This window comes from Garra rufa, unplaced genomic scaffold (genome assembly GCF_049309525.1).
Source record: "Garra rufa unplaced genomic scaffold, GarRuf1.0 hap1_unplaced_001, whole genome shotgun sequence".
NCBI lineage: Eukaryota > Metazoa > Chordata > Actinopteri > Cypriniformes > Cyprinidae > Garra > Garra rufa.
The window spans coordinates 18,040,744-18,112,832 of record NW_027394276.1 but is presented as its reverse complement, the minus strand read 5'-3'; positions in this window follow the sequence as shown (position 1 = coordinate 18,112,832).

The following is a 72,089-nucleotide window of genomic DNA, read 5'->3' as shown; positions in this document are numbered from 1 at the left end:
TTTTTTAATGTTTGACAGAGTTTCAGTAACATTGCATGAAACCAGGTTTGTCCGGAGCAGAAACGCTGTTTTCAGAGCTTTGAGACTCTAACATAATAATTCATGCAAAACTCTACTAACACATTCAGATGTGCATTACTGCATGCCAAACACCATTTTATTCATGCACATGACAAACTTTTAATGTTTGACAGAGTTTGAGTAACATTGCATCAAACCAGGTTTGTCCGGAGCAGAAACGCTGTTTTCAGAGCTTTGAGAGTCTAAGATAATAATTCATGCAAATCTCTTCTAACACCTTCAGATGTGCATTATTTCATTGCAAACAGCATTTTATTAATGCACTTGACAATTTTTTAATGTTTGACGGAGTTTCAGTAACATTGCATCAAACCAGGTTTGTCCGTAGCAGAAACGCTGTTTTCAGAGCTTTGAGACTCTAACATAATAATTCATGCAAAACTCTTCTAACACCTTCAGATGTGCATTACTGCATGCCAAACAGCATTTTATTCATGCACATGACAAACTTTTAATGTTTGACAGAGTTTGAGTAACATTGCATCAAACCAGGTTTGTCCGGAGCAGAAACGCTGTTTTCAGAGCTTTGAGAGTCTAACATAATAATTCATGCAAATCTCTTCTAACACCTTCAGATGTGCATTATTTCATTGCAAACAGCATTTTATTCATGCACTTGACAATTTTTTAATGTTTGAAAGAGTTTGAGTAACATTGCATCAAACCAGGTTTGTCCGTAGCAGAAACGCTGTTTTCAGAGCTTTGAGACTCTAACATAATAATTCATGCAAAACTCTTCTAACACATTCAGATGTGCATTACTGCATGCCAAACACCATTTTATTCATGCACATGACAAACTTTTAATGTTTGACAGAGTTTGAGTAACATTGCATCAAACCAGGTTTGTCCGGAGCAGAAACGCTGTTTTCAGAGCTTTGAGACTCTAACATAATAATTCATGCAAAAGTCTTCTAACACCTTCAGATGTGCATTACTGCATTGCAAACAGCATTTTATTCATGCATCTGACAATTTTTTAATGTTTGACAGAGTTTCAGTAACATTGCATCAAACCAGGTTTGTCCGGAGCAGAAACGCTGTTTTCAGAGCTTTGAGACTCTAACATATTAAATTCATGCAAAACTCTTCTAACACCTTCAGATGTGCATTACTGCATGCCAAACAGCATTTTATTCATGCACTTGACAATTTTTTAATGTTTGACAGAGTTTCAGTAACATTGCATCAAACCAGGTTTGTCCGGAGCAGAAACGCTGTTTTCAGAGCTTTGAGATTCTAACATAATAATTCATGCAAAACTCTTCTAACACCTTCAGATGTGCATTACTGCATCGCAAACAGCATTTTATTCATGCACTTGACAATTTTTTAATGTTTGACAGAGTTTGAGTAACATTGCATCAAACCAGGTTTGTCCGGAGCAGAAACGCTGTTTTCAGAGCTTTGAGACTCTAACATAATAATTCATGCAAAACTCTTCTAACACCTTCAGATGTGCATTACTGCATGCCAAACAGCATTTTATTCATGCACATGACAAACTTTTAATGTTTGACAGAGTTTGAGTAACATTGCATCAAACCAGGTTTGTCCGGAGCAGAAACGCTGTTTTCAGAGCTTTGACACTCTAACATAATAATTCATGCAAAACTCTTCTAACACCTTCAGATGTGCATTACTGCATGCCAAACAGCATTTTATTCATGCACATGACAAACTTTTAATGTTTGACAGAGTTTGAGTAACATTGCATCAAACCAGGTTTGTCCGGAGCAGAAACGCTGTTTTCAGAGCTTTGACACTCTAACATAATAATTCATGCAAATCTCTTCTAACACCTTCAGATGTGCATTACTTCATTGCAAACAGCATTTTATTCATGCACTTGACAATTTTTTAATGTTTGAAAGAGTTTGAGTAACATTGCATCAAACCAGGTTTGTCCGGAGCAAAAACGCTGTTTTCAGAGCTTTGAGACTCTAACATAATAATTCATGCAAAACTCTTCTAACACCTTCAGATGTGCATTACTGCATGCCAAACAGCATTTTATTCATGCACATGACAAACTTTTAATGTTTGACAGAGTTTGAGTAACATTGCATCAAACCAGGTTTGTCCGGAGCAGAAACGCTGTTTTCAGAGCTTTGACACTCTAACATGATAATTCATGCAAAACTCTTCTAACACCTTCAGATGTGCATTACTGCATGCCAAACAGCATTTTATTCATGCACATGACAAACTTTTTATGTTTGACAGAGTTTGAGTAACATTGCATCAAACCAGGTTTGTCCGGAGCAGAAACGCTGTTTTCAGAGCTTTGACACTCTAACATAATAATTCATGCAAAAGTCTTCTAACACCTTCAGATGTGCATTACTGCATTGCAAACAGCATTTTATTCATGCATTTGACAATTTTTTAATGTTTGACAGAGTTTCAGTAACATTGCATGAAACCAGGTTTGTCCGGAGCAGAAACGCTGTTTTCAGAGCTTTGAGACTCTAACATAATAATTCATGCAAAACTCTACTAACACATTCAGATGTGCATTACTGCATGCCAAACACCATTTTATTCATGCACATGACAAACTTTTAATGTTTGACAGAGTTTGAGTAACATTGCATCAAACCAGGTTTGTCCGGAGCAGAAACGCTGTTTTCAGAGCTTTGAGAGTCTAACATAATAATTCATGCAAATCTCTTCTAACACCTTCAGATGTGCATTATTTCATTGCAAACAGCATTTTATTAATGCACTTGACAATTTTTTAATGTTTGACGGAGTTTCAGTAACATTGCATCAAACCAGGTTTATCCGTAGCAGAAACGCTGTTTTCAGAGCTTTGAGACTCTAACATAATAATTCATGCAAAACTCTTCTAACACCTTCAGATGTGCATTACTGCATGCCAAACAGCATTTTATTCATGCACATGACAAACTTTTAATGTTTGACAGAGTTTGAGTAACATTGCATCAAACCAGGTTTGTCCGGAGCAGAAACGCTGTTTTCAGAGCTTTGAGAGTCTAACATAATAATTCATGCAAATCTCTTCTAACACCTTCAGATGTGCATTATTTCATTGCAAACAGCATTTTATTAATGCACTTGACAATTTTTTAATGTTTGACGGAGTTTCAGTAACATTGCATCAAACCAGGTTTGTCCGTAGCAGAAACGCTGTTTTCAGAGCTTTGAGACTCTAACATAATAATTCATGCAAAACTCTTCTAACACATTCAGATGTGCATTACTGCATGCCAAACACCATTTTATTCATGCACATGACAAACTTTTAATGTTTGACAGAGTTTGAGTAACATTGCATCAAACCAGGTCTGTCCGGAGCAGAAACGCTGTTTTCAGAGCTTTGAGACTCTAACATAATAATTCATGCAAAACTCTTCTAACACCTTCAGATGTGCATTACTGCCTGCCAAACAGCATTTTATTCATGCACATGACAAACTTTTAATGTTTGACAGAGTTTGAGTAACATTGCATCAAACCAGGTTTGTCCGGAGCAGAAACGCTGTTTTCAGAGCTTTGAGACTCTAACATAATAATTCATGCAAATCTCTTCTAACACCTTCAGATGTGCATTACTTCATTGCAAACAGCATTTTATTCATGCACTTGACAATTTTTTAATGTTTGAAAGAGTTTGAGTAACATTGCATCAAACCAGGTTTGTCCGTAGCAGAAACGCTGTTTTCAGAGCTTTGAGACTCTAACATAATAATTCATGCAAAACTCTTCTAACACATTCAGATGTGCATTACTGCATGCCAAACACCATTTTATTCATGCACATGACAAACTTTTAATGTTTGACAGAGTTTGAGTAACATTGCATCAAACCAGGTTTGTCCGGAGCAGAAACGCTGTTTTCAGAGCTTTGAGACTCTAACATAATAATTCATGCAAATCTCTTCTAACACCTTCAGATGTGCATTACTTCATTGCAAACAGCATTTTATTCATGCACTTGACAATTTTTTAATGTTTGAAAGAGTTTGAGTAACATTGCATCAAACCAGGTTTGTCCGGAGCAAAAACGCTGTTTTCAGAGCTTTGAGACTCTAACATAATAATTCATGCAAAACTCTTCTAACACCTTCAGATGTGCATTACTGCATGCCAAACAGCATTTTATTCATGCACATGACAAACTTTTAATGTTTGACAGAGTTTGAGTAACATTGCATCAAACCAGGTTTGTCCGGAGCAGAAACGCTGTTTTCAGAGCTTTGACACTCTAACATAATAATTCATGCAAAACTCTTCTAACACCTTCAGATGTGCATTACTGCATACCAAACAGCATTTTATTCATGCACATGACAAACTTTTAATGTTTGACAGAGTTTGAGTAACATTGCATCAAACCAGGTTTGTCCGGAGCAGAAACGCTGTTTTCAGAGCTTTGACACTCTAACATAATAATTCATGCAAAAGTCTTCTAACACCTTCAGATGTGCATTACTGCATTGCAAACAGCATTTTATTCATGCATTTGACAATTTTTTAATGTTTGACAGAGTTTCAGTAACATTGCATCAAACCAGGTTTGTCCGGAGCAGAAACGCTGTTTTCAGAGCTTTGAGACTCTAACATATTAAATTCATGCAAAACTCTTCTAACACCTTCAGATGTGCATTACTGCATGCCAAACAGCATTTTATTCATGCACTTGACAATTTTTTAATGTTTGACAGAGTTTCAGTAACATTGCATCAAACCAGGTTTGTCCGGAGCAGAAACGCTGTTTTCAGAGCTTTGAGATTCTAACATAATAATTCATGCAAAACTCTTCTAACACCTTCAGATGTGCATTACTGCATCGCAAACAGCATTTTATTCATGCACATGACAATTTTTTAATGTTTGACAGAGTTTGAGTAACATTGCATCAAACCAGGTTTGTCCGGAGCAGAAACGCTGTTTTCAGAGCTTTGAGACTCTAACATAATAATTCATGCAAAACTCTTCTAACACCTTCAGATGTGCATTACTGCATGCCAAACAGCATTTTATTCATGCACATGACAAACTTTTAATGTTTGACAGAGTTTGAGTAACATTGCATCAAACCAGGTTTGTCCGGAGCAGAAATGCTGTTTTCAGAGCTTTGACACTCTAACATAATAATTCATGCAAAACTCTTCTAACACCTTCAGATGTGCATTACTGCATGCCAAACAGCATTTTATTCATGCACATGACAAACTTTTAATGTTTGACAGAGTTTGAGTAACATTGCATCAAACCAGGTTTGTCCGGAGCAGAAACGCTGTTTTCAGAGCTTTGACACTCTAACATAATAATTCATGCAAATCTCTTCTAACACCTTCAGATGTGCATTACTTCATTGCAAACAGCATTTTATTCATGCACTTGACAATTTTTTAATGTTTGAAAGAGTTTGAGTAACATTGCATCAAACCAGGTTTGTCCGGAGCAAAAACGCTGTTTTCAGAGCTTTGAGACTCTAACATAATAATTCATGCAAAACTCTTCTAACACCTTCAGATGTGCATTACTGCATGCCAAACAGCATTTTATTCATGCACATGACAAACTTTTAATGTTTGACAGAGTTTGAGTAACATTGCATCAAACCAGGTTTGTCCGGAGCAGAAACGCTGTTTTCAGAGCTTTGACACTCTAACATGATAATTCATGCAAAACTCTTCTAACACCTTCAGATGTGCATTACTGCATGCCAAACAGCATTTTATTCATGCACATGACAATTTTTTAATGTTTGAAAGAGTTTGAGTAACATTGCATCAAACCAGGTTTGTCCGGAGCAAAAACGCTGTTTTCAGAGCTTTGAGACTCTAACATAATAATTCATGCAAAACTCTTCTAACACCTTCAGATGTGCATTACTGCATGCCAAACAGCATTTTATTCATGCACATGACAAACTTTTAATGTTTGACAGAGTTTGAGTAACATTGCATCAAACCAGGTTTGTCCGGAGCAGAAACGCTGTTTTCAGAGCTTTGACACTCTAACATGATAATTCATGCAAAACTCTTCTAACACCTTCAGATGTGCATTACTGCATGCCAAACAGCATTTTATTCATGCACATGACAAACTTTTAATGTTTGACAGAGTTTGAGTAACATTGCATCAAACCAGGTTTGTCCGGAGCAGAAACGCTGTTTTCAGAGCTTTGACACTCTAACATAATAATTCATGCAAAAGTCTTCTAACACCTTCAGATGTGCATTACTGCATTGCAAACAGCATTTTATTCATGCATTTGACAATTTTTTAATGTTTGACAGAGTTTCAGTAACATTGCATGAAACCAGGTTTGTCCGGAGCAGAAACGCTGTTTTCAGAGCTTTGAGACTCTAACATAATAATTCATGCAAAACTCTACTAACACATTCAGATGTGCATTACTGCATGCCAAACACCATTTTATTCATGCACATGACAAACTTTTAATGTTTGACAGAGTTTGAGTAACATTGCATCAAACCAGGTCTGTCCGGAGCAGAAACGCTGTTTTCAGAGCTTTGAGACTCTAACATAATAATTCATGCAAAACTCTTCTAACACCTTCAGATGTGCATTACTGCATGCCAAACAGCATTTTATTCATGCACATGACAAACTTTTAATGTTTGACAGAGTTTGAGTAACATTGCATCAAACCAGGTTTGTCCGGAGCAGAAACGCTGTTTTCAGAGCTTTGAGACTCTAACATAATAATTCATGCAAATCTCTTCTAACACCTTCAGATGTGCATTACTTCATTGCAAACAGCATTTTATTCATGCACTTGACAATTTTTTAATGTTTGAAAGAGTTTGAGTAACATTGCATCAAACCAGCTTTGTCCGGAGCAAAAACGCTGTTTTCAGAGCTTTGAGACTCTAACATAATAATTCATGCAAAACTCTTCTAACACCTTCAGATGTGCATTACTGCATGCCAAACAGCATTTTATTCATGCACATGACAAACTTTTAATGTTTGACAGAGTTTGAGTAACATTGCATCAAACCAGGCTTGTAAGGAGCAGAAACGCTGTTTTCAGAGCTTTGACACTCTAACATAATAATTCATGCAAAACTCTTCTAACACCTTCAGATGTGCATTACTGCATTGCAAACAGCATTTTATTCATGCATTTGACAATTTTTTAATGTTTGACAGAGTTTCAGTAACATTGCATTAAACCAGGTTTGTCCGGAGCAGAAACGCTGTTTTCAGAGCTTTGAGACTCTAACATAATAATTCATGCAAAACTCTTCTAACACCTTCAGATGTGCATTACTGCATGCCAAACAGCATTTTATTCATGCACATGACAAACTTTTAATGTTTGACAGAGTTTGAGTAACATTGCATCAAACCAGGTTTGTCCGGAGCAGAAACGCTGTTTTCAGAGCTTTGAGAGTCTAACATAATAATTCATGCAAATCTCTTCTAACACCTTCAGATGTGCATTATTTCATTGCAAACAGCATTTTATTAATGCACTTGACAATTTTTTAATGTTTGACGGAGTTTCAGTAACATTGCATCAAACCAGGTTTGTCCGTAGCAGAAACGCTGTTTTCAGAGCTTTGAGACTCTAACATAATAATTCATGCAAAACTCTTCTAACACATTCAGATGTGCATTACTGCATGCCAAACACCATTTTATTCATGCACATGACAAACTTTTAATGTTTGACAGAGTTTGAGTAACATTGCATCAAACCAGGTCTGTCCGGAGCAGAAACGCTGTTTTCAGAGCTTTGAGACTCTAACATAATAATTCATGCAAAACTCTTCTAACACCTTCAGATGTGCATTACTGCATGCCAAACAGCATTTTATTCATGCACATGACAAACTTTTAATGTTTGACAGAGTTTGAGTAACATTGCATCAAACCAGGTTTGTCCGGAGCAGAAACGCTGTTTTCAGAGCTTTGAGACTCTAACATAATAATTCATGCAAATCTCTTCTAACACCTTCAGATGTGCATTACTTCATTGCAAACAGCATTTTATTCATGCACTTGACAATTTTTTAATGTTTGAAAGAGTTTGAGTAACATTGCATCAAACCAGGTTTGTCCGTAGCAGAAACGCTGTTTTCAGAGCTTTGAGACTCTAACATAATAATTCATGCAAAACTTTTCTAACACATTCAGATGTGCATTACTGCATGCCAAACACCATTTTATTCATGCACATGACAAACTTTTAATGTTTGACAGAGTTTGAGTAACATTGCATCAAACCAGGTTTGTCCGGAGCAGAAACGCTGTTTTCAGAGCTTTGAGACTCTAACATAATAATTCATGCAAATCTCTTCTAACACCTTCAGATGTGCATTACTTCATTGCAAACAGCATTTTATTCATGCACTTGACAATTTTTTAATGTTTGAAAGAGTTTGAGTAACATTGCATCAAACCAGGTTTGTCCGGAGCAAAAACGCTGTTTTCAGAGCTTTGAGACTCTAACATAATAATTCATGCAAAACTCTTCTAACACCTTCAGATGTGCATTACTGCATGCCAAACAGCATTTTATTCATGCACATGACAAACTTTTAATGTTTGACAGAGTTTGAGTAACATTGCATCAAACCAGGTTTGTCCGGAGCAGAAACGCTGTTTTCAGAGCTTTGACACTCTAACATAATAATTCATGCAAAACTCTTCTAACACCTTCAGATGTGCATTACTGCATACCAAACAGCATTTTATTCATGCACATGACAAACTTTTAATGTTTGACAGAGTTTGAGTAACATTGCATCAAACCAGGTTTGTCCGGAGCAGAAACGCTGTTTTCAGAGCTTTGACACTCTAACATAATAATTCATGCAAAAGTCTTCTAACACCTTCAGATGTGCATTACTGCATGCCAAACAGCATTTTATTCATGCACATGACAAACTTTTAATGTTTGACAGAGTTTGAGTAACATTGCATCAAACCAGGTTTGTCCGGAGCAGAAACGCTGTTTTCAGAGCTTTGACACTCTAACATAATAATTCATGCAAAACTCTTCTAACACCTTCAGATGTGCATTACTGCATGCCAAACAGCATTTTATTCATGCACATGACAAACTTTTAATGTTTGACAGAGTTTGAGTAACATTGCATCAAACCAGGTTTGTCCGGAGCAGAAACGCTGTTTTCAGAGCTTTGACACTCTAACATAATAATTCATGCAAAAGTCTTCTAACACCTTCAGATGTGCATTACTGCATTGCAAACAGCATTTTATTCATGCATTTGACAATTTTTTAATGTTTGACAGAGTTTCAGTAACATTGCATCAAACCAGGTTTGTCCGGAGCAGAAACGCTGTTTTCAGAGCTTTGAGACTCTAACATAATAATTCATGCAAAACTCTTCTAACACATTCAGATGTGCATTACTGCATGCCAAACACCATTTTATTCATGCACATGACAAACTTTTAATGTTTGACAGAGTTTGAGTAACATTGCATCAAACCAGGTCTGTCCGGAGCAGAAACGCTGTTTTCAGAGCTTTGAGACTCTAACATAATAATTCATGCAAAACTCTTCTAACACCTTCAGATGTGCATTACTGCATGCCAAACAGCATTTTATTCATGCACATGACAAACTTTTAATGTTTGACAGAGTTTGAGTAACATTGCATCAAACCAGGTTTGTCCGGAGCAGAAACGCTGTTTTCAGAGCTTTGAGATTCTAACATAATAATTCATGCAAATCTCTTCTAACACCTTCAGATGTGCATTACTTCATTGCAAACAGCATTTTATTCATGCACTTGACAATTTTTTAATGTTTGAAAGAGTTTGAGTAACATTGCATCAAACCAGGTTTGTCCGGAGCAAAAACGCTGTTTTCAGAGCTTTGAGACTCTAACATAATAATTCATGCAAAACTCTTCTAACACCTTCAGATGTGCATTACTGCATGCCAAACAGCATTTTATTCATGCACATGACAAACTTTTAATGTTTGACAGAGTTTGAGTAACATTGCATCAAACCAGGTTTGTCCGGAGCAGAAACGCTGTTTTCAGAGCTTTGACACTCTAACATAATAATTCATGCAAAAGTCTTCTAACACCTTCAGATGTGCATTACTGCATCGCAAACAGCATTTTATTCATGCACTTGACAATTTTTTAATGTTTGACAGAGTTTGAGTAACATTGCATCAAACCAGGTTTGTCCGGAGCAGAAACGCTGTTTTCAGAGCTTTGAGACTCTAACATAATAATTCATGCAAAACTCTTCTAACACCTTCAGATGTGCATTACTGCATGCCAAACAGCATTTTATTCATGCACATGACAAACTTTTAATGTTTGACAGAGTTTGAGTAACATTGCATCAAACCAGGTTTGTCCGGAGCAGAAACGCTGTTTTCAGAGCTTTGACACTCTAACATAATAATTCATGCAAAACTCTTCTAACACCTTCAGATGTGCATTACTGCATGCCAAACAGCATTTTATTCATGCACATGACAAACTTTTAATGTTTGACAGAGTTTGAGTAACATTGCATCAAACCAGGTTTGTCCGGAGCAGAAACGTTGTTTTCAGAGCTTTGAGACTCTAACATAATAATTCATGCAAATCTCTTCTAACACCTTCAGATGTGCATTACTTCATTGCAAACAGCATTTTATTCATGCACTTGACAATTTTTTAATGTTTGACAGAGTTTCAGTAACATTGCATCAAACAAGGTTTCTCCGGAGCAGAAACGCTGTTTTCAGAGCTTTGAGACTCTAACATAATAATTCATGCAAAACTCTTCTAACACCTCCAGATGTGCATTACTGCATGCCAAACAGCATTTTATTCATGCACATGACAAACTTTTAATGTTTGACAGAGTTTGAGTAACATTGCATCAAACCAGGTTTGTCCGGAGCAGAAACGCTGTTTTCAGAGCTTTGAGAGTCTAACATAATAATTCATGCAAATCTCTTCTAACACCTTCAGATGTGCATTATTTCATTGCAAACAGCATTTTATTAATGCACTTGACAATTTTTTAATGTTTGACAGAGTTTCAGTAACATTGCATCAAACCAGGTTTGTCCGTAGCAGAAACGCTGTTTTCAGAGCTTTGAGACTCTAACATAATAATCCATGCAAAACTCTTCTAACACATTCAGATGTGCATTACTGCATGCCAAACACCATTTTATTCATGCACATGACAAACTTTTAATGTTTGACAGAGTTTGAGTAACATTGCATCAAACCAGGTCTGTCCGGAGCAGAAACGCTGTTTTCAGAGCTTTGAGACTCTAACATAATAATTCATGCAAAACTCTTCTAACACCTTCAGATGTGCTTTACTGCATGCCAAACAACATTTTATTCATGCACATGACAAACTTTTAATGTTTGACAGAGTTTGAGTAACATTGCATCAAACCAGGTTTGTCCGGAGCAGAAACGCTGTTTTCAGAGCTTTGAGACTCTAACATAATAATTCATGCAAATCTCTTCTAACACCTTCAGATGTGCATTACTTCATTGCAAACAGCATTTTATTCATGCACTTGACAATTTTTTAATGTTTGAAAGAGTTTGAGTAACATTGCATCAAACCAGGTTTGTCCGGAGCAAAAACGCTGTTTTCAGAGCTTTGAGACTCTAACATAATAATTCATGCAAAACTCTTCTAACACCTTCAGATGTGCATTACTGCATGCCAAACAGCATTTTATTCATGCACATGACAAACTTTTAATGTTTGACAGAGTTTGAGTAACATTGCATCAAACCAGGTTTGTCCGGAGCAGAAACGCTGTTTTCAGAGCTTTGACACTCTAACATAATAATTCATGCAAAAGTCTTCTAACACCTTCAGATGTGCATTACTGCATCGCAAACAGCATTTTATTCATGCACTTGACAATTTTTTAATGTTTGACAGAGTTTGAGTAACATTGCATCAAACCAGGTTTGTCCGGAGCAGAAACGCTGTTTTCAGAGCTTTGAGACTCTAACATAATAATTCATGCAAAACTCTTCTAACACCTTCAGATGTGCATTACTGCATGCCAAACAGCATTTTATTCATGCACATGACAAACTTTTAATGTTTGACAGAGTTTGAGTAACATTGCATCAAACCAGGTTTGTCCGGAGCAGAAACGCTGTTTTCAGAGCTTTGACACTCTAACATAATAATTCATGCAAAACTCTTCTAACACCTTCAGATGTGCATTACTGCATGCCAAACAGCATTTTATTCATGCACATGACAAACTTTTAATGTTTGACAGAGTTTGAGTAACATTGCATCAAACCAGGTTTGTCCGGAGCAGAAACGCTGTTTTCAGAGCTTTGAGACTCTAACATAATAATTCATGCAAATCTCTTCTAACACCTTCAGATGTGCATTACTTCATTGCAAACAGCATTTTATTCATGCACTTGACAATTTTTTAATGTTTGAAAGAGTTTGAGTAACATTGCATCAAACCAGGTTTGTCCGGAGCAAAAACGCTGTTTTCAGAGCTTTGAGACTCTAACATAATAATTCATGCAAAACTCTTCTAACACCTTCAGATGTGCATTACTGCATGCCAAACAGCATTTTATTCATGCACATGACAAACTTTTAATGTTTGACAGAGTTTGAGTAACATTGCATCAAACCAGGTTTGTCCGGAGCAGAAACGCTGTTTTCAGAGCTTTGCCACTCTAACATAATAATTCATGCAAAAGTCTTCTAACACCTTCAGATGTGCATTACTGCATCGCAAACAGCATTTTATTCATGCACTTGACAATTTTTTAATGTTTGACAGAATTTGAGTAACATTGCATCAAACCAGGTTTGTCTGGAGCAGAAACGCTGTTTTCAGAGCTTTGAGACTCTAACATAATAATTCATGCAAAACTCTTCTAACACCTTCAGATGTGCATTACTGCATGCCAAACAGCATTTTATTCATGCACATGACAAACTTTTAATGTTTGACAGAGTTTGAGTAACATTGCATCAAACCAGGTTTGTCCGGAGCAGAAACGCTGTTTTCAGAGCTTTGACACTCTAACATAATAATTCATGCAAAACTCTTCTAACACCTTCAGATGTGCATTACTGCATGCCAAACAGCATTTTATTCATGCACATGACAAACTTTTAATGTTTGACAGAGTTTGAGTAACATTGCATCAAACCAGGTTTGTCCGGAGCAGAAACGTTGTTTTCAGAGCTTTGAGACTCTAACATAATAATTCATGCAAATCTCTTCTAACACCTTCAGATGTGCATTACTTCATTGCAAACAGCATTTTATTCATGCACTTGACAATTTTTTAATGTTTGACAGAGTTTCAGTAACATTGCATCAAACAAGGTTTCTCCGGAGCAGAAACGCTGTTTTCAGAGCTTTGAGACTCTAACATAATAATTCATGCAAAACTCTTCTAACACCTCCAGATGTGCATTACTGCATGCCAAACAGCATTTTATTCATGCACATGACAAACTTTTAATGTTTGACAGAGTTTGAGTAACATTGCATCAAACCAGGTTTGTCCGGAGCAGAAACGCTGTTTTCAGAGCTTTGAGAGTCTAACATAATAATTCATGCAAATCTCTTCTAACACCTTCAGATGTGCATTATTTCATTGCAAACAGCATTTTATTAATGCACTTGACAATTTTTTAATGTTTGACAGAGTTTCAGTAACATTGCATCAAACCAGGTTTGTCCGTAGCAGAAACGCTGTTTTCAGAGCTTTGAGACTCTAACATAATAATCCATGCAAAACTCTTCTAACACATTCAGATGTGCATTACTGCATGCCAAACACCATTTTATTCATGCACATGACAAACTTTTAATGTTTGACAGAGTTTGAGTAACATTGCATCAAACCAGGTCTGTCCGGAGCAGAAACGCTGTTTTCAGAGCTTTGAGACTCTAACATAATAATTCATGCAAAACTCTTCTAACACCTTCAGATGTGCATTACTGCATGCCAAACAACATTTTATTCATGCACATGACAAACTTTTAATGTTTGACAGAGTTTGAGTAACATTGCATCAAACCAGGTTTGTCCGGAGCAGAAACGCTGTTTTCAGAGCTTTGAGACTCTAACATAATAATTCATGCAAATCTCTTCTAACACCTTCAGATGTGCATTACTTCATTGCAAACAGCATTTTATTCATGCACTTGACAATTTTTTAATGTTTGAAAGAGTTTGAGTAACATTGCATCAAACCAGGTTTGTCCGGAGCAAAAACGCTGTTTTCAGAGCTTTGAGACTCTAACATAATAATTCATGCAAAACTCTTCTAACACCTTCAGATGTGCATTACTGCATGCCAAACAGCATTTTATTCATGCACATGACAAACTTTTAATGTTTGACAGAGTTTGAGTAACATTGCATCAAACCAGGTTTGTCCGGAGCAGAAACGCTGTTTTCAGAGCTTTGACACTCTAACATAATAATTCATGCAAAAGTCTTCTAACACCTTCAGATGTGCATTACTGCATCGCAAACAGCATTTTATTCATGCACTTGACAATTTTTTAATGTTTGACAGAGTTTGAGTAACATTGCATCAAACCAGGTTTGTCCGGAGCAGAAACGCTGTTTTCAGAGCTTTGAGACTCTAACATAATAATTCATGCAAAACTCTTCTAACACCTTCAGATGTGCATTACTGCATGCCAAACAGCATTTTATTCATGCACATGACAAACTTTTAATGTTTGACAGAGTTTGAGTAACATTGCATCAAACCAGGTTTGTCCGGAGCAGAAACGCTGTTTTCAGAGCTTTGACACTCTAACATAATAATTCATGCAAAACTCTTCTAACACCTTCAGATGTGCATTACTGCATGCCAAACAGCATTTTATTCATGCACATGACAAACTTTTAATGTTTGACAGAGTTTGAGTAACATTGCATCAAACCAGGTTTGTCCGGAGCAGAAACGCTGTTTTCAGAGCTTTGAGAGTCTAACATAATAATTCATGCAAATCTCTTCTAACACCTTCAGATGTGCATTATTTCATTGCAAACAGCATTTTATTAATGCACTTGACAATTTTTTAATGTTTGACAGAGTTTCAGTAACATTGCATCAAACCAGGTTTGTCCGTAGCAGAAACGCTGTTTTCAGAGCTTTGAGACTCTAACATAATAATCCATGCAAAACTCTTCTAACACATTCAGATGTGCATTACTGCATGCCAAACACCATTTTATTCATGCACATGACAAACTTTTAATGTTTGACAGAGTTTGAGTAACATTGCATCAAACCAGGTCTGTCCGGAGCAGAAACGCTGTTTTCAGAGCTTTGAGACTCTAACATAATAATTCATGCAAAACTCTTCTAACACCTTCAGATGTGCATTACTGCATGCCAAACAACATTTTATTCATGCACATGACAAACTTTTAATGTTTGACAGAGTTTGAGTAACATTGCATCAAACCAGGTTTGTCCGGAGCAGAAACGCTGTTTTCAGAGCTTTGAGACTCTAACATAATAATTCATGCAAATCTCTTCTAACACCTTCAGATGTGCATTACTTCATTGCAAACAGCATTTTATTCATGCACATGACAAACTTTTAATGTTTGACAGAGTTTGAGTAACATTGCATCAAACCAGGCTTGTAAGGAGCAAGAAACGCTGTTTTCAGAGCTTTGACACTCTAACATAATAATTCATGCAAAACTCTTCTAACACCTTCAGATGTGCATTACTGCATTGCAAACAGCATTTTATTCATGCATTTGACAATTTTTTAATGTTTGACAGAGTTTCAGTAACATTGCATTAAACCAGGTTTGTCCGGAGCAGAAACGCTGTTTTCAGAGCTTTGAGACTCTAACATAATAATTCATGCAAAACTCTTCTAACACCTTCAGATGTGCATTACTGCATGCCAAACAGCATTTTATTCATGCACATGACAAACTTTTAATGTTTGACAGAGTTTGAGTAACATTGCATCAAACCAGGTTTGTCCGGAGCAGAAACGCTGTTTTCAGAGCTTTGACACTCTAACATAATAATTCATGCAAAACTCTTCTAACACCTTCAGATGTGCATTACTGCATGCCAAACAGCATTTTATTCATGCACATGACAAACTTTTAATGTTTGACAGAGTTTGAGTAACATTGCATCAAACCAGGTTTGTCTGGAGCAGAAACGTTGTTTTCAGAGCTTTGAGACTCTAACATAATAATTCATGCAAATCTCTTCTAACACCTTCAGATGTGCATTACTTCATTGCAAACAGCATTTTATTCATGCACTTGACAATTTTTTAATGTTTGACAGAGTTTCAGTAACATTGCATCAAACAAGGTTTCTCCGGAGCAGAAACGCTGTTTTCAGAGCTTTGAGACTCTAACATAATAATTCATGCAAAACTCTTCTAACACCTCCAGATGTGCATTACTGCATGCCAAACAGCATTTTATTCATGCACATGACAAACTTTTAATGTTTGACAGAGTTTGAGTAACATTGCATCAAACCAGGTTTGTCCGGAGCAGAAACGCTGTTTTCAGAGCTTTGAGAGTCTAACATAATAATTCATGCAAATCTCTTCTAACACCTTCAGATGTGCATTATTTCATTGCAAACAGCATTTTATTAATGCACTTGACAATTTTTTAATGTTTGACAGAGTTTCAGTAACATTGCATCAAACCAGGTTTGTCCGTAGCAGAAACGCTGTTTTCAGAGCTTTGAGACTCTAACATAATAATCCATGCAAAACTCTTCTAACACATTCAGATGTGCATTACTGCATGCCAAACACCATTTTATTCATGCACATGACAAACTTTTAATGTTTGACAGAGTTTGAGTAACATTGCATCAAACCAGGTCTGTCCGGAGCAGAAACGCTGTTTTCAGAGCTTTGAGACTCTAACATAATAATTCATGCAAAACTCTTCTAACACCTTCAGATGTGCTTTACTGCATGCCAAACAACATTTTATTCATGCACATGACAAACTTTTAATGTTTGACAGAGTTTGAGTAACATTGCATCAAACCAGGTTTGTCCGGAGCAGAAACGCTGTTTTCAGAGCTTTGAGACTCTAACATAATAATTCATGCAAATCTCTTCTAACACCTTCAGATGTGCATTACTTCATTGCAAACAGCATTTTATTCATGCACTTGACAATTTTTTAATGTTTGAAAGAGTTTGAGTAACATTGCATCAAACCAGGTTTGTCCGGAGCAAAAACGCTGTTTTCAGAGCTTTGAGACTCTAACATAATAATTCATGCAAAACTCTTCTAACACCTTCAGATGTGCATTACTGCATGCCAAACAGCATTTTATTCATGCACATGACAAACTTTTAATGTTTGACAGAGTTTGAGTAACATTGCATCAAACCAGGTTTGTCCGGAGCAGAAACGCTGTTTTCAGAGCTTTGACACTCTAACATAATAATTCATGCAAAAGTCTTCTAACACCTTCAGATGTGCATTACTGCATCGCAAACAGCATTTTATTCATGCACTTGACAATTTTTTAATGTTTGACAGAGTTTGAGTAACATTGCATCAAACCAGGTTTGTCCGGAGCAGAAACGCTGTTTTCAGAGCTTTGAGACTCTAACATAATAATTCATGCAAAACTCTTCTAACACCTTCAGATGTGCATTACTGCATGCCAAACAGCATTTTATTCATGCACATGACAAACTTTTAATGTTTGACAGAGTTTGAGTAACATTGCATCAAACCAGGTTTGTCCGGAGCAGAAACGCTGTTTTCAGAGCTTTGACACTCTAACATAATAATTCATGCAAAACTCTTCTAACACCTTCAGATGTGCATTACTGCATGCCAAACAGCATTTTATTCATGCACATGACAAACTTTTAATGTTTGACAGAGTTTGAGTAACATTGCATCAAACCAGGTTTGTCCGGAGCAGAAACGTTGTTTTCAGAGCTTTGAGACTCTAACATAATAATTCATGCAAATCTCTTCTAACACCTTCAGATGTGCATTACTTCATTGCAAACAGCATTTTATTCATGCACTTGACAATTTTTTAATGTTTGACAGAGTTTCAGTAACATTGCATCAAACAAGGTTTCTCCGGAGCAGAAACGCTGTTTTCAGAGCTTTGAGACTCTAACATAATAATTCATGCAAAACTCTTCTAACACCTCCAGATGTGCATTACTGCATGCCAAACAGCATTTTATTCATGCACATGACAAACTTTTAATGTTTGACAGAGTTTGAGTAACATTGCATCAAACCAGGTTTGTCCGGAGCAGAAACGCTGTTTTCAGAGCTTTGAGAGTCTAACATAATAATTCATGCAAATCTCTTCTAACACCTTCAGATGTGCATTATTTCATTGCAAACAGCATTTTATTAATGCACTTGACAATTTTTTAATGTTTGACAGAGTTTCAGTAACATTGCATCAAACCAGGTTTGTCCGTAGCAGAAACGCTGTTTTCAGAGCTTTGAGACTCTAACATAATAATCCATGCAAAACTCTTCTAACACATTCAGATGTGCATTACTGCATGCCAAACACCATTTTATTCATGCACATGACAAACTTTTAATGTTTGACAGAGTTTGAGTAACATTGCATCAAACCAGGTCTGTCCGGAGCAGAAACGCTGTTTTCAGAGCTTTGAGACTCTAACATAATAATTCATGCAAAACTCTTCTAACACCTTCAGATGTGCATTACTGCATGCCAAACAACATTTTATTCATGCACATGACAAACTTTTAATGTTTGACAGAGTTTGAGTAACATTGCATCAAACCAGGTTTGTCCGGAGCAGAAACGCTGTTTTCAGAGCTTTGAGACTCTAACATAATAATTCATGCAAATCTCTTCTAACACCTTCAGATGTGCATTACTTCATTGCAAACAGCATTTTATTCATGCACTTGACAATTTTTTAATGTTTGAAAGAGTTTGAGTAACATTGCATCAAACCAGGTTTGTCCGGAGCAAAAACGCTGTTTTCAGAGCTTTGAGACTCTAACATAATAATTCATGCAAAACTCTTCTAACACCTTCAGATGTGCATTACTGCATGCCAAACAGCATTTTATTCATGCACATGACAAACTTTTAATGTTTGACAGAGTTTGAGTAACATTGCATCAAACCAGGTTTGTCCGGAGCAGAAACGCTGTTTTCAGAGCTTTGACACTCTAACATAATAATTCATGCAAAAGTCTTCTAACACCTTCAGATGTGCATTACTGCATCGCAAACAGCATTTTATTCATGCACTTGACAATTTTTTAATGTTTGACAGAGTTTGAGTAACATTGCATCAAACCAGGTTTGTCCGGAGCAGAAACGCTGTTTTCAGAGCTTTGAGACTCTAACATAATAATTCATGCAAAACTCTTCTAACACCTTCAGATGTGCATTACTGCATGCCAAACAGCATTTTATTCATGCACATGACAAACTTTTAATGTTTGACAGAGTTTGAGTAACATTGCATCAAACCAGGTTTGTCCGGAGCAGAAACGCTGTTTTCAGAGCTTTGACACTCTAACATAATAATTCATGCAAAACTCTTCTAACACCTTCAGATGTGCATTACTGCATGCCAAACAGCATTTTATTCATGCACATGACAAACTTTTAATGTTTGACAGAGTTTGAGTAACATTGCATCAAACCAGGTTTGTCCGGAGCAGAAACGCTGTTTTCAGAGCTTTGAGAGTCTAACATAATAATTCATGCAAATCTCTTCTAACACCTTCAGATGTGCATTATTTCATTGCAAACAGCATTTTATTAATGCACTTGACAATTTTTTAATGTTTGACAGAGTTTCAGTAACATTGCATCAAACCAGGTTTGTCCGTAGCAGAAACGCTGTTTTCAGAGCTTTGAGACTCTAACATAATAATCCATGCAAAACTCTTCTAACACATTCAGATGTGCATTACTGCATGCCAAACACCATTTTATTCATGCACATGACAAACTTTTAATGTTTGACAGAGTTTGAGTAACATTGCATCAAACCAGGTCTGTCCGGAGCAGAAACGCTGTTTTCAGAGCTTTGAGACTCTAACATAATAATTCATGCAAAACTCTTCTAACACCTTCAGATGTGCATTACTGCATGCCAAACAACATTTTATTCATGCACATGACAAACTTTTAATGTTTGACAGAGTTTGAGTAACATTGCATCAAACCAGGTTTGTCCGGAGCAGAAACGCTGTTTTCAGAGCTTTGAGACTCTAACATAATAATTCATGCAAATCTCTACTAACACCTTCAGATGTGCATTACTTCATTGCAAACAGCATTTTATTCATGCACTTGACAATTTTTTAATGTTTGAAAGAGTTTGAGTAACATTGCATCAAACCAGCTTTGTCCGGAGCAAAAACGCTGTTTTCAGAGCTTTGAGACTCTAACATAATAATTCATGCAAAACTCTTCTAACACCTTCAGATGTGCATTACTGCATGCCAAACAGCATTTTATTCATGCACATGACAAACTTTTAATGTTTGACAGAGTTTGAGTAACATTGCATCAAACCAGGCTTGTAAGGAGCAAGAAACGCTGTTTTCAGAGCTTTGACACTCTAACATAATAATTCATGCAAAACTCTTCTAACACCTTCAGATGTGCATTACTGCATTGCAAACAGCATTTTATTCATGCATTTGACAATTTTTTAATGTTTGACAGAGTTTCAGTAACATTGCATTAAACCAGGTTTGTCCGGAGCAGAAACACTGTTTTCAGAGCTTTGAGACTCTAACATAATAATTCATGCAAAACTCTTCTAACACCTTCAGATGTGCATTACTGCATGCCAAACAGCATTTTATTCATGCACATGACAAACTTTTAATGTTTGACAGAGTTTGAGTAACATTGCATCAAACCAGGTTTGTCCGGAGCAGAAACGCTGTTTTCAGAGCTTTGACACTCTAACATAATAATTCATGCAAAACTCTTCTAACACCTTCAGATGTGCATTACTGCATGCCAAACAGCATTTTATTCATGCACATGACAAACTTTTAATGTTTGACAGAGTTTGAGTAACATTGCATCAAACCAGGTTTGTCTGGAGCAGAAACGTTGTTTTCAGAGCTTTGAGACTCTAACATAATAATTCATGCAAATCTCTTCTAACACCTTCAGATGTGCATTACTTCATTGCAAACAGCATTTTATTCATGCACTTGACAATTTTTTAATGTTTGACAGAGTTTCAGTAACATTGCATCAAACAAGGTTTCTCCGGAGCAGAAACGCTGTTTTCAGAGCTTTGAGACTCTAACATAATAATTCATGCAAAACTCTTCTAACACCTCCAGATGTGCATTACTGCATGCCAAACAGCATTTTATTCATGCACATGACAAACTTTTAATGTTTGACAGAGTTTGAGTAACATTGCATCAAACCAGGTTTGTCCGGAGCAGAAACGCTGTTTTCAGAGCTTTGAGAGTCTAACATAATAATTCATGCAAATCTCTTCTAACACCTTCAGATGTGCATTATTTCATTGCAAACAGCATTTTATTAATGCACTTGACAATTTTTTAATGTTTGACAGAGTTTCAGTAACATTGCATCAAACCAGGTTTGTCCGTAGCAGAAACGCTGTTTTCAGAGCTTTGAGACTCTAACATAATAATCCATGCAAAACTCTTCTAACACATTCAGATGTGCATTACTGCATGCCAAACACCATTTTATTCATGCACATGACAAACTTTTAATGTTTGACAGAGTTTGAGTAACATTGCATCAAACCAGGTCTGTCCGGAGCAGAAACGCTGTTTTCAGAGCTTTGAGACTCTAACATAATAATTCATGCAAAACTCTTCTAACACCTTCAGATGTGCTTTACTGCATGCCAAACAACATTTTATTCATGCACATGACAAACTTTTAATGTTTGACAGAGTTTGAGTAACATTGCATCAAACCAGGTTTGTCCGGAGCAGAAACGCTGTTTTCAGAGCTTTGAGACTCTAACATAATAATTCATGCAAATCTCTTCTAACACCTTCAGATGTGCATTACTTCATTGCAAACAGCATTTTATTCATGCACTTGACAATTTTTTAATGTTTGAAAGAGTTTGAGTAACATTGCATCAAACCAGGTTTGTCCGGAGCAAAAACGCTGTTTTCAGAGCTTTGAGACTCTAACATAATAATTCATGCAAAACTCTTCTAACACCTTCAGATGTGCATTACTGCATGCCAAACAGCATTTTATTCATGCACATGACAAACTTTTAATGTTTGACAGAGTTTGAGTAACATTGCATCAAACCAGGTTTGTCCGGAGCAGAAACGCTGTTTTCAGAGCTTTGACACTCTAACATAATAATTCATGCAAAAGTCTTCTAACACCTTCAGATGTGCATTACTGCATCGCAAACAGCATTTTATTCATGCACTTGACAATTTTTTAATGTTTGACAGAGTTTGAGTAACATTGCATCAAACCAGGTTTGTCCGGAGCAGAAACGCTGTTTTCAGAGCTTTGAGACTCTAACATAATAATTCATGCAAAACTCTTCTAACACCTTCAGATGTGCATTACTGCATGCCAAACAGCATTTTATTCATGCACATGACAAACTTTTAATGTTTGACAGAGTTTGAGTAACATTGCATCAAACCAGGTTTGTCCGGAGCAGAAACGCTGTTTTCAGAGCTTTGACACTCTAACATAATAATTCATGCAAAACTCTTCTAACACCTTCAGATGTGCATTACTGCATGCCAAACAGCATTTTATTCATGCACATGACAAACTTTTAATGTTTGACAGAGTTTGAGTAACATTGCATCAAACCAGGTTTGTCCGGAGCAGAAACGTTGTTTTCAGAGCTTTGAGACTCTAACATAATAATTCATGCAAATCTCTTCTAACACCTTCAGATGTGCATTACTTCATTGCAAACAGCATTTTATTCATGCACTTGACAATTTTTTAATGTTTGACAGAGTTTCAGTAACATTGCATCAAACAAGGTTTCTCCGGAGCAGAAACGCTGTTTTCAGAGCTTTGAGACTCTAACATAATAATTCATGCAAAACTCTTCTAACACCTCCAGATGTGCATTACTGCATGCCAAACAGCATTTTATTCATGCACATGACAAACTTTTAATGTTTGACAGAGTTTGAGTAACATTGCATCAAACCAGGTTTGTCCGGAGCAGAAACGCTGTTTTCAGAGCTTTGAGAGTCTAACATAATAATTCATGCAAATCTCTTCTAACACCTTCAGATGTGCATTATTTCATTGCAAACAGCATTTTATTAATGCACTTGACAATTTTTTAATGTTTGACAGAGTTTCAGTAACATTGCATCAAACCAGGTTTGTCCGTAGCAGAAACGCTGTTTTCAGAGCTTTGAGACTCTAACATAATAATCCATGCAAAACTCTTCTAACACATTCAGATGTGCATTACTGCATGCCAAACACCATTTTATTCATGCACATGACAAACTTTTAATGTTTGACAGAGTTTGAGTAACATTGCATCAAACCAGGTCTGTCCGGAGCAGAAACGCTGTTTTCAGAGCTTTGAGACTCTAACATAATAATTCATGCAAAACTCTTCTAACACCTTCAGATGTGCATTACTGCATGCCAAACAACATTTTATTCATGCACATGACAAACTTTTAATGTTTGACAGAGTTTGAGTAACATTGCATCAAACCAGGTTTGTCCGGAGCAGAAACGCTGTTTTCAGAGCTTTGAGACTCTAACATAATAATTCATGCAAATCTCTTCTAACACCTTCAGATGTGCATTACTTCATTGCAAACAGCATTTTATTCATGCACTTGACAATTTTTTAATGTTTGAAAGAGTTTGAGTAACATTGCATCAAACCAGCTTTGTCCGGAGCAAAAACGCTGTTTTCAGAGCTTTGAGACTCTAACATAATAATTCATGCAAAACTCTTCTAACACCTTCAGATGTGCATTACTGCATGCCAAACAGCATTTTATTCATGCACATGACAAACTTTTAATGTTTGACAGAGTTTGAGTAACATTGCATCAAACCAGGCTTGTAAGGAGCAGAAACGCTGTTTTCAGAGCTTTGACACTCTAACATAATAATTCATGCAAAACTCTTCTAACACCTTCAGATGTGCATTACTGCATTGCAAACAGCATTTTATTCATGCATTTGACAATTTTTTAATGTTTGACAGAGTTTCAGTAACATTGCATTAAACCAGGTTTGTCCGGAGCAGAAACGCTGTTTTCAGAGCTTTGAGACTCTAACATAATAATTCATGCAAAACTCTTCTAACACCTTCAGATGTGCATTACTGCATGCCAAACAGCATTTTATTCATGCACATGACAAACTTTTAATGTTTGACAGAGTTTGAGTAACATTGCATCAAACCAGGTTTGTCCGGAGCAGAAACGCTGTTTTCAGAGCTTTGAGAGTCTAACATAATAATTCATGCAAATCTCTTCTAACACCTTCAGATGTGCATTATTTCATTGCAAACAGCATTTTATTAATGCACTTGACAATTTTTTAATGTTTGACGGAGTTTCAGTAACATTGCATCAAACCAGGTTTGTCCGTAGCAGAAACGCTGTTTTCAGAGCTTTGAGACTCTAACATAATAATTCATGCAAAACTCTTCTAACACCTTCAGATGTGCATTACTGCATGCCAAACAGCATTTTATTCTTGCACATGACAAACTTTTAATGTTTGACAGAGTTTGAGTAACATTGCATCAAACCAGGTTTGTCCGGAGCAGAAACGCTGTTTTCAGAGCTTTGAGACTCTAACATAATAATTCATGCAAATCTCTTCTAACACCTTCAGATGTGCATTACTTCATTGCAAACAGCATTTTATTCATGCACTTGACAATTTTTTAATGTTTGAAAGAGTTTGAGTAACATTGCATCAAACCAGGTTTGTCCGTAGCAGAAACGCTGTTTTCAGAGCTTTGAGACTCTAACATAATAATTCATGCAAAACTCTTCTAACACATTCAGATGTGCATTACTGCATGCCAAAGACCATTTTATTCATGCACATGACAAACTTTTAATGTTTGACAGAGTTTGAGTAACATTGCATCAAACCAGGTTTGTCCGGAGCAGAAACGCTGTTTTCAGAGCTTTGAGACTCTAACATAATAATTCATGCAAATCTCTTCTAACACCTTCAGATGTGCATTACTTCATTGCAAACAGCATTTTATTCATGCACTTGACAATTTTTTAATGTTTGAAAGAGTTTGAGTAACATTGCATCAAACCAGGTTTGTCCGGAGCAAAAACGCTGTTTTCAGAGCTTTGAGACTCTAACATAATAATTCATGCAAAACTCTTCTAACACCTTCAGATGTGCATTACTGCATGCCAAACAGCATTTTATTCATGCACATGACAAACTTTTAATGTTTGACAGAGTTTGAGTAACATTGCATCAAACCAGGTTTGTCCGGAGCAGAAACGCTGTTTTCAGAGCTTTGACACTCTAACATAATAATTCATGCAAATCTCTTCTAACACCTTCAGATGTGCATTACTTCATTGCAAACAGCATTTTATTCATGCACTTGACAATTTTTTAATGTTTGAAAGAGTTTGAGTAACATTGCATCAAACCAGCTTTGTCCGGAGCAAAAACGCTGTTTTCAGAGCTTTGAGACTCTAACATAATAATTCATGCAAAACTCTTCTAACACCTTCAGATGTGCATTACTGCATGCCAAACAGCATTTTATTCATGCACATGACAAACTTTTAATGTTTGACAGAGTTTGAGTAACATTGCATCAAACCAGGCTTGTAAGGAGCAGAAACGCTGTTTTCAGAGCTTTGACACTCTAACATAATAATTCATGCAAAACTCTTCTAACACCTTCAGATGTGCATTACTGCATTGCAAACAGCATTTTATTCATGCATTTGACAATTTTTTAATGTTTGACAGAGTTTCAGTAACATTGCATTAAACCAGGTTTGTCCGGAGCAGAAACGCTGTTTTCAGAGCTTTGAGACTCTAACATAATAATTCATGCAAAACTCTTCTAACACCTTCAGATGTGCATTACTGCATGCCAAACAGCATTTTATTCATGCACATGACAAACTTTTAATGTTTGACAGAGTTTGAGTAACATTGCATCAAACCAGGTTTGTCCGGAGCAGAAACGCTGTTTTCAGAGCTTTGAGAGTCTAACATAATAATTCATGCAAATCTCTTCTAACACCTTCAGATGTGCATTATTTCATTGCAAACAGCATTTTATTAATGCACTTGACAATTTTTTAATGTTTGACGGAGTTTCAGTAACATTGCATCAAACCAGGTTTGTCCGTAGCAGAAACGCTGTTTTCAGAGCTTTGAGACTCTAACATAATAATTCATGCAAAACTCTTCTAACACCTTCAGATGTGCATTACTGCATGCCAAACAGCATTTTATTCTTGCACATGACAAACTTTTAATGTTTGACAGAGTTTGAGTAACATTGCATCAAACCAGGTTTGTCCGGAGCAGAAACGCTGTTTTCAGAGCTTTGAGACTCTAACATAATAATTCATGCAAATCTCTTCTAACACCTTCAGATGTGCATTACTTCATTGCAAACAGCATTTTATTCATGCACTTGACAATTTTTTAATGTTTGAAAGAGTTTGAGTAACATTGCATCAAACCAGGTTTGTCCGTAGCAGAAACGCTGTTTTCAGAGCTTTGAGACTCTAACATAATAATTCATGCAAAACTCTTCTAACACATTCAGATGTGCATTACTGCATGCCAAACACCATTTTATTCATGCACATGACAAACTTTTAATGTTTGACAGAGTTTGAGTAACATTGCATCAAACCAGGTTTGTCCGGAGCAGAAACGCTGTTTTCAGAGCTTTGAGACTCTAACATAATAATTCATGCAAATCTCTTCTAACACCTTCAGATGTGCATTACTTCATTGCAAACAGCATTTTATTCATGCACTTGACAATTTTTTAATGTTTGAAAGAGTTTGAGTAACATTGCATCAAACCAGGTTTGTCCGGAGCAAAAACGCTGTTTTCAGAGCTTTGAGACTCTAACATAATAATTCATGCAAAACTCTTCTAACACCTTCAGATGTGCATTACTGCATGCCAAACAGCATTTTATTCATGCACATGACAAACTTTTAATGTTTGACAGAGTTTGAGTAACATTGCATCAAACCAGGTTTGTCCGGAGCAGAAACGCTGTTTTCAGAGCTTTGACACTCTAACATAATAATTCATGCAAAACTCTTCTAACACCTTCAGATGTGCATTACTGCATACCAAACAGCATTTTATTCATGCACATGACAAACTTTTAATGTTTGACAGAGTTTGAGTAACATTGCATCAAACCAGGTTTGTCCGGAGCAGAAACGCTGTTTTCAGAGCTTTGACACTCTAACATAATAATTCATGCAAAAGTCTTCTAACACCTTCAGATGTGCATTACTGCATTGCAAACAGCATTTTATTCATGCATTTGACAATTTTTTAATGTTTGACAGAGTTTCAGTAACATTGCATCAAACCAGGTTTGTCCGGAGCAGAAACGCTGTTTTCAGAGCTTTGAGACTCTAACATATTAAATTCATGCAAAACTCTTCTAACACCTTCAGATGTGCATTACTGCATGCCAAACAGCATTTTATTCATGCACTTGACAATTTTTTAATGTTTGACAGAGTTTCAGTAACATTGCATCAAACCAGGTTTGTCCGGAGCAGAAACGCTGTTTTCAGAGCTTTGAGATTCTAACATAATAATTCATGCAAAACTCTTCTAACACCTTCAGATGTGCATTATTTCATTGCAAACAGCATTTTATTCATGCACTTGACAATTTTTTAATGTTTGAAAGAGTTTGAGTAACATTGCATCAAACCAGGTTTGTCCGGAGCAAAAACGCTGTTTTCAGAGCTTTGAGACTCTAACATAATAATTCATGCAAAACTCTTCTAACACCTTCAGATGTGCATTACTGCATGCCAAACAGCATTTTATTCATGCACATGACAAACTTTTAATGTTTGACAGAGTTTGAGTAACATTGCATCAAACCAGGTTTGTCCGGAGCAGAAACGCTGTTTTCAGAGCTTTGAGACTCTAACATAATAATTTATGAAAAACTCTTCTAACACCTTCAGATGTGCATTACTGCATCGCAAACAGCATTTTATTCATGCACTTGACAATTTTTTAATGTTTGACAGAGTTTGAGTAACATTGCATCAAACCAGGTTTGTCCGGAGCAGAAACGCTGTTTTCAGAGCTTTGAGACTCTAACATAATAATTCATGCAAAACTCTTCTAACACCTTCAGATGTGCATTACTGCATGCCAAACAGCATTTTATTCATGCACATGACAAACTTTTAATGTTTGACAGAGTTTGAGTAACATTGCATCAAACCAGGTTTGTCCGGAGCAGAAACGCTGTTTTCAGAGCTTTGACACTCTAACATAATAATTCATGCAAAACTCTTCTAACACCTTCAGATGTACATTACTGCATGCCAAACAGCATTTTATTCATGCACATGACAAACTTTTAATGTTTGACAGAGTTTGAGTAACATTGCATCAAACCAGGTTTGTCCGGAGCAGAAACGCTGTTTTCAGAGCTTTGACACTCTAACATAATAATTCATGCAAATCTCTTCTAACACCTTCAGATGTGCATTACTTCATTGCAAACAGCATTTTATTCATGCACTTGACAATTTTTTAATGTTTGAAAGAGTTTGAGTAACATTGCATCAAACCAGGTTTGTCCGGAGCAAAAACGCTGTTTTCAGAGCTTTGAGACTCTAACATAATAATTCATGCAAAACTCTTCTAACACCTTCAGATGTGCATTACTGCATGCCAAACAGCATTTTATTCATGCACATGACAAACTTTTAATGTTTGACAGAGTTTGAGTAACATTGCATCAAACCAGGTTTGTCCGGAGCAGAAACGCTGTTTTCAGAGCTTTGACACTCTAACATAATAATTCATGCAAAACTCTTCTAACACCTTCAGATGTGCATTACTGCATGCCAAACAGCATTTTATTCATGCACATGACAAACTTTTAATGTTTGACAGAGTTTGAGTAACATTGCATCAAACCAGGTTTGTCCGGAGCAGAAACGCTGTTTTCAGAGCTTTGACACTCTAACATAATAATTCATGCAAAAGTCTTCTAACACCTTCAGATGTGCATTACTGCATTGCAAACAGCATTTTATTCATGCATTTGACAATTTTTTAATGTTTGACAGAGTTTCAGTAACATTGCATCAAACCAGGTTTGTCCGGAGCAGAAACGCTGTTTTCAGAGCTTTGAGACTCTAACATAATAATTCATGCAAAACTCTTCTAACACATTCAGATGTGCATTACTGCATGCCAAACAGCATTTTATTCATGCACATGACAAACTTTTAATGTTTGACAGAGTTTGAGTAACATTGCATCAAACCAGGTCTGTCCGGAGCAGAAACGCTGTTTTCAGAGCTTTGAGACTCTAACATAATAATTCATGCAAAACTCTTCTAACACCTTCAGATGTGCATTACTGCATGCCAAACAGCATTTTATTCATGCACATGACAAACTTTTAATGTTTGACAGAGTTTGAGTAACATTGCATCAAACCAGGTTTGTCCGGAGCAGAAACGCTGTTTTCAGAGCTTTGAGACTCTAACATAATAATTCATGCAAATCTCTTCTAACACCTTCAGATGTGCATTACTTCATTGCAAACAGCATTTTATTCATGCACTTGACAATTTTTTAATGTTTGAAAGAGTTTGAGTAACATTGCATCAAACCAGGTTTGTCCGGAGCAAAAACGCTGTTTTCAGAGCTTTGAGACTCTAACATAATAATTCATGCAAAACTCTTCTAACACCTTCAGATGTGCATTACTGCATGCCAAACAGCATTTTATTCATGCACATGACAAACTTTTAATGTTTGACAGAGTTTGAGTAACATTGCATCAAACCAGGTTTGTCCGGAGCAGAAACGCTGTTTTCAGAGCTTTGACACTCTAACATAATAATTCATGCAAAAGTCTTCTAACACCTTCAGATGTGCATTACTGCATTGCAAACAGCATTTTATTCATGCATTTGACAATTTTTTAATGTTTGACAGAGTTTGAGTAACATTGCATCAAACCAGGTTTGTCCGGAGCAGAAACGCTGTTTTCAGAGCTTTGAGACTCTAACATAATAATTCATGCAAAACTCTTCTAACACCTTCAGATGTGCATTACTGCATGCCAAACAGCATTTTATTCATGCACATGACAAACTTTTAATGTTTGACAGAGTTTGAGTAACATTGCATCAAACCAGGTTTGTCCGGAGCAGAAACGCTGTTTTCAGAGCTTTGACACTCTAACATAATAATTCATGCAAAACTCTTCTAACACCTTCAGATGTGCATTACTGCATGCCAAACAGCATTTTATTCATGCACATGACAAACTTTTAATGTTTGACAGAGTTTGAGTAACATTGCATCAAACCAGGTTTGTCCGGAGCAGAAAAGCTGTTTTCAGAGCTTTGACACTCTAACATAATAATTCATGCAAAACTCTTCTAACACCTTCAGATGTGCATTACTGCATGCCAAACAGCATTTTATTCATGCACATGACAAACTTTTAATGTTTGACAGAGTTTGAGTAACATTGCATCAAACCAGGTTTGTCCGGAGCAGAAAAGCTGTTTTCAGAGCTTTGACACTCTAACATAATAATTCATGCAAAACTCTTCTAACACCTTCAGATGTGCATTACTGCATGCCAAACAGCATTTTATTCATGCACATGACAAACTTTTAATGTTTGACAGAGTTTGAGTAACATTGCATCAAACCAGGCTTGTAAGGAGCAGAAACGCTGTTTTCAGAGCTTTGACACTCTAACATAATAATTCATGCAAAACTCTTCTAACACCTTCAGATGTGCATTACTGCATTGCAAACAGCATTTTATTCATGCATTTGACAATTTTTTAATGTTTGACAGAGTTTCAGTAACATTGCATCAAACCAGGTTTGTCCGGAGCAGAAACGCTGTTTTCAGAGCTTTGAGACTCTAACATAATAATTCATGCAAAACTCTTCTAACACCTTCAGATGTGCATTACTGCATGCCAAACAGCATTTTATTCATGCACATGACAAACTTTTAATGTTTGACAGAGTTTGAGTAACATTGCATCAATCCAGGTTTGTCCGGAGCAGAAACGCTGTTTTCAGAGCTTTGAGAGTCTAACATAATAATTCATGCAAATCTCTTCTAACACCTTCAGATGTGCATTATTTCATTGCAAACAGCATTTTATTAATGCACTTGACAATTTTTTAATGTTTGACGGAGTTTCAGTAACATTGCATCAAACCAGGTTTGTCCGTAGCAGAAACGCTGTTTTCAGAGCTTTGAGACTCTAACATAATAATTCATGCAAAACTCTTCTAACACATTCAGATGTGCATTACTGCATGCCAAACACCATTTTATTCATGCACATGACAAACTTTTAATGTTTGACAGAGTTTGAGTAACATTGCATCAAACCAGGTCTGTCCGGAGCAGAAACGCTGTTTTCAGAGCTTTGAGACTCTAACATAATAATTCATGCAAAACTCTTCTAACACCTTCAGATGTGCATTACTGCATGCCAAACAGCATTTTATTCATGCACATGACAAACTTTTAATGTTTGACAGAGTTTGAGTAACATTGCATCAAACCAGGTTTGTCCGGAGCAGAAACGCTGTTTTCAGAGCTTTGAGACTCTAACATAATAATTCATGCAAATCTCTTCTAACACCTTCAGATGTGCATTACTTCATTGCAAACAGCATTTTATTCATGCACTTGACAATTTTTTAATGTTTGAAAGAGTTTGAGTAACATTGCATCAAACCAGGTTTGTCCGGAGCAAAAACGCTGTTTTCAGAGCTTTGAGACTCTAACATAATAATTCATGCAAAACTCTTCTAACACCTTCAGATGTGCATTACTGCATTGCAAACAGCATTTTATTCATGCATTTGACAATTTTTTAATGTTTGACAGAGTTTCAGTAACATTGCATCAAACCAGGTTTGTCCGGAGCAGAAACGCTGTTTTCAGAGCTTTGAGACTCTAACATAATAATTCATGCAAAACTCTTCTAACACATTCAGATGTGCATTACTGCATGCCAAACACCATTTTATTCATGCACATGACAAACTTTTAATGTTTGACAGAGTTTGAGTAACATTGCATCAAACCAGGTCTGTCCGGAGCAGAAACGCTGTTTTCAGAGCTTTGAGACTCTAACATAATAATTCATGCAAAACTCTTCTAACACCTTCAGATGTGCATTACTGCATGCCAAACATCATTTTATTCATGCACATGACAAACTTTTAATGTTTGACAGAGTTTGAGTAACATTGCATCAAACCAGGTCTGTCCGGAGCAGAAACGCTGTTTTCAGAGCTTTGAGACTCTAACATAATAATTCATGCAAAACTCTTCTAACACCTTCAGATGTGCATTACTGCATGCCAAACAGCATTTTATTCATGCACATGACAAACTTTTAATATTTGACAGAGTTTGAGTAACATTGCATCAAACCAGGTTTGTCCGGAGCAGAAACGCTGTTTTCAGAGCTTTGAGACTCTAACATAATAATTCATGCAAATCTCTTCTAACACCTTCAGATGTGCATTACTTCATTGCAAACAGCATTTTATTCATGCACTTGACAATTTTTTAATGTTTGAAAGAGTTTGAGTAACATTGCATCAAACCAGGTTTGTCCGGAGCAAAAACGCTGTTTTCAGAGCTTTGAGACTCTAACATAATAATTCATGCAAAACTCTTCTAACACCTTCAGATGTGCATTACTGCATGCCAAACAGCATTTTATTCATGCACATGACAAACTTTTAATGTTTGACAGAGTTTGAGTAACATTGCATCAAACCAGGTTTGTCCGGAGCAGAAACGCTGTTTTCAGAGCTTTGACACTCTAACATAATAATTCATGCAAAACTCTTCTAACACCTTCAGATGTGCATTACTGCATGCCAAACAGCATTTTATTCATGCACATGACAAACTTTTAATGTTTGACAGAGTTTGAGTAACATTGCATCAAACCAGGTTTGTCCGGAGCAGAAACGCTGTTTTCAGAGCTTTGACACTCTAACATAATAATTCATGCAAAAGTCTTCTAACACCTTCAGATGTGCATTACTGCATTGCACACAGCATTTTATTCATGCATTTGACAATTTTTTAATGTTTGACAGAGTTTCAGTAACATTGCATCAAACCAGGTTTGTCCGGAGCAGAAACGCTGTTTTCAGAGCTTTGAGACTCTAACATATTAAATTCATGCAAAACTCTTCTAACACCTTCAGATGTGCATTACTGCATGCCAAACAGCATTTTATTCATGCACTTGACAATTTTTTAATGTTTGACAGAGTTTCAGTAACATTGCATCAAACCAGGTTTGTCCGGAGCAGAAACGCTGTTTTCAGAGCTTTGAGATTCTAACATAATAATTCATGCAAAACTCTTCTAACACCTTCAGATGTGCATTATTTCATTGCAAACAGCATTTTATTCATGCACTTGACAATTTTTTAATGTTTGAAAGAGTTTGAGTAACATTGCATCAAACCAGGTTTGTCCGGAGCAAAAACGCTGTTTTCAGAGCTTTGAGACTCTAACATAATAATTCATGCAAAACTCTTCTAACACCTTCAGATGTGCATTACTGCATGCCAAACAGCATTTTATTCATGCACTTGACAATTTTTTAATGTTTGACAGAGTTTGAGTAACATTGCATCAAACCAGGTTTGTCCGGAGCAGAAACGCTGTTTTCAGAGCTTTGAGACTCTAACATAATAATTCATGCAAATCTCTTCTAACACCTTCAGATGTGCATTACTTCATTGCAAACAGCATTTTATTCATGCACTTGATAATTTTTTAATGTTTGAAAGAGTTTGAGTAACATTGCATCAAACCAGGTTTGTCCGGAGCAAAAACGCTGTTTTCAGAGCTTTGAGACTCTAACATAATAATTCATGCAAAACTCTTCTAACACCTTCAGATGTGCATTACTGCATGCCAAACAGCATTTTATTCATGCACATGACAAACTTTTAATGTTTGACAGAGTTTGAGTAACATTGCATCAAACCAGGTTTGTCCGGAGCAGAAACGCTGTTTTCAGAGCTTTGACACTCTAACATAATAATTCATGCAAAACTCTTCTAACACCTTCAGATGTGCATTACTGCATGCCAAACAGCATTTTATTCATGCACATGACAAACTTTTAATGTTTGACAGAGTTTGAGTAACATTGCATCAAACCAGGTTTGTCCGGAGCAGAAACGCTGTTTTCAGAGCTTTGACACTCTAACATAATAATTCATGCAAAACTCTTCTAACACCTTCAGATGTGCATTACTGCATGCCAAACAGCATTTTATTCATGCACATGACAAACTTTTAATGTTTGACAGAGTTTGAGTAACATTGCATCAAACCAGGTTTGTCCGGAGCAGAAACGTTGTTTTCAGAGCTTTGAGACTCTAACATAATAATTCATGCAAATCTCTTCTAACACCTTCAGATGTGCATTACTTCATTGCAAACAGCATTTTATTCATGCACTTGACAATTTTTTAATGTTTGACAGAGTTTCAGTAACATTGCATCAAACAAGGTTTCTCCGGAGCAGAAACGCTGTTTTCAGAGCTTTGAGACTCTAACATAATAATTCATGCAAAACTCTTCTAACACCTCCAGATGTGCATTACTGCATGCCAAACAGCATTTTATTCATGCACATGACAAACTTTTAATGTTTGACAGAGTTTGAGTAACATTGCATCAAACCAGGTTTGTCCGGAGCAGAAACGCTGTTTTCAGAGCTTTGAGAGTCTAACATAATAATTCATGCAAATCTCTTCTAACACCTTCAGATGTGCATTACTGCATGCCAAACAGCATTTTATTCATGCACATGACAAACTTTTAATGTTTGACAGAGTTTGAGTAACATTGCATCAAACCAGGTTTGTCCGGAGCAGAAAAGCTGTTTTCAGAGCTTTGACACTCTAACATAATAATTCATGCAAAACTCTTCTAACACCTTCAGATGTGCATTACTGCATGCCAAACAGCATTTTATTCATGCACATGACAAACTTTTAATGTTTGACAGAGTTTGAGTAACATTGCATCAAACCAGGTTTGTCCGGAGCAGAAAAGCTGTTTTCAGAGCTTTGACACTCTAACATAATAATTCATGCAAAACTCTTCTAACACCTTCAGATGTGCATTACTGCATGCCAAACAGCATTTTATTCATGCACATGACAAACTTTTAATGTTTGACAGAGTTTGAGTAACATTGCATCAAACCAGGCTTGTAAGGAGCAGAAACGCTGTTTTCAGAGCTTTGACACTCTAACATAATAATTCATGCAAAACTCTTCTAACACCTTCAGATGTGCATTACTGCATTGCAAACAGCATTTTATTCATGCATTTGACAATTTTTTAATGTTTGACAGAGTTTCAGTAACATTGCATCAAACCAGGTTTGTCCGGAGCAGAAACGCTGTTTTCAGAGCTTTGAGACTCTAACATAATAATTCATGCAAAACTCTTCTAACACCTTCAGATGTGCATTACTGCATGCCAAACAGCATTTTATTCATGCACATGACAAACTTTTAATGTTTGACAGAGTTTGAGTAACATTGCATCAAACCAGGTTTGTCCGGAGCAGAAACGCTGTTTTCAGAGCTTTGACACTCTAACATAATAATTCATGCAAAAGTCTTCTAACACCTTCAGATGTGCATTACTGCATGCCAAACAGCATTTTATTCATGCACTTGACAATTTTTTAATGTTTGACAGAGTTTCAGTAACATTGCATCAAACCAGGTTTGTCCGGAGCAGAAACGCTGTTTTCAGAGCTTTGAGATTCTAACATAATAATTCATGCAAAACTCTTCTAAAACCTTCAGATGTGCATTATTTCATTGCAAACAGCATTTTATTCATGCACTTGACAATTTTTTAATGTTTGAAAGAGTTTGAGTAACATTGCATCAAACCAGGTTTGTCCGGAGCAGAAACGCTGTTTTCAGAGCTTTGAGACTCTAACATAATAATTCATGCAAAACTCTTCTAACACCTTCAGATGTGCATTACTGCATGCCAAACAGCATTTTATTCATGCACATGACAAACTTTTAATGTTTGACAGAGTTTGAGTAACATTGCATCAAACCAGGTTTGTCCGGAGCAGAAACGCTGTTTTCAGAGCTTTGACACTCTAACATAATAATTCATGCAAAACTCTTCTAACACCTTCAGATGTGCATTACTGCATGCCAAACAGCATTTTATTCGTATGACAAACTTTTAATGTTTGACAGAGTTTGAGTAACATTGCATCAAACCAGGTTTGTCCGGAGCAGAAACGCTGTTTTAAGAGCTTTGAGAGTCTAACATAATAATTCATGCAAATCTCTTCTAACACCTTCAGATGTGCATTATTTCATTGCAAACAGCATTTTATTAATGCACTTGACAATTTTTTAATGTTTGACGGAGTTTCAGTAACATTGCATCAAACCAGGTTTGTCCGTAGCAGAAACGCTGTTTTCAGAGCTTTGAGACTCTAACATAATAATTCATGCAAAACTCTTCTAACACCTTCAGATGTGCATTACTGCATGCCAAACAGCATTTTATTCATGCACATGACAAACTTTTAATGTTTGACAGAGTTTGAGTAACATTGCATCAAACCAGGTTTGTCCGGAGCAGAAACGCTGTTTTCAGAGCTTTGAGAGTCTAACATAATAATTCATGCAAATCTCTTCTAACACCTTCAGATGTGCATTATTTCATTGCAAACAGCATTTTATTAATGCACTTGACAATTTTTTAATGTTTGACGGAGTTTCAGTAACATTGCATCAAACCAGGTTTGTCCGGAGCAGAAACGCTGTTTTCAGAGCTTTGAGACTCTAACATAATAATTCATGCAAAACTCTTCTAACACATTCAGATGTGCATTACTGCATGCCAAACACCATTTTATTCATGCACATGACAAACTTTTAATGTTTGACAGAGTTTGAGTAACATTGCATCAAACCAGGTCTGTCCGGAGCAGAAACGCTGTTTTCAGAGCTTTGAGACTCTAACATAATAATTCATGCAAAACTCTTCTAACACCTTCAGATGTGCATTACTGCATGCCAAACAGCATTTTATTCATGCACATGACAAACTTTTAATGTTTGACAGAGTTTGAGTAACATTGCATCAAACCAGGTTTGTCCGGAGCAGAAACGCTGTTTTCAGAGCTTTGAGACTCTAACATAATAATTCATGCAAATCTCTTCTAACACCTTCAGATGTGCATTACTTCATTGCAAACAGCATTTTATTCATGCACTTGACAATTTTTTAATGTTTGAAAGAGTTTGAGTAACATTGCATCAAACCAGGTTTGTCCGTAGCAGAAACGCTGTTTTCAGAGCTTTGAGACTCTAACATAATAATTCATGCAAAACTCTTCTAACACATTCAGATGTGCATTACTGCATGCCAAACACCATTTTATTCATGCACATGACAAACTTTTAATGTTTGACAGAGTTTGAGTAACATTGCATCAAACCAGGTTTGTCCGGAGCAGAAACGCTGTTTTCAGAGCTTTGAGACTCTAACATAATAATTCATGCAAATCTCTTCTAACACCTTCAGATGTGCATTACTTCATTGCAAACAGCATTTTATTCATGCACTTGACAATTTTTTAATGTTTGAAAGAGTTTGAGTAACATTGCATCAAACCAGGTTTGTCCGGAGCAAAAACGCTGTTTTCAGAGCTTTGAGACTCTAACATAATAATTCATGCAAAACTCTTCTAACACCTTCAGATGTGCATTACTGCATGCCAAACAGCATTTTATTCATGCACATGACAAACTTTTAATGTTTGACAGAGTTTGAGTAACATTGCATCAAACCAGGTTTGTCCGGAGCAGAAACGCTGTTTTCAGAGCTTTGACACTCTAACATAATAATTCATGCAAAACTCTTCTAACACCTTCAGATGTGCATTACTGCATACCAAACAGCATTTTATTCATGCACATGACAAACTTTTAATGTTTGACAGAGTTTGAGTAACATTGCATCAAACCAGGTTTGTCCGGAGCAGAAACGCTGTTTTCAGAGCTTTGACACTCTAACATAATAATTCATGCAAAACTCTTCTAACACCTTCAGATGTGCATTACTGCATTGCAAACAGCATTTTATTCATGCATTTGACAATTTTTTAATGTTTGACAGAGTTTCAGTAACATTGCATCAAACCAGGTTTGTCCGGAGCAGAAACGCTGTTTTCAGAGCTTTGAGACTCTAACATAATAATTCATGCAAAACTCTTCTAACACCTTCAGATGTGCATTACTGCATGCCAAACAGCATTTTATTCATGCACATGACAAACTTTTAATGTTTGACAGAGTTTGAGTAACATTGCATCAAACCAGGTTTGTCCGGAGCAGAAACGCTGTTTTCAGAGCTTTGACACTCTAACATAATAATTCATGCAAAAGTCTTCTAACACCTTCAGATGTGCATTACTGCATGCCAAACAGCATTTTATTCATGCACTTGACAATTTTTTAATGTTTGACAGAGTTTCAGTAACATTGCATCAAACCAGGTTTGTCCGGAGCAGAAACGCTGTTTTCAGAGCTTTGAGATTCTAACATAATAATTCATGCAAAACTCTTCTAAAACCTTCAGATGTGCATTATTTCATTGCAAACAGCATTTTATTCATGCACTTGACAATTTTTTAATGTTTGAAAGAGTTTGAGTAACATTGCATCAAACCAGGTTTGTCCGGAGCAGAAACGCTGTTTTCAGAGCTTTGAGACTCTAACATAATAATTCATGCAAAACTCTTCTAACACCTTCAGATGTGCATTACTGCATGCCAAACAGCATTTTATTCGTATGACAAACTTTTAATGTTTGACAGAGTTTGAGTAACATTGCATCAAACCAGGTTTGTCCGGAGCAGAAACGCTGTTTTAAGAGCTTTGAGAGTCTAACATAATAATTCATGCAAATCTCTTCTAACACCTTCAGATGTGCATTATTTCATTGCAAACAGCATTTTATTAATGCACTTGACAATTTTTTAATGTTTGACGGAGTTTCAGTAACATTGCATCAAACCAGGTTTGTCCGTAGCAGAAACGCTGTTTTCAGAGCTTTGAGACTCTAACATAATAATTCATGCAAAACTCTTCTAACACCTTCAGATGTGCATTACTGCATGCCAAACAGCATTTTATTCATGCACATGACAAACTTTTAATGTTTGACAGAGTTTGAGTAACATTGCATCAAACCAGGTTTGTCCGGAGCAGAAACGCTGTTTTCAGAGCTTTGAGAGTCTAACATAATAATTCATGCAAATCTCTTCTAACACCTTCAGATGTGCATTATTTCATTGCAAACAGCATTTTATTAATGCACTTGACAATTTTTTAATGTTTGACGGAGTTTCAGTAACATTGCATCAAACCAGGTTTGTCCGGAGCAGAAACGCTGTTTTCAGAGCTTTGAGACTCTAACATAATAATTCATGCAAAACTCTTCTAACACATTCAGATGTGCATTACTGCATGCCAAACACCATTTTATTCATGCACATGACAAACTTTTAATGTTTGACAGAGTTTGAGTAACATTGCATCAAACCAGGTCTGTCCGGAGCAGAAACGCTGTTTTCAGAGCTTTGAGACTCTAACATAATAATTCATGCAAAACTCTTCTAACACCTTCAGATGTGCATTACTGCATGCCAAACAGCATTTTATTCATGCACATGACAAACTTTTAATGTTTGACAGAGTTTGAGTAACATTGCATCAAACCAGGTTTGTCCGGAGCAGAAACGCTGTTTTCAGAGCTTTGAGACTCTAACATAATAATTCATGCAAATCTCTTCTAACACCTTCAGATGTGCATTACTTCATTGCAAACAGCATTTTATTCATGCACTTGACAATTTTTTAATGTTTGAAAGAGTTTGAGTAACATTGCATCAAACCAGGTTTGTCCGTAGCAGAAACGCTGTTTTCAGAGCTTTGAGACTCTAACATAATAATTCATGCAAAACTCTTCTAACACATTCAGATGTGCATTACTGCATGCCAAACACCATTTTATTCATGCACATGACAAACTTTTAATGTTTGACAGAGTTTGAGTAACATTGCATCAAACCAGGTTTGTCCGGAGCAGAAACGCTGTTTTCAGAGCTTTGAGACTCTAACATAATAATTCATGCAAATCTCTTCTAACACCTTCAGATGTGCATTACTTCATTGCAAACAGCATTTTATTCATGCACTTGACAATTTTTTAATGTTTGAAAGAGTTTGAGTAACATTGCATCAAACCAGGTTTGTCCGGAGCAAAAACGCTGTTTTCAGAGCTTTGAGACTCTAACATAATAATTCATGCAAAACTCTTCTAACACCTTCAGATGTGCATTACTGCATGCCAAACAGCATTTTATTCATGCACATGACAAACTTTTAATGTTTGACAGAGTTTGAGTAACATTGCATCAAACCAGGTTTGTCCGGAGCAGAAACGCTGTTTTCAGAGCTTTGACACTCTAACATAATAATTCATGCAAAACTCTTCTAACACCTTCAGAAGTGCATTACTGCATACCAAACAGCATTTTATTCATGCACATGACAAACTTTTAATGTTTGACAGAGTTTGAGTAACATTGCATCAAACCAGGTTTGTCCGGAGCAGAAACGCTGTTTTCAGAGCTTTGACACTCTAACATAATAATTCATGCAAAAGTCTTCTAACACCTTCAGATGTGCATTACTGCATTGCAAACAGCATTTTATTCATGCATTTGACAATTTTTTAATGTTTGACAGAGTTTGAGTAACATTGCATCAAACCAGGTTTGTCCGGAGCAGAAACGCTGTTTTCAGAGCTTTGAGACTCTAACATAATAATTCATGCAAAACTCTTCTAACACCTTCAGATGTGCATTACTGCATGCCAAACAGCATTTTATTCATGCACATGACAAACTTTTAATGTTTGACAGAGTTTGAGTAACATTGCATCAAACCAGGTTTGTCCGGAGCAGAAACGCTGTTTTCAGAGCTTTGACACTCTAACATAATAATTCATGCAAATCTCTTCTAACACCTTCAGATGTGCATTACTTCATTGCAAACAGCATTTTATTCATGCACTTGACAATTTTTTAATGTTTGAAAGAGTTTGAGTAACATTGCATCAAACCAGGTTTGTCCGGAGCAAAAACGCTGTTTTCAGAGCTTTGAGACTCTAACATAATAATTCATGCAAAACTCTTCTAACACCTTCAGATGTGCATTACTGCATGCCAAACAGCATTTTATTCATGCACATGACAAACTTTTAATGTTTGACAGAGTTTGAGTAACATTGCATCAAACCAGGTTTGTCCGGAGCAGAAACGCTGTTTTCAGAGCTTTGACACTCTAACATGATAATTCATGCAAAACTCTTCTAACACCTTCAGATGTGCATTACTGCATGCCAAACAGCATTTTATTCATGCACATGACAAACTTTTAATGTTTGACAGAGTTTGAGTAACATTGCATCAAACCAGGTTTGTCCGGAGCAGAAACGCTGTTTTCAGAGCTTTGACACTCTAACATAATAATTCATGCAAAAGTCTTCTAACACCTTCAGATGTGCATTACTGCATTGCAAACAGCATTTTATTCATGCATTTGACAATTTTTTAATGTTTGACAGAGTTTCAGTAACATTGCATGAAACCAGGTTTGTCCGGAGCAGAAACGCTGTTTTCAGAGCTTTGAGACTCTAACATAATAATTCATGCAAAACTCTACTAACACATTCAGATGTGCATTACTGCATGCCAAACACCATTTTATTCATGCACATGACAAACTTTTAATGTTTGACAGAGTTTGAGTAACATTGCATCAAACCAGGTTTGTCCGGAGCAGAAACGCTGTTTTCAGAGCTTTGAGAGTCTAAGATAATAATTCATGCAAATCTCTTCTAACACCTTCAGATGTGCATTATTTCATTGCAAACAGCATTTTATTAATGCACTTGACAATTTTTTAATGTTTGACGGAGTTTCAGTAACATTGCATCAAACCAGGTTTGTCCGTAGCAGAAACGCTGTTTTCAGAGCTTTGAGACTCTAACATAATAATTCATGCAAAACTCTTCTAACACCTTCAGATGTGCATTACTGCATGCCAAACAGCATTTTATTCATGCACATGACAAACTTTTAATGTTTGACAGAGTTTGAGTAACATTGCATCAAACCAGGTTTGTCCGGAGCAGAAACGCTGTTTTCAGAGCTTTGAGAGTCTAACATAATAATTCATGCAAATCTCTTCTAACACCTTCAGATGTGCATTATTTCATTGCAAACAGCATTTTATTCATGCACTTGACAATTTTTTAATGTTTGAAAGAGTTTGAGTAACATTGCATCAAACCAGGTTTGTCCGTAGCAGAAACGCTGTTTTCAGAGCTTTGAGACTCTAACATAATAATTCATGCAAAACTCTTCTAACACATTCAGATGTGCATTACTGCATGCCAAACACCATTTTATTCATGCACATGACAAACTTTTAATGTTTGACAGAGTTTGAGTAACATTGCATCAAACCAGGTTTGTCCGGAGCAGAAACGCTGTTTTCAGAGCTTTGAGACTCTAACATAATAATTCATGCAAATCTCTTCTAACACCTTCAGATGTGCATTACTTCATTGCAAACAGCATTTTATTCATGCACTTGACAATTTTTTAATGTTTGAAAGAGTTTGAGTAACATTGCATCAAACCAGGTTTGTCCGGAGCAAAAACGCTGTTTTCAGAGCTTTGAGACTCTAACATAATAATTCATGCAAAACTCTTCTAACACCTTCAGATGTGCATTACTGCATGCCAAACAGCATTTTATTCATGCACATGACAAACTTTTAATGTTTGACAGAGTTTGAGTAACATTGCATCAAACCAGGTTTGTCCGGAGCAGAAACGCTGTTTTCAGAGCTTTGACACTCTAACATAATAATTCATGCAAAACTCTTCTAACACCTTCAGATGTGCATTACTGCATACCAAACAGCATTTTATTCATGCACATGACAAACTTTTAATGTTTGACAGAGTTTGAGTAACATTGCATCAAACCAGGTTTGTCCGGAGCAGAAACGCTGTTTTCAGAGCTTTGACACTCTAACATAATAATTCATGCAAAAGTCTTCTAACACCTTCAGATGTGCATTACTGCATTGCAAACAGCATTTTATTCATGCATCTGACAATTTTTTAATGTTTGACAGAGTTTCAGTAACATTGCATCAAACCAGGTTTGTCCGGAGCAGAAACGCTGTTTTCAGAGCTTTGAGACTCTAACATATTAAATTCATGCAAAACTCTTCTAACACCTTCAGATGTGCATTACTGCATGCCAAACAGCATTTTATTCATGCACTTGACAATTTTTTAATGTTTGACAGAGTTTCAGTAACATTGCATCAAACCAGGTTTGTCCGGAGCAGAAACGCTGTTTTCAGAGCTTTGAGATTCTAACATAATAATTCATGCAAAACTCTTCTAACACCTTCAGATGTGCATTACTGCATCGCAAACAGCATTTTATTCATGCACTTGACAATTTTTTAATGTTTGACAGAGTTTGAGTAACATTGCATCAAACCAGGTTTGTCCGGAGCAGAAACGCTGTTTTCAGAGCTTTGAGACTCTAACATAATAATTCATGCAAAACTCTTCTAACACCTTCAGATGTGCATTACTGCATGCCAAACAGCATTTTATTCATGCACATGACAAACTTTTAATGTTTGACAGAGTTTGAGTAACATTGCATCAAACCAGGTTTGTCCGGAGCAGAAACGCTGTTTTCAGAGCTTTGACACTCTAACATAATAATTCATGCAAAACTCTTCTAACACCTTCAGATGTGCATTACTGCATGCCAAACAGCATTTTATTCATGCACATGACAAACTTTTAATGTTTGACAGAGTTTGAGTAACATTGCATCAAACCAGGTTTGTCCGGAGCAGAAACGCTGTTTTCAGAGCTTTGACACTCTAACATAATAATTCATGCAAATCTCTTCTAACACCTTCAGATGTGCATTACTTCATTGCAAACAGCATTTTATTCATGCACTTGACAATTTTTTAATGTTTGAAAGAGTTTGAGTAACATTGCATCAAACCAGGTTTGTCCGGAGCAAAAACGCTGTTTTCAGAGCTTTGAGACTCTAACATAATAATTCATGCAAAACTCTTCTAACACCTTCAGATGTGCATTACTGCATGCCAAACAGCATTTTATTCATGCACATGACAAACTTTTAATGTTTGACAGAGTTTGAGTAACATTGCATCAAACCAGGTTTGTCCGGAGCAGAAACGCTGTTTTCAGAGCTTTGAGAGTCTAACATAATAATTCATGCAAATCTCTTCTAACACCTTCAGATGTGCATTATTTCATTGCAAACAGCATTTTATTAATGCACTTGACAATTTTTTAATGTTTGACGGAGTTTCAGTAACATTGCATCAAACCAGGTTTATCCGTAGCAGAAACGCTGTTTTCAGAGCTTTGAGACTCTAACATAATAATTCATGCAAAACTCTTCTAACACCTTCAGATGTGCACTACTGCATGCCAAACAGCATTTTATTCATGCACATGACAAACTTTTAATGTTTGACAGAGTTTGAGTAACATTGCATCAAACCAGGTTTGTCCGGAGCAGAAACGCTGTTTTCAGAGCTTTGAGAGTCTAACATAATAATTCATGCAAATCTCTTCTAACACCTTCAGATGTGCATTATTTCATTGCAAACAGCATTTTATTAATGCACTTGACAATTTTTTAATGTTTGACGGAGTTTCAGTAACATTGCATCAAACCAGGTTTGTCCGTAGCAGAAACGCTGTTTTCAGAGCTTTGAGACTCTAACATAATAATTCATGCAAAACTCTTCTAACACATTCAGATGTGCATTACTGCATGCCAAACACCATTTTATTCATGCACATGACAAACTTTTAATGTTTGACAGAGTTTGAGTAACATTGCATCAAACCAGGTCTGTCCGGAGCAGAAACGCTGTTTTCAGAGCTTTGAGACTCTAACATAATAATTCATGCAAAACTCTTCTAACACCTTCAGATGTGCATTACTGCCTGCCAAACAGCATTTTATTCATGCACATGACAAACTTTTAATGTTTGACAGAGTTTGAGTAACATTGCATCAAACCAGGTTTGTCCGGAGCAGAAACGCTGTTTTCAGAGCTTTGAGACTCTAACATAATAATTCATGCAAATCTCTTCTAACACCTTCAGATGTGCATTACTTCATTGCAAACAGCATTTTATTCATGCACTTGACAATTTTTTAATGTTTGAAAGAGTTTGAGTAACATTGCATCAAACCAGGTTTGTCCGTAGCAGAAACGCTGTTTTCAGAGCTTTGAGACTCTAACATATTAAATTCATGCAAAACTCTTCTAACACCTTCAGATGTGCATTACTGCATGCCAAACAGCATTTTATTCATGCACTTGACAATTTTTTAATGTTTGACAGAGTTTCAGTAACATTGCATCAAACCAGGTTTGTCCGGAGCAGAAACGCTGTTTTCAGAGCTTTGAGATTCTAACATAATAATTCATGCAAAACTCTTCTAACACCTTCAGATGTGCATTATTTCATTGCAAACAGCATTTTATTCATGCACTTGACAATTTTTTAATGTTTGAAAGAGTTTGAGTAACATTGCATCAAACCAGGTTTGTCCGGAGCAAAAACGCTGTTTTCAGAGCTTTGAGACTCTAACATAATAATTCATGCAAAACTCTTCTAACACCTTCAGATGTGCATTACTGCATGCCAAACAGCATTTTATTCATGCACTTGACAATTTTTTAATGTTTGACAGAGTTTGAGTAACATTGCATCAAACCAGGTTTGTCCGGAGCAGAAACGCTGTTTTCAGAGCTTTGAGACTCTAACATAATAATTCATGCAAATCTCTTCTAACACCTTCAGATGTGCATTACTTCATTGCAAACAGCATTTTATTCATGCACTTGACAATTTTTTAATGTTTGAAAGAGTTTGAGTAACATTGCATCAAACCAGGTTTGTCCGGAGCAAAAACGCTGTTTTCAGAGCTTTGAGACTCTAACATAATAATTCATGCAAAACTCTTCTAACACCTTCAGATGTGCATTACTGCATGCCAAACAGCATTTTATTCATGCACATGACAAACTTTTAATGTTTGACAGAGTTTGAGTAACATTGCATCAAACCAGGTTTGTCCGGAGCAGAAACGCTGTTTTCAGAGCTTTGAGACTCTAACATAATAATTCATGCAAAACTCTTCTAACACATTCAGATGTGCATTACTGCATGCCAAACACCATTTTATTCATGCACATGACAAACTTTTAATGTTTGACAGAGTTTGAGTAACATTGCATCAAACCAGGTCTGTCCGGAGCAGAAACGCTGTTTTCAGAGCTTTGAGACTCTAACATAATAATTCATGCAAAACTCTTCTAACACCTTCAGATGTGCATTACTGCATGCCAAACAGCATTTTATTCATGCACATGACAAACTTTTAATGTTTGACAGAGTTTGAGTAACATTGCATCAAACCAGGTTTGTCCGGAGCAGAAACGCTGTTTTCAGAGCTTTGAGACTCTAACATAATAATTCATGCAAATCTCTTCTAACACCTTCAGATGTGCATTACTTCATTGCAAACAGCATTTTATTCATGCACTTGACAATTTTTTAATGTTTGAAAGAGTTTGAGTAACATTGCATCAAACCAGGTTTGTCCGTAGCAGAAACGCTGTTTTCAGAGCTTTGAGACTCTAACATAATAATTCATGCAAATCTCTTCTAACACCTTCAGATGTGCATTACTTCATTGCAAACAGCATTTTATTCATGCACTTGACAATTTTTTAATGTTTGAAAGAGTTTGAGTAACATTGCATCAAACCAGGTTTGTCCGGAGCAAAAACGCTGTTTTCAGAGCTTTGAGACTCTAACATAATAATTCATGCAAAACTCTTCTAACACCTTCAGATGTGCATTACTGCATGCCAAACAGCATTTTATTCATGCACATGGCAAACTTTTAATGTTTGACAGAGTTTGAGTAACATTGCATCAAACCAGGTTTGTCCGGAGCAGAAACGCTGTTTTCAGAGCTTTGACACTCTAACATAATAATTCATGCAAAACTCTTCTAACACCTTCAGATGTGCATTACTGCATACCAAACAGCATTTTATTCATGCACATGACAAACTTTTAATGTTTGACAGAGTTTGAGTAACATTGCATCAAACCAGGTTTGTCCGGAGCAGAAACGCTGTTTTCAGAGCTTTGACACTCTAACATAATAATTCATGCAAAAGTCTTCTAACACCTTCAGATGTGCATTACTGCATTGCAAACAGCATTTTATTCATGCATTTGACAATTTTTTAATGTTTGACAGAGTTTGAGTAACATTGCATCAAACCAGGTTTGTCCGGAGCAGAAACGCTGTTTTCAGAGCTTTGAGACTCTAACATAATAATTCATGCAAAACTCTTCTAACACCTTCAGATGTGCATTACTGCATGCCAAACAGCATTTTATTCATGCACATGACAAACTTTTAATGTTTGACAGAGTTTGAGTAACATTGCATCAAACCAGGTTTGTCCGTAGCAGAAACGCTGTTTTCAGAGCTTTGAGACTCTAACATAATAATCCATGCAAAACTCTTCTAACACATTCAGATGTGCATTACTGCATGCCAAACACCATTTTATTCATGCACATGACAAACTTTTAATGTTTGACAGAGTTTGAGTAACATTGCATCAAACCAGGTCTGTCCGGAGCAGAAACGCTGTTTTCAGAGCTTTGAGACTCTAACATAATAATTCATGCAAAACTCTTCTAACACCTTCAGATGTGCATTACTGCATGCCAAACAACATTTTATTCATGCACATGACAAACTTTTAATGTTTGACAGAGTTTGAGTAACATTGCATCAAACCAGGTTTGTCCGGAGCAGAAACGCTGTTTTCAGAGCTTTGAGACTCTAACATAATAATTCATGCAAATCTCTTCTAACACCTTCAGATGTGCATTACTTCATTGCAAACAGCATTTTATTCATGCACTTGACAATTTTTTAATGTTTGAAAGAGTTTGAGTAACATTGCATCAAACCAGCTTTGTCCGGAGCAAAAACGCTGTTTTCAGAGCTTTGAGACTCTAACATAATAATTCATGCAAAACTCTTCTAACACCTTCAGATGTGCATTACTGCATGCCAAACAGCATTTTATTCATGCACATGACAAACTTTTAATGTTTGACAGAGTTTGAGTAACATTGCATCAAACCAGGCTTGTAAGGAGCAGAAACGCTGTTTTCAGAGCTTTGACACTCTAACATAATAATTCATGCAAAACTCTTCTAACACCTTCAGATGTGCATTACTGCATTGCAAACAGCATTTTATTCATGCATTTGACAATTTTTTAATGTTTGACAGAGTTTCAGTAACATTGCATTAAACCAGGTTTGTCCGGAGCAGAAACGCTGTTTTCAGAGCTTTGAGACTCTAACATAATAATTCATGCAAAACTCTTCTAACACCTTCAGATGTGCATTACTGCATGCCAAACAGCATTTTATTCATGCACATGACAAACTTTTAATGTTTGACAGAGTTTGAGTAACATTGCATCAAACCAGGTTTGTCCGGAGCAGAAACGCTGTTTTCAGAGCTTTGAGAGTCTAACATAATAATTCATGCAAATCTCTTCTAACACCTTCAGATGTGCATTATTTCATTGCAAACAGCATTTTATTAATGCACTTGACAATTTTTTAATGTTTGACGGAGTTTCAGTAACATTGCATCAAACCAGGTTTGTCCGTAGCAGAAACGCTGTTTTCAGAGCTTTGAGACTCTAACATAATAATTCATGCAAAACTCTTCTAACACATTCAGATGTGCATTACTGCATGCCAAACACCATTTTATTCATGCACATGACAAACTTTTAATGTTTGACAGAGTTTGAGTAACATTGCATCAAACCAGGTTTGTCCGGAGCAGAAACGCTGTTTTCAGAGCTTTGAGACTCTAACATAATAATTCATGCAAATCTCTTCTAACACCTTCAGATGTGCATTACTTCATTGCAAACAGCATTTTATTCATGCACTTGACAATTTTTTAATGTTTGAAAGAGTTTGAGTAACATTGCATCAAACCAGGTTTGTCCGTAGCAGAAACGCTGTTTTCAGAGCTTTGAGACTCTAACATAATAATTCATGCAAAACTCTTCTAACACATTCAGATGTGCATTACTGCATGCCAAACACCATTTTATTCATGCACATGACAAACTTTTAATGTTTGACAGAGTTTGAGTAACATTGCATCAAACCAGGTTTGTCCGGAGCAGAAACGCTGTTTTCAGAGCTTTGACACTCTAACATAATAATTCATGCAAATCTCTTCTAACACCTTCAGATGTGCATTACTTCATTGCAAACAGCATTTTATTCATGCACTTGACAATTTTTTAATGTTTGAAAGAGTTTGAGTAACATTGCATCAAACCAGGTTTGTCCGGAGCAAAAACGCTGTTTTCAGAGCTTTGAGACTCTAACATAATAATTCATGCAAAACTCTTCTAACACCTTCAGATGTGCATTACTGCATGCCAAACAGCATTTTATTCATGCACATGACAAACTTTTAATGTTTGACAGAGTTTGAGTAACATTGCATCAAACCAGGTTTGTCCGGAGCAGAAACGCTGTTTTCAGAGCTTTGACACTCTAACATAATAATTCATGCAAAACTCTTCTAACACCTTCAGATGTGCATTACTGCATACCAAACAGCATTTTATTCATGCACATGACAAACTTTTAATGTTTGACAGAGTTTGAGTAACATTGCATCAAACCAGGTTTGTCCGGAGCAGAAACGTTGTTTTCAGAGCTTTGACACTCTAACATAATAATTCATGCAAAAGTCTTCTAACACCTTCAGATGTGCATTACTGCATTGCAAACAGCATTTTATTCATGCATTTGACAATTTTTTAATGTTTGACAGAGTTTCAGTAACATTGCATCAAACCAGGTTTGTCCGGAGCACAAACGCTGTTTTCAGAGCTTTGAGACTCTAACATATTAAATTCATGCAAAACTCTTCTAACACCTTCAGATGTGCATTACTGCATGCCAAACAGCATTTTATTCATGCACTTGACAATTTTTTAATGTTTGACAGAGTTTCAGTAACATTGCATCAAACCAGGTTTGTCCGGAGCAGAAACGCTGTTTTCAGAGCTTTGAGATTCTAACATAATAATTCATGCAAAACTCTTCTAACACCTTCAGATGTGCATTATTTCATTGCAAACAGCATTTTATTCATGCACTTGACAATTTTTTAATGTTTGAAAGAGTTTGAGTAACATTGCATCAAACCAGGTTTGTCCGGAGCAAAAACGCTGTTTTCAGAGCTTTGAGACTCTAACATAATAATTCATGCAAAACTCTTCTAACACCTTCAGATGTGCATTACTGCATGCCAAACAGCATTTTATTCATGCACATGACAAACTTTTAATGTTTGACAGAGTTTGAGTAACATTGCATCAAACCAGGTTTGTCCGGAGCAGAAACGCTGTTTTCAGAGCTTTGAGACTCTAACATAATAATTTATGAAAAACTCTTCTAACACCTTCAGATGTGCATTACTGCATCGCAAACAGCATTTTATTCATGCACTTGACAATTTTTTAATGTTTGACAGAGTTTGAGTAACATTGCATCAAACCAGGTTTGTCCGGAGCAGAAACGCTGTTTTCAGAGCTTTGAGACTCTAACATAATAATTCATGCAAAACTCTTCTAACACCTTCAGATGTGCATTACTGCATGCCAAACAGCATTTTATTCATGCACATGACAAACTTTTAATGTTTGACAGAGTTTGAGTAACATTGCATCAAACCAGGTTTGTCCGGAGCAGAAACGCTGTTTTCAGAGCTTTGACACTCTAACATAATAATTCATGCAAAACTCTTCTAACACCTTCAGATGTACATTACTGCATGCCAAACAGCATTTTATTCATGCACATGACAAACTTTTAATGTTTGACAGAGTTTGAGTAACATTGCATCAAACCAGGTTTGTCCGGAGCAGAAACGCTGTTTTCAGAGCTTTGACACTCTAACATAATAATTCATGCAAATCTCTTCTAACACCTTCAGATGTGCATTACTTCATTGCAAACAGCATTTTATTCATGCACTTGACAATTTTTTAATGTTTGAAAGAGTTTGAGTAACATTGCATCAAACCAGGTTTGTCCGGAGCAAAAACGCTGTTTTCAGAGCTTTGAGACTCTAACATAATAATTCATGCAAAACTCTTCTAACACCTTCAGATGTGCATTACTGCATGCCAAACAGCATTTTATTCATGCACATGACAAACTTTTAATGTTTGACAGAGTTTGAGTAACATTGCATCAAACCAGGTTTGTCCGGAGCAGAAACGCTGTTTTCAGAGCTTTGACACTCTAACATAATAATTCATGCAAAACTCTTCTAACACCTTCAGATGTGCATTACTGCATGCCAAACAGCATTTTATTCATGCACATGACAAACTTTTAATGTTTGACAGAGTTTGAGTAACATTGCATCAAACCAGGTTTGTCCGGAGCAGAAACGCTGTTTTCAGAGCTTTGACACTCTAACATAATAATTCATGCAAAAGTCTTCTAACACCTTCAGATGTGCATTACTGCATTGCAAACAGCATTTTATTCATGCATTTGACAATTTTTTAATGTTTGACAGAGTTTCAGTAACATTGCATCAAACCAGGTTTGTCCGGAGCAGAAACGCTGTTTTCAGAGCTTTGAGACTCTAACATAATAATTCATGCAAAACTCTTCTAACACATTCAGATGTGCATTACTGCATGCCAAACACCATTTTATTCATGCACATGACAAACTTTTAATGTTTGACAGAGTTTGAGTAACATTGCATCAAACCAGGTCTGTCCGGAGCAGAAACGCTGTTTTCAGAGCTTTGAGACTCTAACATAATAATTCATGCAAAACTCTTCTAACACCTTCAGATGTGCATTACTGCATGCCAAACAGCATTTTATTCATGCACATGACAAACTTTTAATGTTTGACAGAGTTTGAGTAACATTGCATCAAACCAGGTTTGTCCGGAGCAGAAACGCTGTTTTCAGAGCTTTGAGACTCTAACATAATAATTCATGCAAATCTCTTCTAACACCTTCAGATGTGCATTACTTCATTGCAAACAGCATTTTATTCATGCACTTGACAATTTTTTAATGTTTGAAAGAGTTTGAGTAACATTGCATCAAACCAGGTTTGTCCGGAGCAAAAACGCTGTTTTCAGAGCTTTGAGACTCTAACATAATAATTCATGCAAAACTCTTCTAACACCTTCAGATGTGCATTACTGCATGCCAAACAGCATTTTATTCATGCACATGACAAACTTTTAATGTTTGACAGAGTTTGAGTAACATTGCATCAAACCAGGTTTGTCCGGAGCAGAAACGCTGTTTTCAGAGCTTTGACACTCTAACATAATAATTCATGCAAAAGTCTTCTAACACCTTCAGATGTGCATTACTGCATTGCAAACAGCATTTTATTCATGCATTTGACAATTTTTTAATGTTTGACAGAGTTTCAGTAACATTGCATCAAACCAGGTTTGTCCGGAGCAGAAACGCTGTTTTCAGAGCTTTGAGACTCTAACATAATAATTCATGCAAAACTCTTCTAACACATTCAGATGTGCATTACTGCATGCCAAACACCATTTTATTCATGCACATGACAAACTTTTAATGTTTGACAGAGTTTGAGTAACATTGCATCAAACCAGGTCTGTCCGGAGCAGAAACGCTGTTTTCAGAGCTTTGAGACTCTAACATAATAATTCATGCAAAACTCTTCTAACACCTTCAGATGTGCATTACTGCATGCCAAACAGCATTTTATTCATGCACATGACAAACTTTTAATGTTTGACAGAGTTTGAGTAACATTGCATCAAACCAGGTTTGTCCGGAGCAGAAACGCTGTTTTCAGAGCTTTGAGACTCTAACATAATAATTCATGCAAATCTCTTCTAACACCTTCAGATGTGCATTACTTCATTGCAAACAGCATTTTATTCATGCACTTGACAATTTTTTAATGTTTGAAAGAGTTTGAGTAACATTGCATCAAACCAGGTTTGTCCGGAGCAAAAACGCTGTTTTCAGAGCTTTGAGACTCTAACATAATAATTCATGCAAAACTCTTCTAACACCTTCAGATGTGCATTACTGCATGCCAAACAGCATTTTATTCATGCACATGACAAACTTTTAATGTTTGACAGAGTTTGAGTAACATTGCATCAAACCAGGTTTGTCCGGAGCAGAAACGCTGTTTTCAGAGCTTTGACACTCTAACATAATAATTCATGCAAAAGTCTTCTAACACCTTCAGATGTGCATTACTGCATTGCAAACAGCATTTTATTCATGCATTTGACAATTTTTTAATGTTTGACAGAGTTTCAGTAACATTGCATCAAACCAGGTTTGTCCGGAGCAGAAACGTTGTTTTCAGAGCTTTGAGACTCTAACATAATAATTCATGCAAAACTCTTCTAACACATTCAGATGTGCATTACTGCATGCCAAACACCATTTTATTCATGCACATGACAAACTTTTAATGTTTGACAGAGTTTGAGTAACATTGCATCAAACCAGGTCTGTCCGGAGCAGAAACGCTGTTTTCAGAGCTTTGAGACTCTAACATAATAATTCATGCAAAACTCTTCTAACACCTTCAGATGTGCATTACTGCATGCCAAACAGCATTTTATTCATGCACATGACAAACTTTTAATGTTTGACAGAGTTTGAGTAACATTGCATCAAACCAGGTTTGTCCGGAGCAGAAACGCTGTTTTCAGAGCTTTGAGACTCTAACATAATAATTCATGCAAATCTCTTCTAACACCTTCAGATGTGCATTACTTCATTGCAAACAGCATTTTATTCATGCTCTTGACAATTTTTTAATGTTTGAAAGAGTTTGAGTAACATTGCATCAAACCAGGTTTGTCCGGAGCAAAAACGCTGTTTTCAGAGCTTTGAGACTCTAACATAATAATTCATGCAAAACTCTTCTAACACCTTCAGATGTGCATTACTGCATGCCAAACAGCATTTTATTCATGCACATGACAAACTTTTAATGTTTGACAGAGTTTGAGTAACATTGCATCAAACCAGGTTTGTCCGGAGCAGAAACGCTGTTTTCAGAGCTTTGAGACTCTAACATAATAATTCATGCAAAACTCTTCTAACACCTTCAGATGTGCATTACTGCATGCCAAACAGCATTTTATTCATGCACATGACAAACTTTTAATGTTTGACAGAGTTTGAGTAACATTGCATCAAACCAGGTTTGTCCGGAGCAGAAACGCTGTTTTCAGAGCTTTGACACTCTAACATAATAATTCATGCAAAACTCTTCTAACACCTTCAGATGTGCATTACTGCATGCCAAACAGCATTTTATTCATGCACATGACAAACTTTTAATGTTTGACAGAGTTTGAGTAACATTGCATCAAACCAGGTTTGTCCGGAGCAGAAACGTTGTTTTCAGAGCTTTGAGACTCTAACATAATAATTCATGCAAATCTCTTCTAACACCTTCAGATGTGCATTACTTCATTGCAAACAGCATTTTATTCATGCACTTGACAATTTTTTAATGTTTGACAGAGTTTCAGTAACATTGCATCAAACAAGGTTTCTCCGGAGCAGAAACGCTGTTTTCAGAGCTTTGAGACTCTAACATAATAATTCATGCAAAACTCTTCTAACACCTCCAGATGTGCATTACTGCATGCCAAACAGCATTTTATTCATGCACATGACAAACTTTTAATGTTTGACAGAGTTTGAGTAACATTGCATCAAACCAGGTTTGTCCGGAGCAGAAACGCTGTTTTCAGAGCTTTGAGAGTCTAACATAATAATTCATGCAAATCTCTTCTAACACCTTCAGATGTGCATTATTTCATTGCAAACAGCATTTTATTAATGCACTTGACAATTTTTTAATGTTTGACAGAGTTTCAGTAACATTGCATCAAACCAGGTTTGTCCGTAGCAGAAACGCTGTTTTCAGAGCTTTGAGACTCTAACATAATAATCCATGCAAAACTCTTCTAACACATTCAGATGTGCATTACTGCATGCCAAACACCATTTTATTCATGCACATGACAAACTTTTAATGTTTGACAGAGTTTGAGTAACATTGCATCAAACCAGGTCTGTCCGGAGCAGAAACGCTGTTTTCAGAGCTTTGAGACTCTAACATAATAATTCATGCAAAACTCTTCTAACACCTTCAGATGTGCATTACTGCATGCCAAACAACATTTTATTCATGCACATGACAAACTTTTAATGTTTGACAGAGTTTGAGTAACATTGCATCAAACCAGGTTTGTCCGGAGCAGAAACGCTGTTTTCAGAGCTTTGAGACTCTAACATAATAATTCATGCAAATCTCTTCTAACACCTTCAGATGTGCATTACTTCATTGCAAACAGCATTTTATTCATGCACTTGACAATTTTTTAATGTTTGAAAGAGTTTGAGTAACATTGCATCAAACCAGCTTTGTCCGGAGCAAAAACGCTGTTTTCAGAGCTTTGAGACTCTAACATAATAATTCATGCAAAACTCTTCTAACACCTTCAGATGTGCATTACTGCATGCCAAACAGCATTTTATTCATGCACATGACAAACTTTTAATGTTTGACAGAGTTTGAGTAACATTGCATCAAACCAGGCTTGTAAGGAGCAGAAACGCTGTTTTCAGAGCTTTGACACTCTAACATAATAATTCATGCAAAACTCTTCTAACACCTTCAGATGTGCATTACTGCATTGCAAACAGCATTTTATTCATGCATTTGACAATTTTTTAATGTTTGACAGAGTTTCAGTAACATTGCATTAAACCAGGTTTGTCCGGAGCAGAAACGCTGTTTTCAGAGCTTTGAGACTCTAACATAATAATTCATGCAAAACTCTTCTAACACCTTCAGATGTGCATTACTGCATGCCAAACAGCATTTTATTCATGCACATGACAAACTTTTAATGTTTGACAGAGTTTGAGTAACATTGCATCAAACCAGGTTTGTCCGGAGCAGAAACGCTGTTTTCAGAGCTTTGAGAGTCTAACATAATAATTCATGCAAATCTCTTCTAACACCTTCAGATGTGCATTATTTCATTGCAAACAGCATTTTATTAATGCACTTGACAATTTTTTAATGTTTGACGGAGTTTCAGTAACATTGCATCAAACCAGGTTTGTCCGTAGCAGAAACGCTGTTTTCAGAGCTTTGAGACTCTAACATAATAATTCATGCAAAACTCTTCTAACACATTCAGATGTGCATTACTGCATGCCAAACACCATTTTATTCATGCACATGACAAACTTTTAATGTTTGACAGAGTTTGAGTAACATTGCATCAAACCAGGTCTGTCCGGAGCAGAAACGCTGTTTTCAGAGCTTTGAGACTCTAACATAATAATTCATGCAAAACTCTTCTAACACCTTCAGATGTGCATTACTGCATGCCAAACAGCATTTTATTCATGCACATGACAAACTTTTAATGTTTGACAGAGTTTGAGTAACATTGCATCAAACCAGGTTTGTCCGGAGCAGAAACGCTGTTTTCAGAGCTTTGAGACTCTAACATAATAATTCATGCAAATCTCTTCTAACACCTTCAGATGTGCATTACTTCATTGCAAACAGCATTTTATTCATGCACTTGATAATTTTTTAATGTTTGAAAGAGTTTGAGTAACATTGCATCAAACCAGGTTTGTCCGTAGCAGAAACGCTGTTTTCAGAGCTTTGAGACTCTAACATAATAATTCATGCAAAACTCTTCTAACACATTCAGATGTGCATTACTGCATGCCAAACACCATTTTATTCATGCACATGACAAACTTTTAATGTTTGACAGAGTTTGAGTAACATTGCATCAAACCAGGTTTGTCCGGAGCAGAAACGCTGTTTTCAGAGCTTTGAGACTCTAACATAATAATTCATGCAAATCTCTTCTAACACCTTCAGATGTGCATTACTTCATTGCAAACAGCATTTTATTCATGCACTTGACAATTTTTTAATGTTTGAAAGAGTTTGAGTAACATTGCATCAAACCAGGTTTGTCCGGAGCAAAAACGCTGTTTTCAGAGCTTTGAGACTCTAACATAATAATTCATGCAAAACTCTTCTAACACCTTCAGATGTGCATTACTGCATGCCAAACAGCATTTTATTCATGCACATGACAAACTTTTAATGTTTGACAGAGTTTGAGTAACATTGCATCAAACCAGGTTTGTCCGGAGCAGAAACGCTGTTTTCAGAGCTTTGACACTCTAACATAATAATTCATGCAAAACTCTTCTAACACCTTCAGATGTGCATTACTGCATACCAAACAGCATTTTATTCATGCACATGACAAACTTTTAATGTTTGACAGAGTTTGAATAACATTGCATCAAACCAGGTTTGTCCGGAGCAGAAACGCTGTTTTCAGAGCTTTGACACTCTAACATAATAATTCATGCAAAAGTCTTCTAACACCTTCAGATGTGCATTACTGCATTGCAAACAGCATTTTATTCATGCATTTGACAATTTTTTAATGTTTGACAGAGTTTCAGTAACATTGCATCAAACCAGGTTTGTCCGGAGCAGAAACGCTGTTTTCAGAGCTTTGAGACTCTAACATAATAATTCATGCAAAACTCTTCTAACACATTCAGATGTGCATTACTGCATGCCAAACACCATTTTATTCATGCACATGACAAACTTTTAATGTTTGACAGAGTTTGAGTAACATTGCATCAAACCAGGTCTGTCCGGAGCAGAAACGCTGTTTTCAGAGCTTTGAGACTCTAACATAATAATTCATGCAAAACTCTTCTAACACCTTCAGATGTGCATTACTGCATGCCAAACAGCATTTTATTCATGCACATGACAAACTTTTAATGTTTGACAGAGTTTGAGTAACATTGCATCAAACCAGGTTTGTCCGGAGCAGAAACGCTGTTTTCAGAGCTTTGAGACTCTAACATAATAATTCATGCAAATCTCTTCTAACACCTTCAGATGTGCATTACTTCATTGCAAACAGCATTTTATTCATGCACTTGACAATTTTTTAATGTTTGAAAGAGTTTGAGCAACATTGCATCAAACCAGGTTTGTCCGGAGCAAAAACGCTGTTTTCAGAGCTTTGAGACTCTAACATAATAATTCATGCAAAACTCTTCTAACACCTTCAGATGTGCATTACTGCATGCCAAACAGCATTTTATTCATGCACATGACAAACTTTTAATGTTTGACAGAGTTTGAGTAACATTGCATCAAACCAGGTTTGTCCGGAGCAGAAACGCTGTTTTCAGAGCTTTGACACTCTAACATAATAATTCATGCAAAAGTCTTCTAACACCTTCAGATGTGCATTACTGCATCGCAAACAGCATTTTATTCATGCACTTGACAATTTTTTAATGTTTGACAGAGTTTGAGTAACATTGCATCAAACCAGGTTTGTCCGGAGCAGAAACGCTGTTTTCAGAGCTTTGAGACTCTAACATAATAATTCATGCAAAACTCTTCTAACACCTTCAGATGTGCATTACTGCATGCCAAACAGCATTTTATTCATGCACATGACAAACTTTTAATGTTTGACAGAGTTTGAGTAACATTGCATCAAACCAGGTTTGTCCGGAGCAGAAACGCTGTTTTCAGAGCTTTGACACTCTAACATAATAATTCATGCAAAACTCTTCTAACACCTTCAGATGTGCATTACTGCATGCCAAACAGCATTTTATTCATGCACATGACAAACTTTTAATGTTTAACAGAGTTTGAGTAACATTGCATCAAACCAGGTTTGTCCGGAGCAGAAACGTTGTTTTCAGAGCTTTGAGACTCTAACATAATAATTCATGCAAATCTCTTCTAACACCTTCAGATGTGCATTACTTCATTGCAAACAGCATTTTATTCATGCACTTGACAATTTTTTAATGTTTGACAGAGTTTCAGTAACATTGCATCAAACAAGGTTTCTCCGGAGCAGAAACGCTGTTTTCAGAGCTTTGAGACTCTAACATAATAATTCATGCAAAACTCTTCTAACACCTCCAGATGTGCATTACTGCATGCCAAACAGCATTTTATTCATGCACATGACAAACTTTTAATGTTTGACAGAGTTTGAGTAACATTGCATCAAACCAGGTTTGTCCGGAGCAGAAACGCTGTTTTCAGAGCTTTGACACTCTAACATAATAATTCATGCAAAACTCTTCTAACACCTTCAGATGTGCATTACTGCATGCCAAACAGCATTTTATTCATGCACATGACAAACTTTTAATGTTTGACAGAGTTTGAGTAACATTGCATCAAACCAGGTTTGTCCGGAGCAGAAACGCTGTTTTCAGAGCTTTGACACTCTAACATAATAATTCATGCAAAAGTCTTCTAACACCTTCAGATGTGCATTACTGCATCGCAAACAGCATTTTATTCATGCACTTGACAATTTTTTAATGTTTGACAGAGTTTGAGTAACATTGCATCAAACCAGGTTTGTCCGGAGCAGAAACGCTGTTTTCAGAGCTTTGAGACTCTAACATAATAATTCATGCAAAACTCTTCTAACACCTTCAGATGTGCATTACTGCATGCCAAACAGCATTTTATTCATGCACATGACAAACTTTTAATGTTTGACAGAGTTTGAGTAACATTGCATCAAACCAGGTTTGTCCGGAGCAGAAACGCTGTTTTCAGAGCTTTGACACTCTAACATAATAATTCATGCAAAACTCTTCTAACACCTTCAGATGTGCATTACTTCATTGCAAACAGCATTTTATTCATGCACTTGACAATTTTTTAATGTTTGAAAGAGTTTGAGTAACATTGCATCAAACCAGGTTTGTCCGGAGCAAAAACGCTGTTTTCAGAGCTTTGAGACTCTAACATAATAATTCATGCAAAACTCTTCTAACACCTTCAGATGTGCATTACTGCATGCCAAACAGCATTTTATTCATGCACATGACAAACTTTTAATGTTTGACAGAGTTTGAGTAACATTGCATCAAACCAGGTTTGTCCGGAGCAGAAACGCTGTTTTCAGAGCTTTGACACTCTAACATAATAATTCATGCAAAACTCTTCTAACACCTTCAGATGTGCATTACTGCATACCAAACAGCATTTTATTCATGCACATGACAAACTTTTAATGTTTGACAGAGTTTGAATAACATTGCATCAAACCAGGTTTGTCCGGAGCAGAAACGCTGTTTTCAGAGCTTTGACACTCTAACATAATAATTCATGCAAAAGTCTTCTAACACCTTCAGATGTGCATTACTGCATTGCAAACAGCATTTTATTCATGCATTTGACAATTTTTTAATGTTTGACAGAGTTTCAGTAACATTGCATCAAACCAGGTTTGTCCGGAGCAGAAACGCTGTTTTCAGAGCTTTGAGACTCTAACATAATAATTCATGCAAAACTCTTCTAACACATTCAGATGTGCATTACTGCATGCCAAACACCATTTTATTCATGCACATGACAAACTTTTAATGTTTGACAGAGTTTGAGTAACATTGCATCAAACCAGGTCTGTCCGGAGCAGAAACGCTGTTTTCAGAGCTTTGAGACTCTAACATAATAATTCATGCAAAACTCTTCTAACACCTTCAGATGTGCATTACTGCATGCCAAACAGCATTTTATTCATGCACATGACAAACTTTTAATGTTTGACAGAGTTTGAGTAACATTGCATCAAACCAGGTTTGTCCGGAGCAGAAACGCTGTTTTCAGAGCTTTGAGACTCTAACATAATAATTCATGCAAATCTCTTCTAACACCTTCAGATGTGCATTACTTCATTGCAAACAGCATTTTATTCATGCACTTGACAATTTTTTAATGTTTGAAAGAGTTTGAGCAACATTGCATCAAACCAGGTTTGTCCGGAGCAAAAACGCTGTTTTCAGAGCTTTGAGACTCTAACATAATAATTCATGCAAAACTCTTCTAACACCTTCAGATGTGCATTACTGCATGCCAAACAGCATTTTATTCATGCACATGACAAACTTTTAATGTTTGACAGAGTTTGAGTAACATTGCATCAAACCAGGTTTGTCCGGAGCAGAAACGCTGTTTTCAGAGCTTTGACACTCTAACATAATAATTCATGCAAAAGTCTTCTAACACCTTCAGATGTGCATTACTGCATCGCAAACAGCATTTTATTCATGCACTTGACAATTTTTTAATGTTTGACAGAGTTTGAGTAACATTGCATCAAACCAGGTTTGTCCGGAGCAGAAACGCTGTTTTCAGAGCTTTGAGACTCTAACATAATAATTCATGCAAAACTCTTCTAACACCTTCAGATGTGCATTACTGCATGCCAAACAGCATTTTATTCATGCACATGACAAACTTTTAATGTTTGACAGAGTTTGAGTAACATTGCATCAAACCAGGTTTGTCCGGAGCAGAAACGCTGTTTTCAGAGCTTTGACACTCTAACATAATAATTCATGCAAAACTCTTCTAACACCTTCAGATGTGCATTACTGCATGCCAAACAGCATTTTATTCATGCACATGACAAACTTTTAATGTTTAACAGAGTTTGAGTAACATTGCATCAAACCAGGTTTGTCCGGAGCAGAAACGTTGTTTTCAGAGCTTTGAGACTCTAACATAATAATTCATGCAAATCTCTTCTAACACCTTCAGATGTGCATTACTTCATTGCAAACAGCATTTTATTCATGCACTTGACAATTTTTTAATGTTTGACAGAGTTTCAGTAACATTGCATCAAACAAGGTTTCTCCGGAGCAGAAACGCTGTTTTCAGAGCTTTGAGACTCTAACATAATAATTCATGCAAAACTCTTCTAACACCTCCAGATGTGCATTACTGCATGCCAAACAGCATTTTATTCATGCACATGACAAACTTTTAATGTTTGACAGAGTTTGAGTAACATTGCATCAAACCAGGTTTGTCCGGAGCAGAAACGCTGTTTTCAGAGCTTTGAGAGTCTAACATAATAATTCATGCAAATCTCTTCTAACACCTTCAGATGTGCATTATTTCATTGCAAACAGCATTTTATTAATGCACTTGACAATTTTTTAATGTTTGACAGAGTTTCAGTAACATTGCATCAAACCAGGTTTGTCCGTAGCAGAAACGCTGTTTTCAGAGCTTTGAGACTCTAACATAATAATCCATGCAAAACTCTTCTAACACATTCAGATGTGCATTACTGCATGCCAAACACCATTTTATTCATGCACATGACAAACTTTTAATGTTTGACAGAGTTTGAGTAACATTGCATCAAACCAGGTCTGTCCGGAGCAGAAACGCTGTTTTCAGAGCTTTGAGACTCTAACATAATAATTCATGCAAAACTCTTCTAACACCTTCAGATGTGCATTACTGCATGCCAAACAACATTTTATTCATGCACATGACAAACTTTTAATGTTTGACAGAGTTTGAGTAACATTGCATCAAACCAGGTTTGTCCGGAGCAGAAACGCTGTTTTCAGAGCTTTGAGACTCTAACATAATAATTCATGCAAATCTCTTCTAACACCTTCAGATGTGCATTACTTCATTGCAAACAGCATTTTATTCATGCACTTGACAATTTTTTAATGTTTGAAAGAGTTTGAGTAACATTGCATCAAACCAGGTTTGTCCGGAGCAAAAACGCTGTTTTCAGAGCTTTGAGACTCTAACTTAATAATTCATGCAAAACTCTTCTAACACCTTCAGATGTGCATTACTGCATGCCAAACAGCATTTTATTCATGCACATGACAAACTTTTAATGTTTGACAGAGTTTGAGTAACATTGCATCAAACCAGGTTTGTCCGGAGCAGAAACGCTGTTTTCAGAGCTTTGAGACTCTAACATAATAATTCATGCAAATCTCTTCTAACACCTTCAGATGTGCATTACTTCATTGCAAACAGCATTTTATTCATGCACTTGACAATTTTTTACTGTTTGAAAGAGTTTGAGTAACATTGCATCAATCCAGGTTTGTCCGGAGCAAAAACGCTGTTTTCAGAGCTTTGAGACTCTAACATAATAATTCATGCAAAACTCTTCTAACACCTTCAGATGTGCATTACTGCATGCCAAACAGCATTTTATTCATGCACATGACAAACTTTTAATGTTTGACAGAGTTTGAGTAACATTGCATCAAACCAGGTTTGTCCGGAGCAGACTCGCTGTTTTCAGAGCTTTGAGACTCTAACATAATAATTTATGAAAAACTCTTCTAACACCTTCAGATGTGCATTACTGCATCGCAAACAGCATTTTATTCATGCACTTGACAATTTTTTAATGTTTGACAGAGTTTGAGTAACATTGCATCAAACCAGGTTTGTCCGGAGCAGAAACGCTGTTTTCAGAGCTTTGAGACTCTAACATAATAATTCATGCAAAACTCTTCTAACACCTTCAGATGTGCATTACTGCATGCCAAACAGCATTTTATTCATGCACATGACAAACTTTTAATGTTTGACAGAGTTTGAGTAACATTGCATCAAACCAGGTTTGTCCGGAGCAGAAACGCTGTTTTCAGAGCTTTGACACTCTAACATAATAATTCATGCAAAACTCTTCTAACACCTTCAGATGTGCATTACTGCATGCCAAACAGCATTTTATTCATGCACATGACAAACTTTTAATGTTTGACAGAGTTTGAGTAACATTGCATCAAACCAGGTTTGTCCGGAGCAGAAAAGCTGTTTTCAGAGCTTTGACACTCTAACATAATAATTCATGCAAAACTCTTCTAACACCTTCAGATGTGCATTACTGCATGCCAAACAGCATTTTATTCATGCACATGACAAACTTTTAATGTTTGACAGAGTTTGAGTAACATTGCATCAAACCAGGTTTGTCCGGAGCAGAAAAGCTGTTTTCAGAGCTTTGACACTCTAACATAATAATTCATGCAAAACTCTTCTAACACCTTCAGATGTGCATTACTGCATGCCAAACAGCATTTTATTCATGCACATGACAAACTTTTAATGTTTGACAGAGTTTGAGTAACATTGCATCAAACCAGGCTTGTAAGGAGCAGAAACGCTGTTTTCAGAGCTTTGACACTCTAACATAATAATTCATGCAAAACTCTTCTAACACCTTCAGATGTGCATTACTGCATTGCAAACAGCATTTTATTCATGCATTTGAAAAATTTTTAATGTTTGACAGAGTTTCAGTAACATTGCATCAAACCAGGTTTGTCCGGAGCAGAAACGCTGTTTTCAGAGCTTTGAGACTCTAACATAATAATTCATGCAAAACTCTTCTAACACCTTCAGATGTGCATTACTGCATGCCAAACAGCATTTTATTCATGCACATGACAAACTTTTAATGTTTGACAGAGTTTGAGTAACATTGCATCAAACCAGGTTTGTCCGGAGCAGAAACGCTGTTTTCAGAGCTTTGAGAGTCTAACATAATAATTCATGCAAATCTCTTCTAACACCTTCAGATGTGCATTATTTCATTGCAAACAGCATTTTATTAATGCACTTGACAATTTTTTAATGTTTGACGGAGTTTCAGTAACATTGCATCAAACCAGGTTTGTCCGTAGCAGAAACGCTGTTTTCAGAGCTTTGAGACTCTAACATAATAATTCATGCAAAACTCTTCTAACACATTCAGATGTGCATTACTGCATGCCAAACACCATTTTATTCATGCACATGACAAACTTTTAATGTTTGACAGAGTTTGAGTAACATTGCATCAAACCAGGTCTGTCCGGAGCAGAAACGCTGTTTTCAGAGCTTTGAGACTCTAACATAATAATTCATGCAAAACTCTTCTAACACCTTCAGATGTGCATTACTGCATGCCAAACAGCATTTTATTCATGCACATGACAAACTTTTAATGTTTGACAGAGTTTGAGTAACATTGCATCAAACCAGGTTTGTCCGGAGCAGAAACGCTGTTTTCAGAGCTTTGAGACTCTAACATAATAATTCATGCAAATCTCTTCTAACACCTTCAGATGTGCATTACTTCATTGCAAACAGCATTTTATTCATGCACTTGACAATTTTTTAATGTTTGAAAGAGTTTGAGTAACATTGCATCAAACCAGGTTTGTCCGGAGCAAAAACGCTGTTTTCAGAGCTTTGAGACTCTAACATAATAATTCATGCAAAACTCTTCTAACACCTTCAGATGTGCATTACTGCATTGCAAACAGCATTTTATTCATGCATTTGACAATTTTTTAATGTTTGACAGAGTTTCAGTAACATTGCATCAAACCAGGTTTGTCCGGAGCAGAAACGCTGTTTTCAGAGCTTTGAGACTCTAACATAATAATTCATGCAAAACTCTTCTAACACATTCAGATGTGCATTACTGCATGCCAAACACCATTTTATTCATGCACATGACAAACTTTTAATGTTTGACAGAGTTTGAGTAACATTGCATCAAACCAGGTCTGTCCGGAGCAGAAACGCTGTTTTCAGAGCTTTGAGACTCTAACATAATAATTCATGCAAAACTCTTCTAACACCTTCAGATGTGCATTACTGCATGCCAAACATCATTTTATTCATGCACATGACAAACTTTTAATGTTTGACAGAGTTTGAGTAACATTGCATCAAACCAGGTCTGTCCGGAGCAGAAACGCTGTTTTCAGAGCTTTGAGACTCTAACATAATAATTCATGCAAAACTCTTCTAACACCTTCAGATGTGCATTACTGCATGCCAAACAGCATTTTATTCATGCACATGACAAACTTTTAATGTTTGACAGAGTTTGAGTAACATTGCATCAAACCAGGTTTGTCCGGAGCAGAAACGCTGTTTTCAGAGCTTTGAGACTCTAACATAATAATTCATGCAAATCTCTTCTAACACCTTCAGATGTGCATTACTTCATTGCAAACAGCATTTTATTCATGCACTTGACAATTTTTTAATGTTTGAAAGAGTTTGAGTAACATTGCATCAAACCAGGTTTGTCCGGAGCAAAAACGCTGTTTTCAGAGCTTTGAGACTCTAACATAATAATTCATGCAAAACTCTTCTAACACCTTCAGATGTGCATTACTGCATGCCAAACAGCATTTTATTCATGCACATGACAAACTTTTAATGTTTGACAGAGTTTGAGTAACATTGCATCAAACCAGGTTTGTCCGGAGCAGAAACGCTGTTTTCAGAGCTTTGACACTCTAACATAATAATTCATGCAAAACTCTTCTAACACCTTCAGATGTGCATTACTGCATGCCAAACAGCATTTTATTCATGCACATGACAAACTTTTAATGTTTGACAGAGTTTGAGTAACATTGCATCAAACCAGGTTTGTCCGGAGCAGAAACGCTGTTTTCAGAGCTTTGACACTCTAACATAATAATTCATGCAAAAGTCTTCTAACACCTTCAGATGTGCATTACTGCATTGCAAACAGCATTTTATTCATGCATTTGACAATTTTTTAATGTTTGACAGAGTTTCAGTAACATTGCATCAAACCAGGTTTGTCCGGAGCAGAAACGCTGTTTTCAGAGCTTTGAGACTCTAACATATTAAATTCATGCAAAACTCTTCTAACACCTTCAGATGTGCATTACTGCATGCCAAACAACATTTTATTCATGCACTTGACAATTTTTTAATGTTTGACAGAGTTTCAGTAACATTGCATCAAACCAGGTTTGTCCGGAGCAGAAACGCTGTTTTCAGAGCTTTGAGATTCTAACATAATAATTCATGCAAAACTCTTCTAACACCTTCAGATGTGCATTATTTCATTGCAAACAGCATTTTATTCATGCACTTGACAATTTTTTAATGTTTGAAAGAGTTTGAGTAACATTGCATCAAACCAGGTTTGTCCGGAGCAAAAACGCTGTTTTCAGAGCTTTGAGACTCTAACATAATAATTCATGCAAAACTCTTCTAACACCTTCAGATGTGCATTACTGCATGCCAAACATCATTTTATTCATGCACTTGACAATTTTTTAATGTTTGACAGAGTTTGAGTAACATTGCATCAAACCAGGTTTGTCCGGAGCAGAAACGCTGTTTTCAGAGCTTTGAGACTCTAACATAATAATTCATGCAAATCTCTTCTAACACCTTCAGATGTGCATTACTTCATTGCAAACAGCATTTTATTCATGCACTTGACAATTTTTTAATGTTTGAAAGAGTTTGAGTAACATTGCATCAAACCAGGTTTGTCCGGAGCAAAAACGCTGTTTTCAGAGCTTTGAGACTCTAACATAATAATTCATGCAAAACTCTTCTAACACCTTCAGATGTGCATTACTGCATGCCAAACAGCATTTTATTCATGCACATGACAAACTTTTAATGTTTGACAGAGTTTGAGTAACATTGCATCAAACCAGGTTTGTCCGGAGCAGAAACGCTGTTTTCAGAGCTTTGAGACTCTAACATAATAATTCATGCAAATCTCTTCTAACACCTTCAGATGTGCATTACTTCATTGCAAACAGCATTTTATTCATGCACTTGACAATTTTTTAATGTTTGAAAGAGTTTGAGCAACATTGCATCAAACCAGGTTTGTCCGGAGCAAAAACGCTGTTTTCAGAGCTTTGAGACTCTAACATAATAATTCATGCAAAACTCTTCTAACACCTTCAGATGTGCATTACTGCATGCCAAACAGCATTTTATTCATGCACATGACAAACTTTTAATGTTTGACAGAGTTTGAGTAACATTGCATCAAACCAGGTTTGTCCGGAGCAGAAACGCTGTTTTCAGAGCTTTGACACTCTAACATAATAATTCATGCAAAAGTCTTCTAACACCTTCAGATGTGCATTACTGCATCGCAAACAGCATTTTATTCATGCACTTGACAATTTTTTAATGTTTGACAGAGTTTGAGTAACATTGCATCAAACCAGGTTTGTCCGGAGCAGAAACGCTGTTTTCAGAGCTTTGAGACTCTAACATAATAATTCATGCAAAACTCTTCTAACACCTTCAGATGTGCATTACTGCATGCCAAACAGCATTTTATTCATGCACATGACAAACTTTTAATGTTTGACAGAGTTTGAGTAACATTGCATCAAACCAGGTTTGTCCGGAGCAGAAACGCTGTTTTCAGAGCTTTGACACTCTAACATAATAATTCATGCAAAACTCTTCTAACACCTTCAGATGTGCATTACTGCATGCCAAACAGCATTTTATTCATGCACATGACAAACTTTTAATGTTTAACAGAGTTTGAGTAACATTGCATCAAACCAGGTTTGTCCGGAGCAGAAACGTTGTTTTCAGAGCTTTGAGACTCTAACATAATAATTCATGCAAATCTCTTCTAACACCTTCAGATGTGCATTACTTCATTGCAAACAGCATTTTATTCATGCACTTGACAATTTTTTAATGTTTGACAGAGTTTCAGTAACATTGCATCAAACAAGGTTTCTCCGGAGCAGAAACGCTGTTTTCAGAGCTTTGAGACTCTAACATAATAATTCATGCAAAACTCTTCTAACACCTCCAGATGTGCATTACTGCATGCCAAACAGCATTTTATTCATGCACATGACAAACTTTTAATGTTTGACAGAGTTTGAGTAACATTGCATCAAACCAGGTTTGTCCGGAGCAGAAACGCTGTTTTCAGAGCTTTGAGAGTCTAACATAATAATTCATGCAAATCTCTTCTAACACCTTCAGATGTGCATTATTTCATTGCAAACAGCATTTTATTAATGCACTTGACAATTTTTTAATGTTTGACAGAGTTTCAGTAACATTGCATCAAACCAGGTTTGTCCGTAGCAGAAACGCTGTTTTCAGAGCTTTGAGACTCTAACATAATAATCCATGCAAAACTCTTCTAACACATTCAGATGTGCATTACTGCATGCCAAACACCATTTTATTCATGCACATGACAAACTTTTAATGTTTGACAGAGTTTGAGTAACATTGCATCAAACCAGGTCTGTCCGGAGCAGAAACGCTGTTTTCAGAGCTTTGAGACTCTAACATAATAATTCATGCAAAACTCTTCTAACACCTTCAGATGTGCATTACTGCATGCCAAACAACATTTTATTCATGCACATGACAAACTTTTAATGTTTGACAGAGTTTGAGTAACATTGCATCAAACCAGGTTTGTCCGGAGCAGAAACGCTGTTTTCAGAGCTTTGAGACTCTAACATAATAATTCATGCAAATCTCTTCTAACACCTTCAGATGTGCATTACTTCATTGCAAACAGCATTTTATTCATGCACTTGACAATTTTTTAATGTTTGAAAGAGTTTGAGTAACATTGCATCAAACCAGGTTTGTCCGGAGCAAAAACGCTGTTTTCAGAGCTTTGAGACTCTAACTTAATAATTCATGCAAAACTCTTCTAACACCTTCAGATGTGCATTACTGCATGCCAAACAGCATTTTATTCATGCACATGACAAACTTTTAATGTTTGACAGAGTTTGAGTAACATTGCATCAAACCAGGTTTGTCCGGAGCAGAAACGCTGTTTTCAGAGCTTTGAGACTCTAACATAATAATTCATGCAAATCTCTTCTAACACCTTCAGATGTGCATTACTTCATTGCAAACAGCATTTTATTCATGCACTTGACAATTTTTTACTGTTTGAAAGAGTTTGAGTAACATTGCATCAATCCAGGTTTGTCCGGAGCAAAAACGCTGTTTTCAGAGCTTTGAGACTCTAACATAATAATTCATGCAAAACTCTTCTAACACCTTCAGATGTGCATTACTGCATGCCAAACAGCATTTTATTCATGCACATGACAAACTTTTAATGTTTGACAGAGTTTGAGTAACATTGCATCAAACCAGGTTTGTCCGGAGCAGACTCGCTGTTTTCAGAGCTTTGAGACTCTAACATAATAATTTATGAAAAACTCTTCTAACACCTTCAGATGTGCATTACTGCATCGCAAACAGCATTTTATTCATGCACTTGACAATTTTTTAATGTTTGACAGAGTTTGAGTAACATTGCATCAAACCAGGTTTGTCCGGAGCAGAAACGCTGTTTTCAGAGCTTTGAGACTCTAACATAATAATTCATGCAAAACTCTTCTAACACCTTCAGATGTGCATTACTGCATGCCAAACAGCATTTTATTCATGCACATGACAAACTTTTAATGTTTGACAGAGTTTGAGTAACATTGCATCAAACCAGGTTTGTCCGGAGCAGAAACGCTGTTTTCAGAGCTTTGACACTCTAACATAATAATTCATGCAAAACTCTTCTAACACCTTCAGATGTGCATTACTGCATGCCAAACAGCATTTTATTCATGCACATGACAAACTTTTAATGTTTGACAGAGTTTGAGTAACATTGCATCAAACCAGGTTTGTCCGGAGCAGAAAAGCTGTTTTCAGAGCTTTGACACTCTAACATAATAATTCATGCAAAACTCTTCTAACACCTTCAGATGTGCATTACTGCATGCCAAACAGCATTTTATTCATGCACATGACAAACTTTTAATGTTTGACAGAGTTTGAGTAACATTGCATCAAACCAGGTTTGTCCGGAGCAGAAAAGCTGTTTTCAGAGCTTTGACACTCTAACATAATAATTCATGCAAAACTCTTCTAACACCTTCAGATGTGCATTACTGCATGCCAAACAGCATTTTATTCATGCACATGACAAACTTTTAATGTTTGACAGAGTTTGAGTAACATTGCATCAAACCAGGCTTGTAAGGAGCAGAAACGCTGTTTTCAGAGCTTTGACACTCTAACATAATAATTCATGCAAAACTCTTCTAACACCTTCAGATGTGCATTACTGCATTGCAAACAGCATTTTATTCATGCATTTGAAAAATTTTTAATGTTTGACAGAGTTTCAGTAACATTGCATCAAACCAGGTTTGTCCGGAGCAGAAACGCTGTTTTCAGAGCTTTGAGACTCTAACATAATAATTCATGCAAAACTCTTCTAACACCTTCAGATGTGCATTACTGCATGCCAAACAGCATTTTATTCATGCACATGACAAACTTTTAATGTTTGACAGAGTTTGAGTAACATTGCATCAAACCAGGTTTGTCCGGAGCAGAAACGCTGTTTTCAGAGCTTTGAGAGTCTAACATAATAATTCATGCAAATCTCTTCTAACACCTTCAGATGTGCATTATTTCATTGCAAACAGCATTTTATTAATGCACTTGACAATTTTTTAATGTTTGACGGAGTTTCAGTAACATTGCATCAAACCAGGTTTGTCCGTAGCAGAAACGCTGTTTTCAGAGCTTTGAGACTCTAACATAATAATTCA